Source organism: Podarcis vaucheri (assembly GCF_965113315.1).
Source record: "Podarcis vaucheri genome assembly, chromosome: 9".
In the NCBI taxonomy this organism is placed as follows: Eukaryota; Metazoa; Chordata; class Lepidosauria; order Squamata; family Lacertidae; genus Podarcis; species Podarcis vaucheri.
Genome location: NC_138767.1, coordinates 48,309,311 through 48,365,490, shown reverse-complemented (window position 1 = coordinate 48,365,490; position 56,180 = coordinate 48,309,311). Strand labels below are relative to the sequence as shown.

At 40.4% G+C, this 56,180-nt stretch overlaps 2 protein-coding genes across 4 annotated transcripts; one reads left to right on the top strand and one right to left on the bottom strand.

Annotated features, from left to right (window-relative positions):
* Positions 1–24,667: 24,667 nt before the first annotated feature.
* CEP44 (centrosomal protein 44) lies at positions 24,668–35,423 on the bottom strand. 2 transcript variants are annotated; one of them, XM_082237258.1, is made up of 11 exons: positions 35,359–35,423; positions 34,427–34,570; positions 33,520–33,667; positions 32,115–32,261; positions 31,393–31,545; positions 30,058–30,195; positions 29,087–29,299; positions 28,050–28,125; positions 25,852–25,976; positions 25,598–25,635; positions 24,668–24,870 (listed from the first exon to the last, which is right to left on the bottom strand). In XM_082237258.1, exons 2-11 carry the CDS (start codon positions 34,513–34,515, stop codon positions 24,822–24,824), a joined length of 1,176 nt encoding a protein of 391 aa, XP_082093384.1. In that variant the 5' UTR covers positions 34,516–34,570; positions 35,359–35,423; the 3' UTR covers positions 24,668–24,821. The 2 variants fall into 2 exon arrangements, with proteins under 2 accessions (XP_082093384.1, XP_082093385.1); XM_082237259.1 differs by lacking the exon at positions 35,359–35,423 and adding an exon at positions 35,130–35,323.
* A 319-nt stretch (positions 35,424–35,742) lies between these two features.
* Positions 35,743–52,285, top strand: FBXO8 (F-box protein 8). 2 transcript variants are annotated; one of them, XM_082237289.1, is made up of 6 exons: positions 35,743–35,992; positions 42,657–42,993; positions 44,764–44,890; positions 46,754–46,872; positions 49,126–49,322; positions 50,115–52,285. In XM_082237289.1, the coding sequence occupies exons 2-6, from the start codon at positions 42,665–42,667 to the stop codon at positions 50,300–50,302; spliced, it is 960 nt and encodes a 319-aa protein (XP_082093415.1). In that variant the 5' UTR covers positions 35,743–35,992; positions 42,657–42,664; the 3' UTR covers positions 50,303–52,285. The 2 variants fall into 2 exon arrangements, with proteins under 2 accessions (XP_082093415.1, XP_082093416.1); XM_082237290.1 differs by lacking the exon at positions 35,743–35,992 and adding an exon at positions 39,213–39,351.
* Positions 52,286–56,180: the final 3,895 nt, after the last annotated feature.

Genomic DNA, 56,180 nt, shown 5'->3' with positions numbered 1-56,180 from the left:
TACTTTTACATGAACCACAGCAAAGTGCCTTACCTCTTAACCTCCTCCTCATTTTCAGGCTGCTTAAATTTAGCTTTGGGAGGATGAAGGGGGGAGGAGAGGAATTAACAATTCACACTCTGAAAAATGATAAGATGTGACATCTAGAGCCATGTAGTTAATGGAAGAGTAACTTTTATTAGTGATTTAATCACAAATCCCTCTCAGTCAGCACTAACTCTCTATGGGAAAGAATATGGGCAGGTAAATGCCTTGCTCAGCCCTTGACCTAATCTTGCTATTAAAAGCAGAGCAATAAATTTAGAATAACTTTAAAGCACACATGCACATACATTTGGATATGTGCTGTACCACTGTACTGTACAGGGAAAGTGAACAACAGGGATAGGGAACCTATGTTTCTCGGCACATTGCCGAACACCAACTCTAATCAGCCCCTATCAACATGGCCAATGGTGAGGTTGATGGCTGCACAATAGCAAGAGGGTTTCAAGTTCCCCAACCATGCATCAGGGAGAATAAATCTTTGAAGGCGAAGTTATTGCTGTGATACCAAAGAGGTAGCTTTATTTATGTTAACTTTTAAAAACTGAACTCACAAGCAGAGCTTCTAAATGCATGTACAGAGGTGGGAGGTCTTTTTTGTCCATTTTATAGACCCCTCAACACAGAGACTTTTTGAATTCTAGGGAGATGGTCCATTCCCATTTGGAAGTATGGAACCCTGAGTTGGTGTAAGCACATTACAGTGCTGCACTTGATGCACCCAATCCTACGACCTATTTGCTGGCTCAGTGGATGAAAGATGCGGCCTCGAGGACAATAAAGGCATGAGTAAGACTTTCCCAACATCTCCTCTGATTAATCATAATTAGCTTGGAGATTATTAAGCACTGAAACAGCTACCTGAAACTCTCCCCTGAAACTCAGTAATCACCTCAGTAAATGGTCAAATCCATTACTAGGTGAATCACATTCCATAATACCTGTAATACTTTTCAATTAAGCCCTTACACCATATAAAATAAGCATGATTACGTGATATAAAAATGTGACATTGTGGGTGCTATAAATCTTTAATTGCCATTAGCTTGCCACAAGACACGTGGCAGAGCTCTAAGTGACTCATGGGGCCTTCATAAACACTCTAATAAAAACTTTTGGAAGGTTTTTTGTCAATTTGTCCTAGTTTTATCCTTTAGCCTCTCCACTTTTCCACCTTTGAAGTTGCTTAATGACTGTGGAAACGATGATGTCATAATTATGGGCAAGGCTACATTAGGTAAATCTGTAACCGCACTTAGGTAACATTTTTATTTTTATTTTTTATCATTTATTTTCAGATTAGGGTAAGAGAGGACTCTGTATTGCTAGTGGGATTTATAATGCATGTAGGCTACATCAGTGGAATGAACAATAACTGGTTTTATTTCTTGGTACACGTTTTTTAGGTTGGCTCCTATCTTGAAACATCTCCAAAGAACACAGGCCTTGAGCATGCTCAGTTCCAACTATTTTCCTCTCAAAAACACTTTTGCCTTTTATCCTGTAGGAGGCAAACACATAACCCGGAAGTGTCCAGGAAGAAACAAGGCATCCTGTTTTCTCGTACAAGAGCACAGTGGCCATTTTGGGTGCCATGATCTTGCATGATTTTGCATCAAGTTCTTGACCTTAAAAAGAACACACACACACCAAAAAAAGCACTTGGGGGGCTGTGATCTTATGCAGAACCCCAAAGCACATCTTTAGGACTCTGTAATCTCGATCAGGACCACGGGCAGGAAGACTTCACCTCTTCTAAAGCAATCCAGATTGGTGGCCATCACTGCCTGTTGTGGGAGCAATTTCCATAGTTTAACTGTGAAGAAATACTTTCTTTAACCCGTCCTGAATGTTCCAGTATGCACCTTGAGGGAATTTTACCCGACTCTATAATATCCTTTTTGAGGTTAAGCAACCAGAACCTTACACAGTGTTCCAAATGCAGTCACATCATAGATTTGTATAATGGCATTGAGTTCTAGTCATGAAAATATCTGCGGTTTCTACGCATGCACACCTCTGCCTCTGTCTAGGTAAGCCTGAGGCATTCTCACACTTTGAGGAATCTTTGCAGGTAGGTAAAAGCCCTTAAGGAGGATGGGGCTGAGGGGCATGACTTTGCAAGAGGGGTGTGTCATCTGGGTAAGGTGAGGAGTACAGAAAGGAGAGTTCTGGGAGGTCAGATAAAGAAGTGTGAAGAGCCACATTTGGCCCCTGGACCGAATGTTTTCCACCCATGATCTAAAATTACCTGATTGCACCACTGACCAAATTTGCATAGCATTCCTTTCATCCTTTTGAGGCATGATGGTCTAAAGAGATAGCGGTAGGCAATTTCACTTGCTTGCTTCTAATATGCAGTTAGATGTAGGAATGGAGAGCGGTCACATTTTTTGGTCCTGTCCTAACAGCCGTTTCATTTTTACATTGTCTCTTGTTTGAGTGAAGGGGCAAGCCCATTGAGCAGGTGCTCTGTAAAATCCCCACTGAAATGAGGACTTACATGAGCAGGGGGAGGCTTTGTCTACAGTTGATTTTTTATTAAAAGAAACCTTTGCAAAAAGATGAAACAGTACAATCAAGAAAAATTTGCAACCCTACTTTAAAACATAGAAAAGTTAAAATACTAAAACAGATTAAAAATATCTCAACCTTCTAAGCATCTGGGTAGACTGGCCTAAACAAGAATATTTTTAGCAGGTGCCAAAAAAGTACAGTGAAGGTGCCTGCTAGATCTCAACACACAGGGAGTTCCGAAGTTTAGGTGCTGTCACAGTAAACAATCAAGTTCTATATGCTGTTATATTCTGACAAGGCCTCACTCCTGTCAGCAATTGTGCTGCAGCGTTCTGCACTAACTGCAGTTTCCGAATCAAGTGCAAGGGAAGTCCCACATAGAGCGCATTGCAGCAATCCAGGCTTGAAGCAACCAACACATGAACTACTGTGGCAAGGCTTTCCCAGTTCAGGAATAGCCATAGCTGTCAAACCAGCTGCAGCTGGTAAAATAGCACTTCTAGCCATGGAGTCTACCTGAGTCTCCAGTGACAAAGCTGGATTAAAAAGTACCCTCCGACTGCAAACCTATTCCTTCAGGGGAGTGCAACCCCATCCGGGGCAGGCAACTGACCAATTTCTCGGGCACAGGAGTGACTCACCCACAGTGCCTCTGTACTGTCAAGAGCCAAGCTCAGCTTGATTTTCCTCATCCTTTTCACCACTGCATCCAGGCAATGGCCAGCAACTGCACGGCCTCTCCTGATTCAGATGTTGTGAGAAGTAGTGCTGAGTGTCATCAGCAGACTGATGGCACCTCGCCCTGAAATTCCTGATGACCTCTCCCAATGGCTTCATGTGGATAATAAATAGCACTGAAGATAAGATAGTCCCCTGTGGCACCCCAGCCGCCTGGTGGCCAAAATACAGTCTCTCTGTGCTATTCTCTGGACTCAGTCCTGAAAGCAGGATTGGAACTACTATAATACAGTGCCCCCAATTCCCATTTTTGGTGCAGTCCAGGAGGATACCAGGGTTGATGGTGTCAAATAGGTAAGGTAAAGGTAAAGGACCCCTGGACGGTTAAGTTCAGTCAAAGGCAACTATAGGGTTGCGATGCTCATCTTGCTTTCAGGCCGAGGGAGCTGGCGTTTGTCCACAGACAGCTTTTCCAGGTCATGTGGCCAGCCTGGTCCTGGGAGAGGGGAGGGGGTCAAGAATGCTTTCCAAGGACACTGTCAGCTTTCTCTGCCCTGGTGCTTCTTCTTCCTGCCTCTGCTCTCCCAATATTTCCCAGCTTCTGCCCTCTGCAGCCTCTGAACTATGCCCTTCTGCAAACCACTGTTCTAAATCTATACTGCCCTCCTGTTCTCAGGAAGGTTCAGGAGAGGTGGGATCAGTCCTCACCATTCCTCCACAGTCCAGCCCTTGACAAGCACACTGTAAAGGAAGGAAGGCAATAAATGCAATAAATAATAATAAATACCTTGAAGGGTAGAATGTCCAGTATTTTTTATTTTTTTTACTCTAGCCTCTTAAAGGGTTTGGTTTTCTTGTTTGGCTTGGCATCTCAGCCACTTATTTTGAAACTCCTGACTTCATGCTACAAAGATACTCAGATAAGCAGCAGGCATGGGAAGCCTAACATGACCTCAAGTTTATTGTTTTTAAAGTGCAAAGAGATCTGCATTCACTTTTTAAAACTCGGGATCAGCCCATATACATATATATTGTGCCATCTAATAGCAAACTCAGATGACAAGTGCCGACAGAATCCAAAGAGAGAATCCAGAGGAAGGTATTTCTACTGAAGTTTTCTGTAGAAGAAAGGGAAATAAAGAATGAAAAAGGGTAGAGGAGGGAGAGGGGGAGAAAAGCAAGAAATAAAATAACCAAAATCAGCCCCCTGAAGACTGAGGGTGCTTATTAGCCACAGAATGCTTACTATCAGTTGGAAAAGAAAGATGGGGAAAATTGAGGGGGCGAGCAGTATTTGCATGCACAAACACAGGGCATGCTTCATAACTTGACCCTGAATAAGAAATTGCCCACACATAAAGAGGAACAAACTGGTTTGACATTTAAAAGAAAAGAAAATCCCAAGCCAGTAAAAAAAAACCTCATAGCAGAAAGAAAAAATGATTGCTGGCTGCCAAGCAAGAGACGCAGAAGGCTATTTAAATGTTTATCAGACTTTGATACTGACTTGGTCTTCAGAAATTTAGCTGCTATGTAGGTCTCTTGCTTAGTTATAAAGATTCCTCTATTGCCATCTAGTGGCACTGTTCATATATGTAGCCAAGATATTAACCTTGCCAACCGTTATTAAACCACCCAAAAGGAATTCTTTGATTTTCTCCAAGGTTTTCTTCTAATGCCTTTTCTCTCCTTTAAGGTTTAGACAATGTGCAGTTCCCAACTAATTAAAATATTTATTTTAGTAGACTCTCTCTGTTGCTTTTCTACAATGGGTTTCTGAGTTAAAGCCAGGGGCGTTTGCGAGGGCCTTTAGCAGGGGGGTTTAAGGGGAAGGCCCAGAGTTCTGTCTCTTGGTGTGCATAGGATGGGGGATACCTGGCTTACTCGCAGTACATGTGAAAAGGATCTAGGGGTCTTGGTGGACCACAAGCTGAACATGAGTCAACCCTAATGTTATTCTAGGCTGCATCAACAGAAGTATAGTGTCCAGATCAAGGGAAGTAACAGTACCACTCTATTCTGCCTTGGTCAGACCACACCAGGAATACTGTGTCCAATTCTGGGCACCAAAATTTAAGAAGAATGTTGGAACGTGTGCAGAGGAGGGCAACCAAGATGATCAAGGTTCTGGGAACTAAGCCTTATGAGGAGCACTTGAAGGAGCTGGGTATGTTTAGTCTGGAAAATATCTTAAGGTCTGTCACATGGAAGAGGGAGCATGCTTGTTTTCTCCTACTCTGGAGGGTAGGACTTGAACCAATGGCTTCAAGTTGGAAGAAAGGAGATTCCAACTAAACATTCGTAAAAACTTTCTGACAGTAAGAGCTGTTCAGCAGTGGAACAGACTCTCACAAGAGGTAGTTTTTAAACAGCGGTTGGATGGTCATCTGTCATGGATGCTTTAGCTGATATTTAGCTGAGATTCCTGCATTGCAGGGGGTTGGACTTCCAATTCTGATTCTACAATTCAATTACTCCTGTTCAAAACTCTGTTCAGGAGCAGATTTACTGCCACCTGAGCCAGCTCAAACAAAGGGAAAACAAGCCTTTAAAATCCTGCTGGCTATACCAGGGTGAGGAACTCGTGCCAGCATAGCCCCAGCAAAATAGCCCATGAACTGTCTATTCCAAACTTGCTTGTCACAGTGGAGCTTGAGTTTGGATTGGAATGACATCTAATTAGATGATAGTCATTATATACCCTCCTACATTTCTACAATGAAAATAGGGATGTCCTAGTCCAGTATTATTATTAATTATCATCATCATCATCTTATTTATACCCCACCCACCTGACTGGGTTGCCACAGCCACTCTGGGCAGCTTCCAACATATATAGAAACATAATAAAACATTAAACATTTAAAAACTTCCCTATACAGGGCTCCCTTCAGATGTCTTCTGAAGGTTGTATAGTTACTTATTTCCTTGGCTCCAGGGTCATATAACTCTATACCCTCCAACATTTCTCCAATGAAAATAGCGATGTCCTAAGGAAAAGCAGGACATTCTGGGATGAAATCAGAAACCGGGATGGCTTCTGGAAATCCAGGACTGTCACTGGAAAATAGGGGCACTTGAAGGGTCTGTCATTAGTCACAGTTAAATGTTGTTAAACCACATATTACTCTTAACCACTTTGACCAATTAACAAATCATCACAAATAATGTTATCAGGTCCAAAATTTTTCCAGCTCACAACTCCCACCAGAGATTGACACTTTTTGAGAAGACTGGTCTTGCACTGAATGTGTTTTTTCTGGTCTTGAGTTGGGAGCCACACACACCGCCTTGTGTACTGGATGCAAACATCCATCCAGAAGCAGAGATGAAGCCCCCTTATGCTATGTCATGTCTGAGCAGCTGAGGAATGGGGAAGTAATTCATTTGGTTTCCATTTTGGTCTGCCAATTTGCCTGAACCAAGTGCACTTCCTGAATCAAGTTTCACTTCTTGAAACATAGCTATCTTTTGGAAAATCACACTTCTCTGAATTTTTGTGATGCAGGCCTTCAGCCAAACAGCATGCCCCCCCCAGCAATGTTTGTATTGGGGGCAAGTGTGCATTAAAATGCATATATTCGTGACAATAATATAAAAAACTATGTTATATTAGGGGAAGTTGCCTGTAGATTAGATTAGGCAAAATTGCATATGAAATGCATACATTAGGAGGAATACGCATGAAAATGCATATGAATTTCCATGCAAAAAAACACACAACTAAATTGCAAATTGATGTGGAAATGGTAGAGTGAACTTAAAAGTTGGGGAAATGCAGAGTTCCGGTGGAACTCACTGGAAATCAGTTTTCGCACCTCTCAGGTGGGCTCCATTGCCATTATAAGAGAACAAGGGAGGTGTTCATGGAGAGTTCTGGCACCTTTTTTCTTTAGAAAAATAGCACTGGGAAATGATAAACTGAAATTTACAAATTTGCCAATTCCTACACTAGATTAGATAGATATTTATCATCAGTTTTCATTGACAAACACCCACACCTACAATTTGTGACCATGCTCAAGACAAAACTGCAAAAGAGCTGTATCTTTTACAATCGTGCCTCCTGCTCCCATCCACTCCATGATGCATGAATCTATTCAAAGTTTCCTCCTGGACGTGAACAAATTACAGTGCATTGTTTTTGCTTATTTGCACATCGCCGGCTCAAGCAGGCAGCAAGCAAATATGTATGCAGATCAGAGTGGCTACTCAATGCATCATGGAAAAAAAACAAGAAGAAAATGCATCACACAAGAAGAGGGCCCAGATTTGCATAAAATTTGCCCTGGTTAACGTATACCTATAGATGCAAATGACTGTAATTAACAAAGAAGTATAGTGAAGAAGACCAAGTCAGCTGTGTGCCTGCTCAGTCTCCTGCCCAACTATTTAACGCTGATGGGCAACTTCAAGACCCCTGCTGATCTCCCATCATATGGTTCTTCATCTTTACACTGGGTGTGAAACAGCCCTTCAAACAGAGAACTGTCCTCTCTATAGTAGGCTACACTGCCATCCTAATGCAGATAGTATTGTTAGGGGTCACAATCCAGCACCTGTGGGTGCCCTGGTGCCTGCAAGGACCTTCACTGGCATCCTGGGCCAGAGCCCCAGAATCTGAGCTTTCATTTCTCTAGCCCTTGGAGAAATTTCCAGTATTTGGATGAAATGGAAAACTGTGTTTCCTTGTCGGTTATGATCGGACGTTTCTGACATTGTACATCTGCATGCAAAACAGAGTGAAGGGGGAGTACACAAGTTCAAGGTTCCCCGTGGAAGAATCTCATAAAAGCCAACCAACCATCCATGGCTTGTAATTATGTCTTTAGGAAACATGTCCTTCTTTTGCAGCATACTCTGATGCCACAGGAAAACCTTGCCTAACTCAATGCCTTCCAGATGTAAAGGTAAAGGTAAAGGGACCCCTGACCATTAGGTCTAGTTGTGGCCTACTCTGGGGTTGTGGCGCTCATCTCGCTTTATTGGCCAAGGGACCCGGCATACAGCTTCCGGGTCATGTGGCCAGCATGATGAAGCCGCTTCTGGCGAACCAGAGCAGCGTACGGAAATGCCGTTTACCTTCCCACCAGAGTGGTACCTATTTATCTACTTGCACTTTGATGTGCTTTCGAACTGCTAGGTTGGCAGGAGCAGGGACCAAGCAACGGGAGCTCACCCCATCACGGGGATTCAAACCGCCAACCTTCTGATCAGCAAGTCCTAGGCTCTGTGGTTTAACCTACAGCACCACCCACGTCCCTTCTAGATGTAATGGGCCACAATTCCCATCATCCTTGGCCATTAGTTGTGCTGACTGGGGCTAATAGGAGTTGTTCTCCAAAACCTGGAGGTCAAATGTTTGTGAAAGCCCACCACACTTCTTCATGTGGGTTCTGTTCTCTCTCAGGCTGTGAAGCAAAACTGATACTGCTCACTGTTCTCAGGGTGCCTTCTTCTGCCACTTTACAGTGTGGGCGACTGAGTTTCCCAGAAACAGAAGCAGCTTCTGAAATTGAAAGCGGAAGAGAGAGAGAGAGATGAAAGAGGAAAAATGGAATGCTGAAAATGGCAGTTCTCACATCACGAGGAGAAACATGCTCCTACAGTAGGAAAGGTCACACATCTCACCATAAGATATAATACAATTTTTAAAAAAATATATTACACAGCAACGCAAAGTTCTCCTGTCATGAATTTAAGTGAGTACCACATTCTCCTGTCAGGAGAAGAACGCGTTCCTACAGTGGAAAAGGTCATGCATCTTGCCACAAGATCTTGTTGTGAGTTTGGGGGCAGGGGCAGGCTGTATGCCTGAGTTCCTTCCAATTCCTGGATCCAACAGGGAATCAATTGCTGGAATAGCCTAGCAAGTTTCTTGGTAATGCCTCTCCGCCTAAGCTTGGGTCCTAAAGGTAACAAAAGAAGTGGCTTTGTGTCAGAGAGCAAAAGGATGGGGCCCCCTCCCTCAACTGGCTTTTAGAAAGACAAAGGCCAGAGTCAAGGTGTGTGAGCTAGAAGCTGGATGCAGGCTAGGAAGCTGAGAGACAGAACCATGCCTGATTTCTGCTGAGATCCAAGGCTATGGGAGAGGCAAGACCTTCTTCAGGTGTTAATGCTGTGAGCCCCTCCATCATAGACTCAGGTTGTATATATGTGTAAATAAACCATCTATCATAAAGACACCACAGTCTCCCTCATTCCGAGGAAGCAGAACCCCAGGTAAGCGCCTGGAACACCTGGAATCTCACACTGCTCAGAGATTGGGGTGGTGTGCAACAATATTATGCCACTTTTGATATTATACAGAAATAGTATACAGAAATATTATACAGAAATATTATACAGAAATATTATACAGAAATATTATACAGAAATATGAAGAACAGAAGTAACTGTGATTTGCACTATCTGTCCATTTGGGATTTGGGGTCTCAACTCTCCGATAGACATAAGAGAGCGGAGGCATGTCAAGTGGCATCTTCATCCTGCTCATACAGAGGTGGTTAATATTTAATCTTTTTTCTTTTTGTCCATCAGGACAGTAATCAATCGAGTCAAGGAAGGTTTTCAGGCAAGCACTTTAGTTAGATGACCCTCTGAAGCAGCATTCCTCAACCTTGGGTCCCCAGATGTTGTTGGACTACAACTCCCATCGTCCCTAGCTAGCAGGACCAGTGGTCCAGGATGATGGGAGCTGTAGTCCAACAACATCTGGGGATTCAGGGTTGAAAAAGGCTGCTCTGGAGAATTCATTGTTGTGGGTGTGAAGGAATCCTCCCTCACGAGAGCAGGCAGGCTGATGCACAGCTGTCAACCTTCCCTTTTTTTGTGAGAAATTCCCTTATTCCAGCACCGTTTCCCGCTGCTTCCCGCTACTATCCCTGATTGTTAGATATCCCGTAGATTGTCCCCAGGACAGGTGAAGCTGCTGATCCCTTATTTTCAAATCTGAAAGTTGACAGCTATGGGCTGATGTTTCTATCATCTGCCTTGTGAACGAACTGTTAATGGTAAATGATAGAGTAGAAAACGACGAGGATGAACTTTGTAACCATAGGAAACTGCCTCACACCAGGTCAGACGAATTGATCCACCGAGCTCAGTAATGATTGGCAGCATCTCTTTAGGGTTTCAGATAGGAATCTCTTACAGCCCTACCTGGAGATGGGGGGGGAGGGGACCTTCTGTGTGGAAGGAGGATGTTCTGTCACAGAGCCACATCTCTACCCCTTTAACTCTGTAAAATATTTCTATGTCCATTTGACTGGATATGCTTAAAATGGCTTTTTCAGCTGCTTCCACATTCACCTGGGTTTGCTCTAGCGTACGTTTACCCTATCCCCCCATTAAAACAAATCAGTCTGGGTTTAAGTACACCCATTCTGCGAAATAGTCTTCAGGGAGCATAAGCAAAGCCTCTGGTGATGAAATGTATGGAGATTTTTATTGCGACATTATCACATTATTGCCCACAGCAGAAAAAGTACTCAACTCTCACAGACATTAGAATGCTGCGAGGGAGCCATTTTGGAATTGTTCCAATTTTGTAAGCATCTCGGTCAAATATGAGACCATAGAGATTATTGGGAGGGGGGGACTGGGGGAGAGATATTAACATTGAGGCAAAGCTTGATTTACTTGAGAGAGACGACAGCGATGGCTGTTTAGAGACGCTCTTGCCAAGGAGGTGATGACTAAAAGGGGAGAAAACATAAAATTGAACATTGTTTTCCCTGCTGCATGGCAAAGTCTGCTTATCATCAGTAGAGGAAACAGAACCCAGGTTGCAGTGTTTTCCAGAGAATGATAAAGATGCTACTGAGGTCATAAAATAAAATTAAAATGGTATATTACAATACACACACATGTTAATAGCAGGAAAGCTTTATGGACTTTAGTAAGGTTGTGTGTATATATATGTATACACACACATGAATGTGAAAAGCAGACATTCTAAGATTGGTAAACATTGTCGAAAAGCTCCTAAGTATCCCCCACACATATAGTTTAACCCTTCGCCATGAAGAAGAGGAACCACATCCCAAATGCTAAAACAGGTGTACTGATCAGAATCATACATGCAAAAACAAAGGTGGTTTATATAAGTGCTAGACCTGGTTTAATAAGAGTTTATTTCGCTACATTTGCGACTATTTGATTCAAAGAAAGAACCTGGTCTTTTAGAAAACAAGATATGTTTATTTTATAAAAATTTCAGCATTATTATTTTTAAAACACTGTTGTTAAAAAGGTAAAGGGACCGCCAGAGCGGTACCTATTTATCTACTTGCACTTTGACGTGCTTTTGAACTGCTAAGTTGGCAGGAGCAGGGACCGAGCAACGGGAGCTCACCCCATTGCAGGGATTCGAACCGCCGACCTTCTGATCGGCAAGCCCTAGGCTCTGTGGTTTAACCCACAGCACCACCCGTGTCTCTCTACTGTTGTTATAAAGCATAGTAATTAATAAAATAGGAGACTTTTTATAGCTGGCCTTGGATTTATCTATTAAAAGGCTCACAAATGATTTAATGGTGTCATGGGTTTTCATTCACTAGGGTCACAGTCACCCCATTCATTTAAAGCGCTATGATACCACTTAAAACATTGATGGCATCTCCCAAAGAATTATGGGAGCTGCAGTTTGCTAAGGGTGCTAAGAGTGATAGGAGACCTCTATTCCCCTTTCAGAGCTACAGTTGGGAGAAGGTGTGAGCACGCTGTGGAAATAACACAGAGAACAAATTGGCAAATGTGCTCAGGCAAGATTCAGACACAACAGTAGCCTTTGAAGATGCAGCTCGAAAGAGCAAGCAACTCTGGAATACATTAAGAAAAGGTTAATCATTAATCCAGCACGATGTGTGTTGATGGCACCCTATAAATAATACATGTCTTGAAGCTCCCACAAGATGGTCCTCAGGTAATGGATTATCTACTAGAGCAAACATCAGATTCTAAACTTGGCCATCTATTTGAGAAGTTAAGTCTCCTTGTAGAACACTGAAATCCAAACTGGATGCAGTTAGTAGTTCCCAGACTTTTTATTAAAGAGTTTCTTATCATTCAAGAACTCACATTTTGTGTTTCAGTTCTTATTGCAGATGTGAAATTCCCGGTACCATCTGATAAGCAGAGAGGCAAAGTAATGAGGGTCTGTCATCCTTTGGGGGAAATGAGGCGCAGTGTAGTCTACAGTGTCTTTGGAATATGATTTATTTACACCAGAAACTTTCAAAGGAGAGAGATTTCACAGCATTCACATCTCAGAAGCAGCCTGTCCTCCACAGCAGCCCAGCATTAGATTCCCATACATCTCTGTCCTTCTCTCCCAGCCTGCCAGCTTCAGCCAGCCTGCCAGTATGGTCCTGGCCTTGCACAGCAGCTCATTGAGTTCTCTCCATTGTTCCCCAACCTCTAAATTTCAACAGGATACGTTTTTCCTGTGTGACATCACCACACCTGGAACCTCCCCCCCCCCACTCAGCTATTCACCCAGAGCTCAGGCAAAGGGTCAATGACTGGCCATTGCCTGGTACGTTCAGGTTACCAGACTTTCTTCAAAGAATCCTGGGACACTTTTTTTTTTAAAAAAAAAGAGGGGAAAAATTATTTTTTAAAAAATATTTTTAAAATATTAAGAATTAATATCTTTGTTCTGTGGTCTCCTCGGTCACGCAGCCTTCCTCTGGGCCCTGGCCTGTTCTCTTGGTTCCCCCAGTTGAAAACGCCGGGCGTCCCCGGTTCCCCCTCGGCAGTGGCAGCAGCAGTCTCAGCAGCCCGTAGCCAGCCTGGTAGCACAGTTGGCTCCGGCTGACTTCAGGAGCTGCTCGCTGTCGTGGCGCCCGCCATTTTGCCTCACTGGAAGTCCCAATATGATGTGTCTTGTGCCATTGAACTAATCACGCAACTTTCATTTCCTACTAATAAATCTACAACACTTAAAATATAAATCCAGGGACATTAAATGAAATCCGGGGACATTCCAGGGATGGATTTTGTCCGGGGACAGATTTCTAAACCCAGGAAACGGGGACGTCTGGTAACCATAAGTAAGTACACCTTGGAAGCCCTTCTCCCCAGGGATTTCCTGGTTTAGCCTGCATTTTACATCTAAGAATCTTCGCTTTAATACTCCAAATATTGTCTAAATACTACCATTTATTAAGTTCTAACATCCTCTAACTCTACCAGCCCTTACACCCCCAAACATTGTTACCTGAGATCTGTAACAATATGATTGACTGAATGCAGAAAAGTTCCCCCACTGCCCAGAATAAGGATGTGATGACGGAGAATGTTTCACCTGCTGTAATATTATAATTATTTTATAGTAGTAGAGGCAACTACCCTGCTCACTTCTTCCACCAACCCTACATACCCGCTCTTTGCCAACTCCCTGTCTCTTTACACCTGGCCAACCCCAACTTTACACCTAGCTCCCCCCAAAACGTCCCTCCTTTACAGTTTGTCCCCCAAAGCCACTCCACCCTCTTGGCCAACCCCCTCCCCTTGGCTTTACACTTTGCTCCCACTCCCTTTACACTTCACTGGGGGGGGGAACCCTCCAAGAACTAAAACACATTTTCCGTTAAAATGCAGCTATTCTCCTTCATATTTCCTATAGCAATTTGGGGGTGGGGTGGATGAAGGAGAGGAATAAGCCCCAGAGGAGGAGGCAGGAAAGGGCTCAACCTCTTTCAATTGCAAATGCATTGTAGCTCTTTTATATATATATAATTTATCCTAATTTGTAAAGAGAAGCTGAGAAATCTTTCTGCGATACAGATTCATTAATAATTGTCATTCTGTCTGTGCTGTATGTTCTTTGCCAGAGCTCAGATAATTTTTCACTTTATAAATGGAGAGCATCAGTGCTGTCACATTACCCGGAGCTGTGAGTCATTTGCATATAAACTATAAGCAGCTTTCAGTATTATATGCACAATTTTGGTTCCCCCTGGATTTAACTTCTGTAGCAGAATAAACAGGAGAAAACACTTAGTACTTCATAGACAAATCACACTGGATTGATTTAGATCAGTCAGAGTTTAAAGGAAGAGTTATTAATCTTCAAAGTTTTCAAAATATTTTACCCTTCCTGTCTAAATTGACTCTCAGCTTGTTCGCAACGTAAGAATAATGCAACATAATACTGGAGATTCAGCTGTGCATATTTAGACAGCATTTGGATAGGTGAGAACAGAAGCTGCTCACCCAAATTGATGGGCATTGCCATTCAAATGATGTGTGTGGCAAAGATCAATTAAGCAGGGTGGGGCATACCTGCCCCCTCAATACTTCATTGAAGTTGGCACCCCAGTTACAGGTCTTCTCTTTTCCTCTGGAGTTCCTTGTCCTGTGTCTAATAACCTTTGGATGGGTGGTACCTTAGACCCAAATTGGCCCTGCTATTTGATATGCTGCAAAGGCATGAAACTCTTATGTGCAAAGGACACATAGACAGACACCTTGATCTGGGTCAGACTATTTGTCCAGCTATGAAAACAAAGAACATGCACTGATGCAACACTGCATTCTAGATTCCCAGACTTCTAGCTCTCTTGCTGCCTCTCTCTTTCTCTCTTTCCTCTCTCTCACACTTATCAGTCCACTTACTTTAGCTGTGTGTGGGGGAGAAGGGAGTGTTACCATCCTCAAGTTCTGATAGGTATCTAATTCCTGACCATCTCCTAACCAAGAGCTCCCAAGGCAGAAATGTCATCAACTAACCACTCTAGACTACTGTTAACCAGCAGTCTGCCTAATAGAAGAATGGCAGGCCAAAATTCATAACACCAAGGTGTAAAGAAGACCTGTAACAGTAAGAAAAAATGTCTTTGCTGACACACATCCTGCCCAACTTTAGTTTAGTATCACCTGGTCAAGGCAAATTGCATTGCCTCTTTGAGAGCCAGCCCCAAAGATTACAGTATACAGAATCTGGGTGCCATTAAATGCTAATCCTACCCAGAATAGATCCATTGAAGTTGATGGGCATGACCAATTTAGGTTTGTTAATTTCAGTGTGTTTACTCTGAGTAGGGCTTGTTGAATACAACTGAAGTGCCTTCCTGGACATGTATGCCCTTTCCAAAATGTCACTCATAGTTGCATTTAATCTACCACATGACTTTGTCATGCAATGAATGTTTAGACCAGCACTGTCATGGAAATATAGCCATATTTGTAATGCTTATTTACGTATTTGCTTAAGCATTAATTTCAGAATTGACCCCAACACTGCAAACACGTGGGTGGTGCTGTGGTCTAAACCACTGGACCTCTTGGGCTTGCCGATCAGAAGGTCAGCGGTTCGAATCTCCGCGACGGGGTGAGCTCCCATTGCTCTGTCCCAGCTCCTGCCAACCTAGCAGTTCGAAAGCACAGCAGTGCAAGTAGATAAATAGGTACCGCCATAGCAGGAAGGTAAATGGCATTTCCTTGTACTCTGGTTTCCATCATGGTGTTCCGTTGCAGCAGAAGCAGTTTAGTCATGCTGGCCACATGACCTGGAAAGCTGTCTGTGGACAAACGCTAGCTCCCTTGGCCTGAAAGTGAGATGAGTGCCGCAAGCCCATAGCCACCTTTGACTGAACTTAACCATCCAGAAGTAATGGTGTAGTGGTTAAGAGCGGTAGTCTTGTAATCTGGGAAACCGGGTTCGCGTCTCCGCTCCTCCGCATGCAGCTGCTGGGTGACCTTGGGCCAGTCACACTTCTTTGAAGTCTCTCAGCCCCACTCACCTCACAGAGTGTTTGTTGTGGGGGAGGAAGGGAAAGGAGATTGTTAGCCGCTTTGAGACGCCTTAAAGGGAGTGAAAGGCGGGATATCAAATCCAAACTCTTCTTCTTCTTCTTCTACCTAAACATTTATTTCAGAATTGACCCCAACACTGCAAACAAATGGGAGGGATACCCTGGAAATCAATCAATGAGCATTTATGTTACAAAGAAGAATGCACATGCTTGGACTGCTTGTACATAACAGTTGTGCTTCAGTTTACAGGCTTTCTTGGTTGTCACAGGCCAAAAGTCATACATTAAGTCTGGTTCTACAACAGAAGAAATCAATAAATGTGTGCATAGTAGGATACCTGTTGATGGGAACAGGATTAGAAGAAAATCTTCCCATTATTCAGAGTGAAATACACACAACGAAAGAATGAAAAATAAATTTGATTATTTTTAGTTGGAACCGTTATTGAAATAAATGTAAATAGCATACTAAAAATGAATAAAACATACCAAAAGATGACTTCATGTTTATTTTTCTCCAAAGGTGAGTGCAAGCCTAATGTAATCACTATTTTTTTTATTTTAAAAATGTTAATGAATCATTAAGGCATTTCTGACATTTTATTTTGAGCCTTTTTTGTTGAAGTTTTAACTCTTACACTAACAAGTGCTAATGTAGATCCTGCCTTCTCTCTAAAGAGCTATAAAACTCCAGAGCTTTCAGGATTTGAGCACAGTTATAAATCTCAAAGCCAGGTGTTTCTATATCATTTTCTGTAATCTGCAAATGATACTAGACTTTCTCAGCTCAAGCTAAATATGACTGTTGCACATGTTAGTATTAAACGTAACCCGCTTAAGAATGAATATGTAAAGCAAAACAAAAGGCACACTGACAGATTTCACCTTTGGGGAAAGAATGTCAAATGCCCTTGAAAATCAGATTTGAAAAGCCAGCCGTGGAAAGGTATGCAAGAGTGATAAATGAAAGGTAAAACACCACAAACTAAGCTGGACAAAATACAGTAGGGACCTGATTGCCTACTTCAAGTAGCATTCCTCTTAATTTATGACCTACCAAACGTCTTCCAAGTTATGTCAGCATTGACGATGGTTTGAGCTGGGTTGGGTTGCTTTTTAAGTTTCAAGCTGCCTCTCACATTGTGAATGTAAACTGTGAGGGTTGTTTTTGTTTTTAAAAAAGAACTGCTTCTGAAAAGCAAGCAGGGAAACTGTAAAAAGCTGCCAAGAGGCCAAAACTCATTCATACCTCCTGCAAGCCCTGTATTCAGTTTTCATACGGTTCCACGCATTTCTCTGCTGCCATAGGAAAACCTTCCCTCATTACTCTGACTGATTACTTCAATTACCAACCGAGCAAGGCCTAATGTTCTAGGCTTCATTCCCAGGAATGCAAAAGGTTCAATGATATGCTTCAGATCCATCCAATTAGGAGGGAAATTAACGCTAAATGCTCCAAGAACACACGTGCAGTGCCAGCTTGTAAGTATTTGGCCGAATAATCTCCACGTACTATCTGCACACCTCTATGTTTTCAATGACTATAGCTTTGTTTACTTTGTATATTTATTCCAGAATAAGTGCTGATGATTAATGGAGCTTTCCACTGGAAAGGGCGAAGAATTTGTGTGGATGGCAATAGGCCAACGACTGGGACAGAAATGAGAATAAACATTACAATTAGCACACTAAAGCCACTACGATTTATACACAGGCTTAACTTTCCCAGCACAAAGAATTCTGTTGAAATAATTAGCTAAAAAGTATTTTACTGTGACAGGGTTGCAAAGATTAGAAGTGTGTGTTGGCGTAAGTTGGACAGCCCGCTCTATGCTATGCAGAGGAGCAATTTGTTGTCCTCTTTATTGATTTTATTGTCTGGTATTATTACTTGATTTAGAGCATTTGTAGCCCATGCTTCAGACAAAGTGCCTCCAAAGCATCTTGCATATGATCAATTAAAACAAGACACTCCTTACCTTTAGGTTTAGTTTACAGTCTTTAAAGGGGGGAAAAGGACAGGGAGGGAAGATGAAAATAAACATCTACACTCAGATACCCATTTCTAAACAGCAAAGCTGATGAAATGAGCCCTGCTTCCTCTCTCTCCCACTGAGGCTGTCTCATGGAACGGCTGCTCCCTGGAGACGGCTGAGGGAAGAGGAGGTTTGATGGAGTCACAACGGAGCCAATATCTGTACCAGTTACTTTGGAGCAACTACATTATACCGGTAACTCGCAACTTATGCACATTTAACTTGTGCACATTCAGCTTTACATGCTTGGCAAAAAAGTGGGGGGGGGCGTCCAAGAAAAAAGAATCTGGCAATCCCACCTGCTATTGAACCCAATGTGTTTTGGCCATTCACGATTTTGGCTTTACATGCTATCCCCAGAACGTAATCCCCATGTAAGTTGAGTCACTTGTAGTCAAAATAAGACAAACCAGTGCGGTGTAGTGGTTAGAGTACTGGACTAGGGTCGAGGAGATCCCAGTTCAAATCCTATCCAGCCATGAAGCTCAGTGGATGAACTTGGGCTAGTCATGACTCAGCCTGACCAACCTCTCAAGAGTGTAATGAGACTATAATGTAGCACCATGTATGCCACCTTGAATACACTTGGATGAAGACAGGTTGAAATGCGTTAAATAACTAAAATATGGGAGGACAGAGTTTTTAAAAATAAAAATAAAATCTGGAAGAATCCATTTCAAAATCTGGGGAGAACTATTGATCTAGGAATGGTTATATTAAAATCCTAGGTCCCTTCTATTCATTGGCTAGGACTCCCAAAATTGCTGGGGTGTTTATGTAAAATAGAAGCTGAAATTTGGTACCATATCAAGTTACTAGAAAATTCAGTTAGAAGTTCACTTTCAAAACACAGGACACAAACGGAGCTTCCTGACATCCTGTTTCTTGAGCATTTGTTTGGATATGTTTGATGCTGCTGCATTAAAAAAAGTGTTCTCTCACACTTTCCAGTTTCCATTTCCCCACCATTTTCCTTGTTGCAAATCTTTCAGGGAAGCAGGGTGGTTGCACAAGAGCTCCACATCAATCATAACTGTGCAGCTTGATTGAATTTCACCTGAAAACAGTGAGTCTGGAAGCACCCAGGGTCTGCCACAAAGCAGCATCTTGCCTACACTGTTCAATTTATGGGGAGGGGCAACCAAAAAGGCCAACAAGTCTGGCCAATGCCCCATATGAAGCATCTGTTCTAGAATGTCCCCCATAATCATTTGTGGTTTCCAGCAGTTACTTGGCACTCCTGCAGAGCAAGGAGCAGTTTGACCCAAAAGGGTCAACAAAAAAGAAAGAATATTTGTAAACAACTGTTGTAAGTGAATCAACAGGTTTTAATGTGAACCGATGAGATGACACAAGAGCCTTCACAAGAGCCTTCTTACCCTGTTCAATGCACAAAGACAGCTGTTTGCATATAGTGTTGTCACACCCTCCCAGGTCTGACCAATAATACAGGGAAAGCCTTGCTAACACAGCACCTTTTTGTTGATTCTAGTGCTTCAGAATCTGGTTAGAGCATAGATTCGTGTGGCCATGCCTTTTCATTAGGAACAGCTTACTTTTTATAAAGAAAAAGAAAAAGGCCACGATTTCCCTTTGATAAATTACTTAAATCAACTAACTGCACTGACTAATTTATTAATGCTTTCAGACTCACCACAAGTATATAAACACACATTTAAGAACTGACTGACATGAATATACTTATTGTGTAAAGCTACATTATTTTCAAGGCATGAGCACTTCACCGCGAGAGTATTTATTCCTTGGCACTTCCTCTCCCTCTCTTCAGCCTGATTTATAAGGTTCTGTAGTTAATTTGATGTTAACATACTGCCTTACAGCTATGCTGGTATTCTTCTTCAGGAATACATTTTCCAGATTGTCACTTTAGTCATAAAGTACGATCAGAATATTTCAACTCCAAGTGCTGAAAGTCTAAAGGGAAACTTTTGGTGCCTCCATGTTTATTGAGAAAATTCTCTCACCGGTCTTGTATTTTCTGCTTTAAACCCATAACTGTATTTCAGTAGGCTCACTTAAGTGATACCAGTTACTTGACATTTATTCCACCCCACTGTGAGTGCTATAAAATGATCACTAGAGTGTCAACATTCTTTCCAATATTCTAGACCATAGCTATGCAAGGTACTAAAATAATGTTAAATATTGGTGAATGAATTCCAATTTTATTTAATTATCTAAATTCCTATTTTATTTTATTAATTTTATTTCAGGGGTTGGGGTGATTTGAATTCAAACTCACTCAGGGACATTAGGTACACTCTGGAGCAGCACCAATGCCGTTGCGTGGGAGATCAATACAGATCAAAATGAGATCAATACAGATGAAACTGGACAGATGAAAGACCTTTGTCATTGTATCCTTATTGAATTCACATCATTCCCTTCAGTTGTTTACTCTGAGCTTGGCAGGACAGGACAGGTAGAGTTCTGTATGCAGCTGCCTCATTGATTACTATTATTTATTGATATACCAATGAAGGCCAAAATAGGCTTCTATCACTCAAACTGTAATAGGAACTGTGGCTTACTGCCATGAAGAAAAAAAAAGAGAGAGAGATGACCCATTGATTTCCTCATAAATAGTTCATTCTTACACACTGTGCTACATCAGCTCATTGACAGTACGCCCTCCAATGTGGCTTATCAAGAATCTATTTTTCTCAGTCAAATACTAGAATTTCCTGAGCTATTTTTTCCCTTAGGAATTCCTTAGATCAGGGAAGCTTTTAATGTTTGATGTTTTAATTTGTTGGAAGCCACACATAGCGGCTGGGATACCCCGGTCAGATGGTTGGCATATTATTATTATTATTATTATTATTATTATTATTATTATTATTATTCCCAACTATATGCCATGATGGCGGAGGCTGTTGGGAGTCCAACAACTTCTGAAGGGCCACAAGTTTCCCATCTCTGCCCTAGATCCTAAGAACACTTTTGCTTGTTGTTGTTGTTTAGCCTCCCGCAGTTTGGTCAGACTCATGTTTGTAGCTTCGAGAACACTGTCCAACCATCTCGTCCTCTGTCGTCCCCTTCTCCTTGTGCCTTCCATCTTTCCCAACATCAGGTCAAAACTCTCCACTATGACCTGTCCATCTTGGGTGGCCCTGCACGGCATAGCTCATAGCTTCTCTGAGTTATTCAAACCCCTTCGCTACGGCAAGGCAGTGATCCATGAAGGGGCACTTTTGCTTAGAAAGTTTAAATGCAATACAATCCTATGCATGTCAGTTCAGAGCTGAAGAGATCAAAGTACTGTGCCAGGCATCCCCAAACTTGGTCCTCCCAATGTTTTGGGACTACAATTCACATCATCTCTAGCTAGCAGGACCAGTGGTCAGGGATTATGGGAATTGTAGTCTCAAAACATCTGGAGGGCCGAGTTTGCCTATGCCTGGGCTGTGCAATTTATGAGAAAGAACTGAAAGATTTGCTGGCAGATTACTTTGGTGACCCAACATTACAAAAGTTGCATTTGGATGAGAGACAAATATTATTTTCAGACACCGCATTTAAAAGGTTTGGGAACTACTGCTATTCTACAACAAAAATTATAGGAATTTTCCTTGTACCACAAGGTGGTGCCAAAAATCTACTAGATCTCACAGGTTTTCAATAAGATGCTGTTTTTCCAGAAGAAATTAGTTATAGCTAAAATTTACGGTACTTTTCAAGAACTCCCCCCCCCCCTTTCATTGCAGCCCATCACATTCCCTCCTCAAGATACCTGAAAGACATGGGACTCTGCAGAGTGAGATTTCACCTGTTACTGAGAAAATGCAGCTGGGAGTAGGAAAAATAACTATCTTCCTTAAGTCCCACCCTGCATCCTGAGCAGTCCAGAAGCACTTTCTGCTTGCACACAATTCATTTTTTAAAAAGCGAGTAGCCCACAGGTTCATTCAAAAAACAAGCAAACAGCAAATCACCACCAGATTAAAACCAGTTCAATGGCATGCTGATATGAAAAGGTCTTTACTGTGAGTACATGGCATAAGATACTTATCAGCAGGCATGCTATAATTGTTTACACAATTGAGAAAGTACCTCTTTCCAGGTACTCTGCCTAACCTCAACAGGGGGACTCAGTGGGGGTTTCCAAATAAACCTATTAGGTAAGCTTGTGTGGGAAGCAATTATCTGTCAGGTACCCATGCACAAATATTGCTTAGGGTTCTTTATATCCAAGGCCATACAGCAGCTGTTGCAAAAAGGGTATTCTATACAAACATGTACAATTTTAGGAATTATTTACATGTATAAATTTGTTTTTAATTTGCTTTTTTTGCTTTTAACTTGTTTTTAACTTTTTAAGTTGTTATTGTTTGGCTTTATGTTTTCATATTGCTGGAATATAACTGTGATATATTTCCATGATACAGGGGCACAGAAATATTTGAAAGAAAGCAAGAAAGTTCTACTTTAAATAAGCACATAAAAATGACAATGTTTACTCATCGGATTCCTATTAGTGAAAATGCTGTGGAGGGTGGGGCGGAAGAAAAAATTAGTGTCCTTAATGCAACAAGTTTCCAAACATATTTTTAGAGGCAAAAGGACTCAGAACTAAAGAATACTATTTTAATATATTAATATTAATAACAATATTAAAAGGTGACTTTTACTGTCAGTCGCTTGAGTGGACATCAACTCAGTTCATGACAACTGTTTATAAAGTGCATGGTTGTCCCATATAGCACAATGAGAACCAAACTAGAGACTTTTTAAAATGAAATTTCCTCAGGATGCCGTTTCCTTGAGCACTGGGAAGCCTATTTAAAAATGAGAAGAGAAGCTAACCACATTGCTTATGCAAATGAACATAAAATAGCCTCAAGGCCTAAGCTTCTTGCAGTTTACCTGCCTGCAACCTTTCTGCTCCAGATTACCCACAAATGTCTGCCCTTGAAAACACACATTTTGAACTGCGTAGGAGTGTGTGTATGTAAGACAGAAATCCAGAGCAAAGACATCTTTGGACAGATAGTGTTAAGCAACACTTCCCTAATGGTGGGGTGACAGCCCACTTAGCTACTTTCTTGGGAAGGCTATAGGGGAAATGATTTAGCTAAAATTGGAGCAATTCAGATACCTGGCTAGTTAATTTCCAGTAAACATCCCCTACCTTTTTCTCCTCCAAGCAATGTTCCACTCTTTCTCCAGTCCAAATTCCTAGTACCCAAAGCAGCTTCCCTTTAACTAAATAAGAGAATCATTTGGGCTTATGCTTTTCAAAGATAGTTCATCCCAAACTCACATTCCATGAAATATAGGTCCAGGCAAACCAAGTATTCATATTTTTTAAAGAGGTGAAATGTTAAAAGATGTAACTGTCTTCATGTCACTTCATGTTGTGCACAGTTCTAATCCCACACAACAGGCAAAGGTGGCAAATGGAAAAGGTGTGTAGTACAGATAGAAAAGGTACTGAAGACAATCCAGCTTTAGTTATTGACATCTTCCTCATGAAAAACACTGAAACATCTAAAACCTTAAAAATGCAAGGTGCTGGGGCAATATTGGCCTAATAGAGAATGAATAACTGGAGGTAGAAAGATTACCTCCCTACCATAGCTTAGTAATTTTTATATTAGGATTTTTTAAAAGTTTATGGAATGGAAATCTGCTACACCAGTTGAGACATTTTCATTTAAATTTAATTCAAATCTGCTTTTTAAATTCCTACCCCAGCTAATTTGGTGTAGCTCACATATGCTTTGGGAAAAGACAAGAAAGCTTATGAAATTAGCCATGCTTTACAACAAAAAGAGAACTGTTTTCTCATCATCCGCTAGCCACCCCATTAAAAACCTGTGATGTCGAATGCTGTTGCGATATCACTGTGAGATCTTATCATAGGAAGTGGTGGAATTAAGGTTAATACTTTCTGATTAAATAGGTCCCTGTGCAGGACAGAAAAGTATGTGGCAATTCTGAGATCCAAATATCTCAAGTTCCTTCCTGTCCCCCACCATCTACTTTTCACCCAAGTACATCATATTTATGTCTGCTTTACATGAACTTTCCTCTTCAAAGAGACATTTTATATGGCTTCAAAATCATAAAACTGTTCTGTATCTCTGTATACTGACTGGATGGCCTCCAGCTGTGCCAAGTCTTAAAATGTGTCAGGTAATGCAGCACTCAAAACGCTCAACACATTTCCCAGTTCAAGCCTGTAGACCTACTTACATATTTTAGTGTTTCAGATCCAAATGGCCTTCACTTTGTTAGTCTTAATGGATGCTACAATGTGTTTGTGTTTTCTGACCAAGCATGAAAATGTATATTTTTTCAAAAAGGCTTTAGAAAGTACACGTTTACAATATGGTGTACTTGGAGTTTTCGTTAAGGCTTCTACAGCTTCACAGATGGAAGGCATGCAATTCTCTTGGGTGCAATATGAAAGTCCCAGCTGGAGCATTTCCAACAGGATGTAAACCATGGTCCTTTAGCTGCCCTTTCAAAAACATATTACTTAGGCCAGTGCTAGCAAATGTCAATACGAAAACAGAGTGCAAGTACTGGAACAACTCTGCCACATGCACAGAGGGTTTTTTGTGCAGAAAGTAATTAAGCACAGTTAGGTGAAAATTGAATCAATGACAAAGGTATTACAAAATATTTATTTTCATAAAAATAAATAGCTTTAAATAATTTGAGTTACAAAATATCACAAAGAGATTCAGATAGCTCTAAAAATTTAAAGGCATACATAATTGCTTGCAGATATCTAGCTGTGTAGGACAGAATGTTCTCAAGAGGTGTTTCTTGAGGTCTTCAACAACTCTGAAGTTTCTTCAATCCTGAAGATATTATACAAAGAGGTTAGATATGCCAAACAAAATTGTCTACTTGCAGAATGGTAACATTGAATAAGCACCAATTGCATTTTCCCAACTATATTAAAGAAGAATCAGACTAAAAGACAATATGGAAATATGGATTATAGAAAACACATATTCCAAAATATCAAACACATATTCTTAATTTTCCAATTTAACTAGAAATTTTGCACATCTTATTTCTTTGTAGGAAATTATTTTAGAACAATACAAGTTGGGGTGGGTGTTAAAAATGAAACCTGTTGAAATAGAATTATACTGAAAGAAAAAACAAACAAACAATGATAATGTAAAGTTTCACAATCAGGCATTACTACATCAAAGTACAATGCTCTTGGGTGCGAAAATGATCATGGTTTTCATTTTGTTTTTAAAAAAGAGAAACTCCTTCAATAAAACATTACCAGGGGGGAAATCTAATCACTAATAAACATATTTAGCACTCTAATCTCTAGCAGCCACCAGTAAATTCACTTAACGTTGTATTTCAGAAACAAAAATAGTGACTCATCCCACAAACATGGAACTGTAGCTCGATTTATTATCCAGTACAGCCTTAAGGAAATGCCACACCTGATGCAAAGGCCTTTGAGGTTTGGAAAACACATGTACTTTCTAGATATGTTTTAAGCCAAAACAATTCCCTGCAGAGAAATAAATTTGTCTCTCCCCCCCCCCTATTACTTACATTTTGCTTATTCTCTCCATTCTTTGTACTGTTGTCTCCTGCAATTTCAAAACAGGCTAAATTAATTCTTTGAAGTCCGCATTTTTCTAAGTTTAAAGGCATGAACAGAGTAACTTTATACAAGCACTTAATTTTATCAAAAGTGCTTTGAAAAAGTTTGCTGTTACCCACCCCCCAAATAATAATAAAAATCAACCAACATCTACAAGCTCTTCCAAAGCTAAACAGCTAGCATTTGCTGGTTTTTAAAGTACCTTTGAAACCTCTGACAGACCATGATTATTAACGGCCGTGGCTTTGGGAGATGGGTCTGCAGATAACTGTGAACTGTATCCAGACGACTGATGAAGAGTCTCTGGCAGCTCCGCCTTCTCCCTATCTGTAAAGAAATATTCATTTTAAACATCACCTTTGCCTTTTTGCTCTCTCACATCAGGTCAGCCATCACACAGTTTGATTTACAGAATGTATTGACAAAGGAAATTGAGGGAGATGAATTTGCAAAGCTCCAAGGTCTTTCTCTCACGTTATTTCACAACCATATATTGCAATTATAACATAGAAACTACCTGTGACGATTAACCAGGTATGCCATGATTCCTAGCAATGTAAGCTGTTGCAGATGCCATTACTCAAAAAGGTCATTACTTGAGAATAAACTATTTCCCGAGAGCTAAAGCTTATCAGGGGGGGGGGGGGGGACGACGGCCAAAAGTTTAACAACAAGTCTACAAGCAACACAAATGGCATCAGGGTTCTTCCAAGCCCTTCTTAAATGCCACACTGTTCATGTCAGTAGGATCATGTCAGTAGTGTTTTTATAGGCCAACCAAAACCTCTCTGCAGTGAGAAAACATCACATTGTATAAAATATCCTGTTGGCAGATCTCAGAGCCAACAGAGAGCAGCTGTACTTTATCATACAATAAATCAGATCCAACTTACAGAGACGACAATGAGTTGATTGACAAGTATTCATACAGCAAACCAACCATATAGTTAATATACATTTTAGATAAAATGAGAACGGATGTGGAAAATTTTCTGTCTGTTCTGCAGTTCTAAGGCATGGTGAAGTTTTAAATGTGTCTCTTGCAATTATGGTCTATAATTTTTCAAAACAAGATGTTTTCCAAAACAGTTTACAGAAACATAAACATACAAATAAACTATAATACAATTTTAAGACAAGTCTAAAAATGTACATTTCAAAACACTACAAGATATTATTAAAACTAACATGAACATGACCATACAAAACAAAACATAAAACAATCACAACCCAAAACTAGCCATTTAAAAGGATCAGTAAAAAGATAGGCCTTGAAGGCTCATTTAAAGGTCCTGAGGGATGGAGCCTGCCTAACTTCAAGCAGAATTTAGTTTCTTAGTTGGGGGCCCAATGTTGTACATGTACAAAGAGAGGACAAGGCAACATTCCCAAAAGTGACTATCCACTTTGGTCTGGATTCCAAACTGGGCATCTCTCTGAGGTCTACTTTTGACAGTGGAAAGATCTGCCTACCTGTCAATCACCTGATATCATAGGACATCAGGTGGCTCTATGTCCACCAAAAAGCACCAGGGCTTGCATTTGGTGTTATTTAAATTTGGTGCAGAATATACCGTATTTTTCGCCCCATAGGACGCACTTTTTCCCCTCCAAAAATGAAGGGGAAATGTGTGTGCGTCCTATGGGGCGAATGCAGGCTTTCGCTGAAGCCTGGAGAGCGAGAGGCATTGGTGCACACTGACCCCCTCTCGCTCTCCAGGCTTCAGGAAGCTATCCGCAAGACTTGCAAGTCCGGCGGGAGTTCCCGCGGGCTCACAAGGCTTGCGGGCAGCAGCCTGCAGCCCCGGCGAGTGTCCGCAAGCCTTGAGCGCCCGGCAGGAGGTCCCGCCGAGCGCGCGAGGCTTGGGGCAGCAGTCTGTCGTCCGAAGCACGGGGAGCCCTCCGGAGGGTGCCCCGTGCTTCGGGCAGGTGTGCGCAAGGCTTGGGGCGGCAGCCACGGTGGGGGGGGGAATAAATTTTTTTTATTGATTCCCCCCCCCCAAAAAAAAACGAGGTGCGTCCTATGGGCCGGTGCGCCGTATAGGACGAAAAATATGGTAAGCCCCACTGGGATTGGTTCCATTTGGAATCTTCCAGTTGGGTTAGGTTTTGGAATTGGGCCCAAATTTAAATAGCGTAGAATGCAAGCCCTGCTGCAATGGAACAATCAGGATTTGTTCCAGACGGCAGGTGACATGTGAGTGTGGTTGGCCAAAAAAGGGCTGCATGGGCCAAACTGGTGGTCTTAATTTGACTAGCAGGCCAGAGGTTTCTAACCCCTATTCAACAGAAAATGAAATTTAAATAGACTGCATTTCAGTTTGCAACAACGCATTTAAACTGACAATATCACTGCGTAGTTTTAAAAGTGGACTGGAGAAAGCTACATCAAATACTCACCAGGAGAAACTGGAGTCATATTTCTGCTAGAGGTATTTTCTTCGCTCATGTTATTAAAATCTGCAGATAAATCAGCCTGAAATTATAAGACATTTTCCCCTTTATAACAGTGCTCTTCAGCAAAATAGCTAGCATTTCCTAGATCTGGTTAATGATCTCCCTCAGTACCTTTCAGTGAATGGGTTATAATACACTCCCTAAAACAACAGTATCAGCAGCATAGAGACAACATCCCTTTTCAGACACTACCTTTTAATCAGGAAGATACCATGGGTTCATGTATGCCAGTTCTATCCTGTTTCCTCCAATCACAATCATCCAAATTTTGCAAACTATGGTCTAAACTAAGCCACCAATGTTTCTTGCACATCACATTGGGCTGAATCCAATGCTGAAATTATGATGATGCAACGGCCTTTCATGTCTACCAACAGAGCTCTCTCTCCCTCTCCTGTCCCTTCCAGCACTCCCTTGCAGCCTCAAAACCAGCTCTAAAGGACTGGGGACCATTCAGGAGGGAGATGAGAGAGGAAAAAGATGTCCCATTGCGTCAGTGGAACTAGTTCAATTGGTAGAGCATGAGACTCTTCATCTGAGCATCATGGGTTCGAGCCCCATATTAGGCAAAATATTCCTGCACTGCAGGGGGTTGGACTAGATGATCCATGTGCTCCCTTCCAACTCTACAATTTTATATGATTCTATACACACAGTGTAGATTGAATGAAGCACAGTTTATTTCTTGCTAAAGTAACCAACAGTTATTCTCTAATTATATCTCACAATTGGAAATCTATACCCTATACAATTGACATTCAACAGAATAAAATTCAAGGTGATGGAGGTAAGAATAAATAAATAAATGCAGTAAAATAAGTTAAGTTGGCTCATAAGAAAAAAAGGCCACAGTTGAGAAACAGCTTTACTAGAAGTAACCCAAAGGATACACAGCTGGTAAGCTACAACAAAACATTATCATTATTTAGGAGCTCAAAGTGGCAAATACATCAATATAGCTGTAGGTGGTAAAAACATACCTTTTTGGACTGCAGTAACAGTTGTGTTTCAAGTAGTAACACCCGGCTCAGTAAATTATTCCACTCCTTTTCATCTATAACAACCTTTCCCTGTAGTTTATCTTCTAACGCCTGCAACTTTTCTTCTACCCAGTCCAGTTTATTAAGCTTCTCCTGCAGTTCATCAAGTTGGCTCTTTAATTCTTGCATTTCATTAGTAGTTTCCTCCAAGACCTGTAAATAATATTTTATTCATTCAAAGTTTTAGATAATCTTTACTCATTAGCCCCCTTTGTGCCTTAATTCTCCCCAACAAGAGGCAGTGACAGCCACCAACCTGAACTGCTTTAAAAAGGATTGAGGGTTAAAGAAATGAATGGAAGATAACCATCAGGGCTAGTGGCCATGGATAGTCTTATTCTCCACCTCCACTGCTAGAGGCTTTATGCCTCTGATACCACTTGACAGGAATCACAGGTGACGGGAGTGCTATTGCTCCCAGGTTGTGCTTGCAAGCTTACCACAGGTATCTTTCTGGGCACTGTCAGACTGGAGTGCTATGACTAGACAGGCTTTTGGCTTTATTCATAGGCATTTACGTTCTTAAAGGGTTGGTGCAGCCACACTTTGGGCCCTGCTGTTATGATGAATGCCTCAAGGGGGCTACTGGCAGCATTATGTTGATTGTTTTCCCACCAGCTGCTTTTGCTATTTAATCATGTGACAAATTTATTGCTATTTCCTGTACCATTGGAATAATCTTTCCTCTTCCCCCCCCCACTGTTCTAGGGGTTCTTTCAACCCCCCACCAGAGCAGATTTGGGGGTGCAAAGGGGGAAGAAAGCCCCGATGTGCTAGCGGGACTCTTGCTCGCTCCCACTAGCACACCTCTTTAGCCGGATCCAGCCCATAACAATGCACAAGATATATTAGCTGAAAAATTATGATTATTTCAACAGGCAGGTGAGTAAAGAAAATTTAAATGGTCCTACCTGTTCACGTACACTGACTGGATCATCAGCAATACAGGCAACTTCTTCCTGCTCCTCTTCCTCCTCCAGTGCTTCATTGATTATGTCTTGAGGGAGTCTTGCACTCAACATACTTTTATGATGTTCTATTTGAGGATTCTTTGCCATGTAAAAGACCCCCCACACAAAGGGATGCAGAGAGTATTAATAAAGGCCATATAAGTCAACAGCAGAACACTTTTTAATTGAACCTGGCTATAAAACACACGTATGTGCGGGATAAAATACTTGAGGCATAAAATACAAAAACTTAGAAGTGATTTTGAAAAGATAAGAACAAAATAAAAAACCACTCCCAGTATTGCATAGACAAGGAATCTCTAAAGGCCCCATCCTCATACTGGTTCAGCATTAGCCCTATTTTTAATAAGTTGTGAGAACCAGGAACTGAGTTTCTAATATAACTTCTACGAACTGTTTTAAAGGACTGTTTTAAAGAGAACTGTTTTAGTAACCCTCTATCAATGGTATTTGATGCCTTATTAATATACAAATAGAGTCTGATAAATGTTGTAAATTTACTGTTTAAACAAAACAGATCACATACACATTTTCTGGAATTGTTCTCAAACAGAAATATTCTGGAAATCCATTCAACTAATATCTGTGATATGTTAGTATACCCTAGGAACCTAAAGAATTTCGGCTTGGTTATCTAAAAGAGTTTATTCTAGAAAATGATCAAGAAATGATGTTCAACTTTATTACTGCTGCTAAGATTATAACAGCTAAAAATATCTGAATGGATTGAAAAATTGTGGTCCATAGTAGCTATGATTATGCTAACTTATGATAAAAGACTATATATAAACCAGCCTAACAGGTTTATTGAAAAAATGGGTTTTTTCGTAATGTTTTGAAACAAGTTCAATGATAATATCCAAGTTTATGCTGCTTTCAACCTAAATGCAATGATATTTCTTTATGTTGTTTGAATTTTGTTTCATAAATTTCTTTTTTAAAAGTATGTTCCTACAGACACACCAAATTACTGGGGAATCCTCCCCAGTCAAACTGCTTCAGGAGCAGAGGGTCAGGATTCATAACTCCATATTCGATATTCCGATTACCTGAAAGGTAATCTTAAAGTGCCAGGATGACAAGCCTAGAAGGCAGTGGCACAAAGAATCAGCCTGATTATCTGAACACAGTTCAGTTTCTGGTGCACATTTTTCAGACAACTTGCTCAGTAAAAAAGCTATTGTTGCTGGAAACATATCTACAGTCTTTCAGTTTTTTGTCTAAAATAATTGTGTATTTTAATTCTCCTTCTAAAATAATTTTGAGTGCTCCTGCCTGCTGAAAATCCATAGTAGAGATTGTTGCAGAATCCGGAAGAGTAGGAAAAAGATTTGTAGCACAGAACGTTGTAGAATCGGGCACACTAGGACTGTTTGCTTGTAGCTGAGGTCTAACTGGATGGGTTCTCTTTCTTGTTTGGAATTTGACCTATAAAAACACACAGAGGTCCCATCCAAATAGTTAATGATGCATATATTTTCCTGTTTTTACAATATGAAGTATGTTCTAACAAAACATTTTGCAAGTATCTGAGCTCTAAGGGAAAGATATAAACACATACAAGAGTGATTTTGAAGAGCAAATTGTAGCAATCAAATCCAAACATAATATTACACAACTTTGCAAGAAGTTATAACGGAAATTAAGTCAAAGTATGGCACTATGTCATTTTAACTGCCTATACACTGATGTGCAGGAAGAAGAAGAAAAATTAGGGGGGAAATGAGAATTATCTGATTTCCCCAATACCCATAGACAACAGAAAAGGGAATGGGGTCCACACCCAAACCAAAGCCAGTTCAGTAAGACACCCTGAGAGCCATTCATAAATTTTGTTAATTAAAATAATAAACTGATAGATGGAGCAAAGACAAAGTTTTCACACATCCAAGAAACCGTAATAACAAAAATGTGCTGGTTATTTTACTTAGACCTTAATAGATATTAACATTTTTATTTCTCAGAAGTATGAACTAAATTAATAACTTGATCAATACCTTATTCATATTACTTAATTCTTTATGCCTTTTATAGACTGAATTAATAATGTCACAAACAATCTGTATTTTTCTCTCTGCAAAGCCATATTGGAGGAACTGCTGTTTTGATAGGACTGGCTTATACTGAAATTGATCTCGGAGAACCTGCAAGGAACAGAGAAAAAGAAATTGCTTTCACAGTCACTATAACTGTGGTTACAGGTAGGCAGCCGTGTTTGTCTGCCGTAGTCGAAACAAAATAATAAAAAAATTCCTTCCAGTAGCACCTTAGAGACCAACTAAGTTTGTTATTGGTATGAGCTTTCGTGTGCACGCACACTTCTTCAGATACGGGTTACAACTAGTGCATGAAAACCCAGGAAGTGCATTTTTGCATTCCTGTAATTTCTAGCCCTGTCCAGCAGTTGAAACCATATCAAAAAAGTAAGGGGGGGGGACTTCTGTGCATTAGTATTCCTATTAGATACCTAAGTGTACTTAAGTCTATACTTTTTATTTGGACAAGAGTTTAGAGATATAATTTATCCCAATTTCCCTATGCCAGTTTGACTTGTAATACACAGGTCTGTGGATAGCTTTTACTGTTGATATATTGCATTTAATGGTAGTGAGACACCTAGTTAATTTATGATAAGCAGGAGTAAGCAATTTTAAAAATACAGTGAGTCATGCTCTATTATGCATCAGCTTATGTACAGATCACTCGTTACATTATCTGGCAAGTTTAATGAGCACCAGCCTTCCTTCGACTCTTGGACATACAGAGGATGGCAGATTCCTGCCTGTTCCCCAGCTCAAAGGCTGAGAGTAAGGCAAGAAGACATTTGCTACTGCATTGTGAAGTGTGCTGCTGCAGCACTTCCACCAAACTCTCAATGTCTGATGCTAGAAGATGCTTCTTTAGTAGAGTTAAGCCAGGGTTGGGTGATTGTTCCTGCATAGTGTGAGATCAGTGAAAATAGTAGGGACAAGGTCCTGGTAACAGGTTTTAGCTTAGCTAGTAAGATCAGTCCTAAAACCATAGATCCTTGAACTCGCATGTGAACAAACCCCATCTTATCTCTCACTTAATATATCATACAAGCTAGAACACTGCCTATAAAACGTCACAACATAATACATGCTGAGATCATACAGTCATGTGAGTTCTATAACAATTTAAACCTGTTTGTAGCCTCCATAATGCCACACAACTTTTTCAGAAGACCTTTACACCATGAATGTTGCTTTAATGTTCTACTCTTGGACGTTTTAACTTATGTTTTAAAGTAGATTTTCCTTTTTTATTTTTGTATCGCGCTTTGAGAGATGTGGTGAAAGTAAAGTTTAAAACAAACTCTTACTTTTCCATTATTCTCAACAAGTGGTAGTGTCACAAAGGACTCTTGAACTATATAAATACCTTATAAACGGCATCAATAAAACGCAAGTCATTCTTTGCCATGAGTTTCACATCCGATTCCACTAGAAGTTCTGCAATATACGTTGAGAAGGATGTGAAGCAATACCTGATGATGGGCAAAAATGCAGATGGATCTCCCTTTGCCAACCTGTAATAGAGAGAAAAGCTAGACAGTAAGAGAATATTGTATTCTACTGCACCAGTGGAACTGCAGCTGTTCTATTTCTGTTCCTCTAGAAACACTATATTAAAATCAGAGTTGTAACTATTTTACAGCGTACTCACATTTTGGGTGCTTTCAAATTTCCAAGCATATCTCAAGTTCTTTTTCTTGTTAACAGCAACCAACATTTTGTAAGAAAGTTTCTACTTTATAAGCATCTTTGCTTTCCATTTAAAGACACAGGAAGGGGAGGCAGGGTAACATATATAAAACGGTCCCTTCAGACCACAGTTTTCTGCATGTCTATTCTGCATTTGTGGTGAATTTAAACTGCAGCATCCACACATCATTCAGCTTTATTAGATTTTCTGCAGTTATGATACAATCCCCTGATACAATTATGAGCCCAAACCATCATGAATGCACAATTAAAAGAATGCCTGGAATGACCCTTTCCCCATCCAACATCAGACTATATGGATTAATATGTTGCAGATAGTTGGTTTTAGCTGCCTACCAGTGTTCTTCTATTATCCAAACAGGAATACAAGCAAAATTCTTGCCTATTCTTTAACAAGTCAATTTATTATACTGTATATATATTTTTAACTGGTCCACAGTCCAAGCAGAAGCAACATTAAAATAACATGATTCTGATATGAGAACTGTAGATCCCTTTCCCAGCAAATCATGTTTGATAGAACCAATGAATATTATAAAAAATAAAGATATGCTTGCACTTACCCAGCATAATCAACATCTCTGGGATAATTTAAAAGTCGAAGTCCTTGCTCTATTTTACGCAAGTTTCCTTTTAAATCTCCTGTGGCCATGCTATCACGTTACAATTCTTATTTCATTCAGATCATAGGAAGTGCTCAGTACAGACTAGAACACAGAATAGTTGCATTTTAGAATTCAAATGTTTTGGTTAGTCATATTATAGTCTTACCTTATAGAACTAGCTCAAAGCAAAATTGGACTCAAGCTTTGTTGTATGAAAACAGCCATCCTCTTTCAACCTTGCACATGGGAAGCACACATTACATCTTAAGTGGCATTTTTAGGGTCGCAAAAACAAAACAAAGAAGAATTGTTTTGCAAATACCACACTTTCACTCTGGAAACCCAGGCTACAACTGTACGCCCATTAAACCCAGTAGGACTAGCTTCTGGAGCATAAGATAGGATTGCACTGGGAAGGTTACAGCCCTGTGCCCACTTATTCTGCTTGCAATCCAACCCCCCCTTACCTGGAAGCCTCGTTGAATTCTATAGGACTACTTCCGAGCAGACATGGTTAGGAGTCTGCTTCCCACTGAGCTTATTTCCACAAAAATCAGTTGTAGGATCAGACTGCAATTCCCCCTCTTTCTCTCTCTCTCTCTCTTTTTTACACAGACTGCAATCCTACACACAATTAATTTACTTGCTGTTTAGCAAGCACCTACTGAACCCGGCAAGGCTTATTTCAGCAGCTGACACATCGCTATTGCCATTAATAAACAGCAATGTCAACGGCGCCTTATAACGAACAGGTATGACAGGTTCCTCATGGTCAAAAACAGACTCGGGACAACAAGAAAAAGGAAGAGGGAAAGAGAAGCACAGCTACAGGGGAGAAGTATAGGCGGTTATTTCGGTTACGCGTGCATAAGGCTGCAGAGTCTGCTTACCGGCCCCGGCCCACCTTTGGCCTGAAGGATGGTCAGAGCCCCGCCCACCTCCTCGCGTCGCCCCCGCCCTTTCTTTCTTCCTTCCCTCCCCCTGTTGGCGGCAGTTTGAGCGCTCCCGCGGGAACTCGAGGCAGGCTTTCGCTCCGCTCCGGCAGATTCCTCACACCTTCCTCCCTCTGAGGCTGCTAGCCCTATTGGCCGGCCCCTAGAATTTCTTCTCAGACAGCGCTGTGTCCTGCAAGGGGGAGTAAAAGCGCCAATCTTTCGCAATAAATAAATAAATAATAATGTATGTTTTATTTCCGACCCCCGTGGAACCGAATCTACCGCTGCGAACCCCGCGTCGGTCTCTCTGGGCCAGGAGGGGCCGACATCACTTCCGGTAACAACATATGCGGTGGCGGCAGCTGCAGCAGCAGCAGCAACAACAAGAAGCGTTTAGACGCTCTGGGGTGTGTGTGTGTGGAAGAGGTGACGACTCATGTTTTTGCGTAGGGACCCGGAAGCCCGTTTCCTCCGCCGGCTGCACGAGGCCGCCTGACGACGGTCCCTCCCCCCCCGCTGCTTATAAGGCTCGCGCACCCGATTTGAACACGGCTCGTCGCGGCGGCGGTTGGGACTGGAGCTAGCACAGGTAAGGGGAAGCCTTGAGCGCGACACCCGGGGGGGGGGGGAGTGGCGCTCCGGCCAGTTGTCGGCCTCGGCGGGAGGCTAATCGGGGAGTGGGGAGCGGACTTTGCCGTCTCTCATCCACCCCCGGGTTGGGATGCGCTTGGGCAGCATCTCTCTTTGAGCGGGTTTTCATGGCTGGGAAGTTGCCCCAAGCTGCCTGTATCCTTCATAGGGTTAAGTTCCTCCACGCATCCCTTCCTTGCACAAGCTCTGGCTCTTCACCTCAGAGTGTCACACGCCTGAAATCGCCCTGGGAGTAGTTCAAATGTGGTGTAATCTCTCCCCACCCCCCAGCCGGCAGCCCTTCCGGTACATGTGCATGGAGGAAATTAATAATACATAAAACTGTTTAATAATTTGGGTATTTAGGAACCGAGAAAAGTGATTGCATAACAGGTAACTTCTGGTTAAGTTAACTTGGGCTAAAGTCCTATTGCATACTTAAGTTGGAATAAGTCTCGCTGGATTCAGTAGCAGTTTCTCAATAGACATTAATGCAATTTTGCCATTGGATATGTGCCTCTAGCATAGCTGTCAACTTTCAGATTTGAAAATAAGGGATCAGCAGTCTCACCTGTCCCAGGGACAGTCTACGGGATATCTAACAATCCGGGATAGCAGCGGGAAACGGCACTGGAATAAGGAGTTTGGATTTGATATCCCGCCTTTCACTCCCTTTAAGGAGTCTCAAAGCGGCTAACATTCTCCTTTCCCTTCCTCCCCCACAACAAACACTCTGTGAGGTGAGTGGGGCTGAGAGACTTCACAGAAGTGTGACTGGCCCAAGGTCACCCAGCAGCTGCAGGTGGAGGAGCGGAGACGCGAACCCGGTTTCCCAGATTACGTGACTACCGCTCTTAACCACTACACCACACTGGCTCTTCAAAAAAAGGGAAGGTTGAAAGCTGTCTTCCTTCCTGCAGTTCTACTCATTTTAAATTTTTGCAGTTCACCTTGAAATTATCAATAAAGGGAAGTTTATAGATGATCTGACTGGTGTTTCTCTCCATACAAGCTTGTGCATGCCCAAACAAGCAAAATCCTAATTGGAGAGATGTTTGCCATTTCTGCTTTAAATCTAGGTCTCCAAATCACCAGTACATTGAATTGTTGGTCAGGCCTATGACATGCCACTTTTCTTTGCCTCTACCTCTTTGGCTTTAGGACTGACCCTGTGCTTAGGCTGGGTGAGACAATTGCTTGAGGCAGCAGATACCATTATTGGTGTGGTGGTGTGCCTGTCTAGTCGTTCTCAGCCCTTTGACACTTCCCTGTCAGAGATCACCACTGCTGGTGTCACAAAGGCTTTCATGCACCCCCTAAACTTTGCCTGTTGCCAATGTTGAAGTACGGTTTAACTGCCAGTTGAGCCAACTTCTGAGTATGGTATGGACAGCACCATCTTGACCTTTGCCTTAGACAGCAATATGTTTGGGCAGGTTCTGCTATGGAGCCCTGTTATGGTGAAGGTTTAGAGAGGATGCAACTCAGTGGTGCAGCACATGTTTTGTGTGCCTAAAGTCCTCAATTTAAGTCCTGGCATTGCTGCATTTAACTTTTTAGGTGTTGAAGATGAGATCCTGGATTGCTATTTTGCCAGTCAGAATGGTAAGAGATACCAATGTCTTGAAGCAAGGCTTTGTTTCATTGCAAAGGCAATGATTCTGTTGTCACTTCTGGATTTTATAGATTGAACCCTACATTACAAACTTCACTTGAATGTTGGTTTTCTCTCCTTACACATTTGTGGAGGGTGAGCATGGCATGTCACCGGGGCTTGTTTGGTGTGGAGAATGTGAACTACCTGCCCTGTTTGGGCGTGGATCAATTATAATATTCTAACATCCATACTTTCTGTATGCAGCGTTAATCTTGCATCAGATGGGATTATAGTCACATTTGTCCATGGAAGGGGGAGTGACTTTCGGTCCTGTACTTTCATCACTTTCTCTGCTCACGTCTGTGACATCTGCAGTGCAGTTGAACTGATGTCTGGTCAATGTCTCCTGTGTATGTGTGGTGCTGGAGCTGTGCAGTTCCATCAGTGCAAGCTGGCAGCTAATGAGTTGCACTTAACAGAACTTAAGACAGTCTCCTTTCCAGCTCCCACAGAATTTGACAGTGGATAGAATGTGGCACTATATGTGCCTTGTTGTAATTTAGATCTGCAGCCTGCTTAATATGCATAGTTTTGCATAAAATTAGGGTGTTCATTATTTATGCTTTGTGGATTTCACCTTCTGTGGTAGCTGTCATCAGTTTGAAGTGTGGTGATTAAGCACCTGTTCATGTTTGTACTTTGAGAAATGTCATTTAGGCTTTGGTCGGATATTGTTCAATTAGTTATATAGTTTTAGCATTTATTTAGCTGCTTCTCAGATTTACTCGGGTGAGATACCGAAATTAAGCATTTTAAAAATTAGCTAAACATCAATAAAATCAGAATCAGATACACCATTAAGATGTTACAAATACAGTAGATATATTTTAATGCATAGAAATAGAGTAGCAGCATAAAAATATGTTATAGATAAGGATTAGAATCTTCCTTAGCAAAGCTGAATTTATTGTAGTATGTATTCTTGCATTTCAGCCTGAAGAGATAAAACAGATTGACATATATAACTACTAGCCAACCAGTGACTGCTGTGAAACAAAGAGCTTAAGGCTCTCTGTAGCTTTTCAGTGCTAACCTAGGAGTAAACTCTTAATGTGCTTAGTGGGGATTACTTCTGAGCAGACATACATAGGATTGCAGTGCTGGTGAAGCAAATTTTGAAATGTCCTCTGCTGAAGTTACCTACTGTGTACAGGTTGTGTCTGAAAGGTGTTCCTGCTTTCCCTATGCAAACTTCAGAATAATCCATAATGTTGTTATTAGAGATGGGCAGAGGAATCATGTGGAGATGAGGTGGGGCAGAGAGTCCATGGCAGAGGAACTGCTGCTTCTTATGCCCTGCTGGCTAGGGTGAAAGTTGGTGGGGCAGGGCAATTAAAAGAAATTCTCCATGATCAAGGATTTTCTTTTCTTTTGCTGCAATTGCCTGTTTGGGAAAAGGAAATAACTATGGTAGTTCAAGGGTTGGCATAGTTTTGTGGCCAGTTTGGGGGTTGGGGGAATGGTAGGACTTTAGATCTTATGGATCCAAGCCTCCACCCTCATATTTCCCCTTTTCATCCCCCACTGATAGGAACGGTGTGGTGGTGAAGAAGCCTCTGGCAGTAGAAAACATCCTTCTCTGACTCTCTCCAGCCATGGAGGGGAAGGCTATGGCATTCTATAGCCCATTGGCTGCCCACCCTGGCAGCTGAAGGGGAAAGGTGATACTGGCTTTATTAATGGGGGGGGGGAGTGCTGAAAGACAAATTGCACAAAAGCATGTGCTTTTCGTTATTTACGTCATGCTCTTTTTTGCTATATGTTTCTTCCAATGGGCATTGTTCATTACAGGATATGAGGTTTTATCCTAGATGTTCCAGTAGTCAGCTTCTGGAATGTCCATCTCAGGATTATTGCTAAAAATAATTGATTTGTAGGAAAAAAGCAGAGATAAATCCTTGGAAAAGCCACAGAGAGCCTTAAGCTCTTGGTTTCACAGAAGTCATTGGTTGGCTAGTAGTTATATATGTCAATCTGGTTTATCTCTTCAGCCTGTTCTGTTAGTACTTCGTATAAAGGAGAGCACAACCTATTTTTTATAAATATTGTTGACAGGTTTCAGTAGTTACAAATATAGTTTTATTAGAGCCTCTCTTGTGAAATGCTCCCATGTTGTGTATGAAATATTAATTTTCAGTTAATTTTTAATCTGATTCTAATGCATTTCCACTGAGTGTGTCTCCTAGATAAGTATGCATGATTTGCAGTCTTATACTATTAGTTGCCCTTGCAAACAGTATATATGGCAATATAGGCTATTTTCAGTTTGGATAGCTGCTTTACAGTTTGGATTTCACCAAAGCCTAGCCTCTAAACACTTCACCAAAGCAATGCAACATCTTTATTTAAGCAGGCTTGTATTAATAGGGAAAGTGTATGTGGTATTTAAGTTTTGTATGTTTTTGCTTCTTATTGCCTATGTTTTTATTGTCCATCTAAGAACAGGTTAATGAATTTTTACTGTATTCTTCAAAGATGAGAAGCATGTTATAAAATTGTACTGAACACTACTGATTGTTGGAATGCAAAACAACTGGCATAATTATTTGTTCTGAAAAGCGGAAGCTTTTGTTCCGCTCATAGTCATTACAAGTGTAGTGTTGTTCCTAGACTACAGTCCACAGCTTGTGATCTGCTGCAGATCAGAACACCGTGTTACAAAAATAAGTTGAAATGCAATGCTTATTTGAGTTATCAGTTGTAAAAAGCATGATTAATAGTAATTAATATTACCATCAGCTGAAATAGTTTAATTCTTCAATACCATTCAATTCTTATTTAATGCCAGTCACGTGCTGTGCACTATAATGAAGTGATAGAAAACTGTTTTGGATGTAATGACGTTGCATAGGAAATAGGAGATGGGACCCCTGCCCCCGGTGCCTTATCCCTGGAAGCCCTCCCTGTATTAAGTTTTGCCTAATTTTGAATTTTTATATTTATGGTTAAATGATGTATACCGTGCTCTGCTGTTAGCAATGAGCTGCAATGAAAATTTCATCTATAAAGCCCAATTGATTTAGGAACTGTGTACCTTTAAATGTCTTTGCTGCTGCAGATTGGACATGTTTATGCAAATTACTAGAGCAGTGTTGAGATTCTGGGCTATGTTTCTTCCATCGTAAGTTCGCATTTATGGCCTAATTCAGGAGACCTTTGATTTGTTGACCTTCTAAGAATTGTGCAAGACTCATGGTTGTTGTTGTTGTTTTAATCTGGCTTTGCTCATTTGTATGTATGATCATGGATGGGCAAGATAAGGCTGTCAGCCTTATCAAGCCATCATAATCTCCTCACTCAGCAGCCTACACTACTGTTACTGAATTGTTTGGTGGGTGGGGGGGTTGGTCCAGATTTGTAGCTTGTGAACCATCTTCTGATTACTCCTGTGATAAGTTGTTGGGATTCTTACCTTTTCTTTGTTGATCTCTTTTAAAACATGTAAATAAAGTTCATATAATTGTTCTACATTAAGTGAGTTGACAAGTTCTATATTGTCACAACATGCATTCTTTCTCTAAAAGTTGTTTTTATTCTGTTCATGCGCCTATGTTCAAGTCAAGAACGGATAACTACTCTTGAGTTTGGGGACTGACCTTGGAAAGCCTGTTCTGCCTGCACAAGCCCCACTAAAATTAGCAGGTTTTATGATGAGAAACTATGAGCTTATACAGCTTTCCTTCAGCTTTTTAGTAAATACAAGCTAATACTGAAAAACGTAATGTAGGTGCCTAATTTACAAGGTGACTGAACTAGACTTCAGGGAGGATGTTTTTAATTGCAGTCTAAAACATATGTTGGACATATTTAGGATACAGTCCTTTGCACAACTCCAAGCTGCTGTTATATTCTATTGAAATCAACAGGATTTAAGTATTCCATCTGTATACACAATGCAGCCTCACATGTATTGCCACGACTCCTTTCCCAGTGCAGTTTATTTATCTAGGCAATGTCATTGCTCCCTTAATGCTAGAGAGAAGTGAAATAATTTCCAAGTCCTAAACAGCTGTCCTGAAGTTGCCTTCAAAGCTGGAACTTCTAAAATATTATTTGGCAAATAATTGTGGAGAACAATTGCTAGAATTCAGCCCCCCCCTTCCCAAAGTAGAAATTCCTTTCGCACACATACATAGGGAAAGGGCTGATCTTTCAATGAGCTGTCTCTTGCAGCTTTTAAGAGGTGCTGCTCTACCTGACCTACTTCCCAAAAATGTTGCATTTTTCATCTCGCCCATAAAAGGAAGTGGCAAAGGGTATAAATTTGGAGATAGAGATAGTCATAATAAAGTGGACTTCATTAAGCCTGAGCAGAAAAAATAGCTCTTGGAGTATAAAGTCTTCCATCGAATAGCTTCAATCATGCCTTTCCAGTTTTCTCAAACACCTAATAAGCTGCTTAAAAGCATGTGTGCTTTGTTTTAACACAATAAACTAAAATAAAATCTAGTTGTTATATTTATATGCTAGCTACAAAAAGTTTTTAAACACCACAGTCTCATAAGATACTTGGAAAAGAGATATTTCCTGCAAAACCACAGTGAAAGTGTTCCTGGTGTTTGCAGGCTTACATGAATGCTTTCTAGTACAGTTATAAGACTTCTGTTGGTGGTGGTTGTTTGCAATGACATTTTAATGGTTTTCTGAAGTGTCAAAGTAAATATACCATTTTGATTTTTTAAAAGCTAGTAGTTCGGATGAATTTAAAGTTGTAGTCCAAAACATCCGGAGGGCACCACGTTGGAGAATGCTGTTATGGGTTATGTTTGTCATGCCTTTCATTCATTTTGTAATCCTTTGGGTGAAAATCACTTTGATGCTGTGCACTGTTTAAACATAATTGCATGTAGAACCATAGACTTTATTTGCTTGTTCTTACAAATATGACTATGAAACTGTTGCTTCTGTTGGTTAATGAACTAATCTGGGTGTATCCTTGTGTTCCTCCCCCCTTTACAACCTGCAGGCTTGCAGATGGGTCAGGGGCTGTGGAGAGTGGCCAGGAACCAGCAGCTGCAACACCAGGGATACGCGGGACAAAGCTATCTGTCCAGAGAGCATGGTAGAAGGATAGCTGCTAATAACGTTTCAAACGCAAACCATCGGAAACATGCACAGGGAGGCATTGACATTTACCATCTGTTGAAAACTCGGAAGTCAAAAGAACAAGAAGGGTTCATCAACCTGGAAATGTTGCCTCCTGAACTTAGCTTTACCATTTTGTCATACCTGAATGCAACAGACCTCTGTCTGGCTTCATGTGTTTGGCAGGATCTTGCTAATGATGAGCTTCTTTGGCAAGGGTAAGTTAATGAGAGGTCATGAGCACAGGTTACAACAGTCAATTTAGATCCAGGATTTCTTGTCCAAACCACTTGCTTCTTTAAACAAAACATCAAAAATGAAAAACTACTGTGTAATTGTAATTGTAGCTAATTAACTAGGCTTTTTGAGTCTCCAAATTGCAACTTAAAGCCGATAAGGAGAGTACAGAGTGATAGAACTTCAGGAGCAATTAACTTAAGTTTTCAAAGGTGATGGTACTTCAGAAAAAGAGTGTGCTCTCAGGTCATGCAGAGGCATTTCAGAAATGGTTAGCATTCTTGTACGTGCTTCTTACCCTTGTGGAAACTGTAACGGCTCTATTACAAAACTAGGTACATGATGGTCTAAAGCAGGCATAGGCAAACTCAGCCCTCCAGATGTTTTGGGACTACAACTCCCATAATCCCTAGCTAACACCACCAGTGGTCAGGGATGATGGGAATTGTAGTCTCAAAACATCTGGAGGGCCAAGTTTGCCTATGCCTGGTCTAAAGACTCTAAAGTGAAACTACATGTTTGGTGAGAGCATGAAACATAACACTGAACTCATTGTGGCTGCTTCTTGAACTATTCTTCAGCATAGCTATCACAAGTATTCAATTGCTCATGAAAATTCAGTTCCTACCCTAGTCTACATATGGCTTGCTGAATTTGATAGTGCAAATATTTTCGAGATCAGCACTTTGGGCTACAAGGTTGTCTTAAATGGAAAGGGCCTGTTTTTGTGTAATGGCACCAGTCAGTAATGTTTCTGGAAGCAGAAAGCTAGCCTTCTCTTCATAATGCTCAAAACAACTGCTTGCCTGGCTACACCTTACTAACTGGTCACAAAAAATGGAGAGTGGAGAAAATGAGTTTTGTGTGTGCCACTTCCCAACATGTGGGTGTGCATTAATAAGATTTTGTACAGAGCAAGCCCTTGGAAGGGTAAAAGGAATGTGTTGACCCATGCGATTGGAAATACGTCTTGAATTTTTTCATGAGATTTATTTTTTTCATAAAAATAAATTTAATAGTTCAATTGCACCCTAAAGCACCAAGTTCCAGATATAGTTAGATGTTCTTTTCTTATTATATACTGTCTAAAGGATATGCAGTACTGGGTTGTAATCCTGCATGAAGCAGAACAACCACACACTGGATGATATTCCTTCTCTGTGAATTGATAAATTCTCTGAAAGTAAAGCTTCTCTCTCCTAATGCCTGGTAGGTTTATTATTTTTTTAAGATTCAAGCTTGGGTCAACTGATGTTTACATTTACTTACCCGGTTAGTCTCTGAAATATTAATTAATGAGACTTTTACGATGAGAAGGCAAGTACTGGATAGCACCATTCATTAAGCCCCTCACGCTACAGAGGCTTACATGTACTTACAGTTATCTGTTTAACTATTTCTGTGTGGAAATTTAGACATGTATATGTTTGGAAGATTTTTGTACTGATTCTACTTGCGCTGGCAATGATGCAGTACAAAAAAATAAGTCAGTTTTTCGGTAGTTGTGCAAATCCTAGGTATTTAATTGGTTCACTCATGTTCATAAAACATAATGAAAAGTATGTTTTAGACTATTTAGAAAACTCCTATTAAAGTCTGTGTACTAAGTTATATAACTGAAACATTAAGTGGTACTTTTCAAATACTACTGTAATATCTGGTGGGCTCTTAGAATCCTGAAATCTTGGACCTGAAAATGAATTAGAGCATAACCTATTTCCATACTGAACATGCTTCCTCCATTTTTGTAGATTGTGCAAATCCACTTGGGGTCACTGTTCCATATACAATAAACGTCCGCCTCTGGGATTTTCATTTAGAAAATTGTATATGCAGTTGGATGAAGGCAGCCTCACCTTTAATGCCAATCCAGAAGAGGTGAGTTGATGTTGATGACAATAGTAAGTGTTGGTGATAGTTCTGGTGCTCTTGTTGGTTTCTAAACTGCTGGGCAGATCTAACGTTAGTGGAGCATAGAAGTGCCCACTAGGTGTACAATTGAATAATAATCATCATTAATTAGAAGCATACTTTTTGGATGTACATTTTATTGAAATCCATTTGTACTTAAAGCAAATGTTTTAGGATTAAGGTTTAACAGAAAGTACGTTATTTTTACTTTGCCTTTGACTTCAGGTTTGTGAATAAATGTCTCATTTGTAGAAAAAATGAGAAAATAAACATATGCAGTTGTGGCACAAAACGCTAACACAATCCAGTGTACTAAAGCTGTTCATTAATTGGAACTTCAGCTTTGTTATGGAATTAAGAAACAAAGAAAGTTTGACTCATAATGATTGTTTTACTTTAACAAAGGACGGAGTTGTCTCTGATCACTTTGTAATGCTGAAACAAACCTTAAATCTAAAGTAGCGGGTTTGATAACTGAAAGCTTTGGTTAGCAGGTGGGTTAGAAATACTCCAAATAAATTAAATACTGTTATGTGTTACATTTATGCATCCTGTGTGTGTTTAGAGCCCTTAATTTTTTGATCATGTTCATTTTCTAATTTTCTGTTTGCTTTTTCTGTCTTGTAAAGCTATTTTGTTGAAATAAAGAAATGTTAGGTAATCACCCCCTTGAGCCAACTTAGGTGGGCAGACTACCCACCTGTCAGTCCTCATTATGACATCAGGTGATTGACAAATGAGGGTTTCCCATCCACTTGTCAAAGCTGGCCTATGGGCTTGGGGGTGATAAAGATCTAGCCTGCTGGGCCCAAAAGGTTCCTCAGACTTGCACTATAGGACCATCAGCTAAGTTCTTGTCAGTAGCAAACTAGTTATGGCTTCCTTGCTGCTTTTAGCAAGGACAAACACTGATGAAGGAGCACAAGCTGCTGTTGGGAGTAGGTGCAGTTTCCAGTGGGAGGATACCAGAAGTGCCTTGTGCAAGTGTTATGTTTCATCATATATTTTATAATTTTCATTAAACGTGTGTGAGCAGTTTTCCTCTTCTCTTCCTCATGTGGATAGTGTTTAGACTGCAGGCATAGGCAAACTCGGCCCTCCAGATGTTTTGGGACTACAACTCCCATCATCCCTGACCACTGGTCCTGTTAGCTAGGAACGATGGGAGTTGTACTCCCAAAACATCTGGAGGGCTGAGTTTGCCTATGCCTGGTTTAGAGCAAGAATAGTCTAGAAAATGTAATCAATATTTCTGTAATTTGATTATAAGAACTAGACAAATAACATATTTTACGGCACATGCTGGTCTGTGAGTTTCCTGAAATATATTTTTTAACATTTAGAATATGTTACATGGTTTCAAGACATGTGCAAGCTAAACATGCCTGCATTTTAACATCTTATAAGTTCAAAACCATGCATTCATTTGAATGTGATCTTGTACACAGCAGGACATGAAAATGACTCTTTTAAAGTAAAATGAATGCTAAATAATAAAGGCTGACTAAATTTTCAGCATGATACCCAGTTAGGAAATGAAGTACAGTTCCACAGCAGTCTTAAATTTCAACCTAATATGACACACACAATCAAAAAAGAGAGAAGGTTCATGTTGAAGGAAGTATGTTTCCTGCTGCTTTACTACATATAAAATCTCATTCATAACTACACTAATGCATGTTTTATTTGCATATGAATTGGATGGCATATATTGAAATGTAGTTCTGAAGATAGAATTTCTTCATCGTTATTAGGATTTGTTCCATTCCAAATTCCCCTGTTGAGCACAAAAACCTAATATTGCATATATAAAACATCTCTTTGTCCCAGGGAGTCAACTACTTCATGTCCAATGGAATACTGGATGATTCACCAAAGGAAATAGCTAAGTTTATCTTCTGTACGAGAACACTAAATTGGAAGAAACTGAGAATCTATCTTGATGAAAGGTAACTTTATTATAAACTGGGAAGCATTGTATTCCCTTTTATTTAGTAGAGTTGTATTTTCATTTGAAACTCTGGAAGAATGGGGCATTAGTTAATAATAAAATACATCAATTTAGTGACGGCAAAGCTGAGGATCTTTTTTATTCTTTTTTTGGCACTTTACCAATTAAATTTACCCAGTAGTGGAAAAATGTGTTGATAGCAAGTTTCTTGTAATAGAAATCTAGCATTAATTGGAATGATGCTCCTCTGCTCTTCATCAAACACTTCAAATTCTGGAAAGGAAAGTAATCCCTCAGTTAAAATCTTATTCAGGTTGCATCTGTCACCCACTTGCCCCAGTTATAGAATCATTTCTTTAGCCATGTTAGGTTCAAACTAGTAAGCACTATAGTGCTTGAGCAAATTCAGATGTTCTTGATATTATTTTAAAAATATACTATCCATATATGGTATTGAGGATTTCCTAGGAATAATTATTTGTTTACATGCTCAAGACTATCTCTGGGTTGCTTCCCTGGGACAGCTATCTAGTTTGCAGAAGGAATTCCAGACCTGTTTTCTTGACTGCTAACTTTGGTTTTTATTGGCTCACTGTGTACTGTATGTCTGGAATTGTGGTCGCTGCTGCTGCTGATTATTATTATTATTAACAACAACAACAACAGTCAAAGTTGTGATTCCGTTTATAACGTATCTTGGGAGAAAAAGTGAGAGCCCCTCACTTTTATCCAGTCCATGAAAGTCCATGTATTCTACAAAATGTTTACACCATAATAAATCTATTCCTGTTAAGGTACCACAACACTGTTGATCTAGCCAGGGAGTTTTCTTTTGAACTGAAGCAAAGGGTAAAGCAATGAAAGCCTAAAAAGAGCCAAGCAGATGTAGGAGTAGGAAAATGGAACATGTAAATAGGCCCTTAGAAAGAGAAAAAGCAAAGTGTACAACAGAAAACCCCCAAAAATGTTCCATATACAAAAACCCATAGACAAATGTCAGAAAGGATATCAAAGTGATCTGAGGATGAAATGAATTTTAGAGTTTTAGAGACAACTCATTTTGGTAAAAACCTGGACTGTAATTGGAGGCTGTAACTAACGTATAGCAGAGGTGCCTGTTGTGACCTGCTTCCTGTATACCTCTTCCATCATGTGTTCTCTTCCTTTTATCTGACATTCTCCGTTGTAAATGTGTTCATATGAAATGTATTATTGTTTAATATTATCTGTAATTGGCTTTGTTTATTTGTCAGTTGATGGCTCAGGTGTTTGAAATATTAAGGTCTCAGTTCTGTATATATGTATCTGGGAAGTAAGCTCCTTGGAAATTGCCTATGTAGGATTAGGTTGTAAATTGTATTGGAAATATTTTGAATGCTCATGTAATCTTGATTGGCACTTACTGAGAGCTGTTGCAACCTGAAAAGTTTGAGGAAGTGTCCAGGATATACAGTCTCATGGACAATGCGATGCAGATTCTTAAGGTTGGGCGCATTAAGAGCTGAACACATATGTATGATCCACTCAAAGAGCCATCTTGTAATTGAAAACAGCAGCCTCAGAACTGTTACTTATTTTTCCAGCTGTAGTAGCTATCGATGAACCAGTCGTACAGACTACTGTACTACATGCATATATGATATATGACCATCATCAGATGTTTCTGTGGCATATCTGATTGCATTACAGTGCATTGTTTCAATATTTTAAAAGAACTGTGTTAGTCTTATTGCCATATCTTTCTCTAGCAGAGGGAGGTTTTGTTTTCCATTATTTGCATATCTTGATAAATTATGATGTCTGGGGTTTTTTTTACAGTATGTTGTTGATACATACAGACTTGCAATGCAATATATTTTTGCCATTCTATATCCACAGAAATTAAATAACTATACATATTGCAACACCCTTTAACCTGCTATACCAATGGACAGGATCATAATACTTTGGTGTTCTTTATAGTACAAATCACACCTATCGTGCTAAACATATGTTAAGTTGAACTGTATACTGTTTGTTCCAGTTTGTAGATCTTCCTTTATTGTCTTGATGAAATGAAGGATTTAGAAAGGAAAAGTAACCCTCCCACCAAAGTCCTTATGGTTACAGTTCTATACACACCTGGGGTAGGTTCCATTGAATTCACTGGGACTTGCATCTGAGTAGACTTGCATAGGTTTCACTGATAAGTTTTAAAACTGTGTTTTGCATAATTGTCACTTGTCTTTTCTTTTTCCTTTTTTTTAATTAGGCGAGATGTTTTAGATGACCTTGTGACGCTACACAACTTCAGAAATCAGTTCTTGCCAAATGCACTAAGAGAGTTTTTCAAGCACATTCATGCCCCTGAGGAGCGTGGCGAATATCTTGAGACTCTTATTACAAAGTTCTCACACAGATTTTGTGCTTGTAACCCTGATTTGATGAGAGAACTTGGCCTTAGCCCAGGTAAGAAGAAATGGCCTGCAGTTTAGATGATGTGGAATGTTGTTTTGTAGTATTAATCAAGACCTGACAAATATGCAAATATTTCTTTTTAGGTCTTGCATGATTTAAGAGCTCTGAATCTGCATCTCCTTATGGCTTAGTAATGTGTTAATGGAGTTTATTTCCCAGTAAATATATTTACTGTAACCCAACACAGGCTTATGTTCCTTTTAAGCTCAGATTGGTTTTAGTGTGATTTGAGTACCAGTAACTACACAGTGGATTGCTCAGGTTAGATGGACACCTCTAGTAAGCATTGTGTACAGCATTCCAGGCATAGTCATATTCTCTGTGCTCCATTCCTTTACCTGTGATTGTTTCTTCTTTAACTCAAGAATATTGATGCATCATAGGTGAAGCTTGTTAGAGCAAGAGATAGGACTATTTTGGAATTGGAAGCCCAGTTATAGAACACCTTCTCCAGGAAGATACCTGTAGCAAAAAAAACACCAACCCACCAGACAAAGCCCTCTTTTTTTCCCACCCAGCCCTTTAAAAACACTTATGATAATAAAAAACATTTTAAGTACTCTTAGTTGATCCAGACAGTCATGCTTAGAGTAGATTTATTTATTTTATTTCATAAAATTTAATTATGTTGACTGTTTTAAAAAAACAAACCCCAAGAAAAACATTGGCAGGGCCATGCCCTAAAAAATATTTGTTTAAATAATCATTGTTATAAAAAGTTGTTGTGTTTTCTTAAAATGTTATCTATTCAAAGTCATGACTTTTTCTTCCCTTTCCCCTTAGATGCTGTCTATGTACTATGCTACTCTTTGATTCTGCTTTCCATTGATCTTACTAGTCCTCATGTGAAAAATAAAATGTCAAAGAGAGAATTTATCCGAAATACACGCCGCGCTGCTCAGAACATTAGTGAAGATTTCGTTGGGCACCTTTATGACAATATCTACCTTATAGGCCATGTGGCTGCCTAAAAAGCACAAGTTGCTAGGACTTAGAATTTATAGTTTAAAAGGAATTGGATCTCCAATGAGATTTGGGTTTTGTTTGTTTTCTTGGTAGATATGGGGGTTATATTAGTGCTGGTCATTCTAACCTCCGTCTGCAATCAAAAATGTACAAGAACAACATTTTTTTAGCAACTTACCATGAGAACTGAAGAATTTTGGATTTTTTAAAAAATTTGCTTACAGTTTGCACAAAAATTACCATTAGTTTGACATGTTACAATTTCTGAATGTTAAACTGACATTATGATTTTAAACTGACAAGATGGTGGACTTATGCAGTAGATTTGCTTGAACACTTTAACCAGTTCTTTTGTTTTTTTAAATACCATGTAATGTGTACATATTTAAAGAGATTTATAACCATAATTATTTTATTGTAAAATATTTTAACTAAAAAAATTTCCTGTCTCTCTCTAGACTAGACTATGTCTTTTCGTATTTATTTCTTTACTTTGTGAGACTGCTCTGGTTCATTTTGCTGTTGCCTTTGTTTAATAGCATTTGGTGTGCACACTCTTCAAAAGCTAATTTAAAGACACAAAGCATTTTAGATTCTAAACTGCCATTTACAGCCACCAGCCTAGCATAATTGGGTAGTATCTGGCTGTCTTTGTGCCTCAGTGTTTAGTGCCTTAAAACATGGGACATTTTTTGTAGCTATGGCTCCTCAGGGTTGGGTGCCTTCATAGCGGCTGACCAGAAATAGTAATAATAAAAAAATTAACACTGAAAATCATGGAGGTTATGCGAGAACAGTTGCATTACAGCTGATTCATTTCATTTCCACTTAAGCAAGAGACATTCTTGGTGAATTTGACCTAGAATTAGTGGCTGGGATCCTTTGCACAAGCCTAAGGCATTTCTGTTTGCATACGGTCCCTCTTACCCAATTTCCACCAATTCCTCCTGTTCAAGTCCTGACCCAACTATTCAGAAAGATCGATGATGCTCAGGAATTCTTGAGGTGGGAGAAATGAGAAAACCGCACTGTATGTGTGAAGTTCCACTTATGCAACGTTAACAATTAAATCTCTCTCCTGCCTGGAGTATCCCAAGTGTGCCTTGCATATGGAAAATTCTCCTTTCTCAGTTACTTTCTGCTGCTACCTACTACAGTGCCTGTGAATAGGTTGTGAGAATTATCTGAGTGGTATTGTTCACCAACAGCAGCACAAGCATTACTTGAGCTGGCACAGGTGAAACACAATAATCATAAACGTCCATTTCCCCCTCAGTTATAGCTGGTGTCCATTTTTCCGTAGAATAGCCCACCCAAGAACTATATATGCTCATGGAGTTTCACAGTATGAAAACTCGGGGTCCTGATTATGATAATGAAATGTTAAAGAATATATTTAAAAGCTATGGAAATTAAGCAGCTTGGGTTCCTTTCATTTCTGCACAAATAACTGAACCTGCTTTTTTTCCCTTTAACCAATCCCAGTGTGTGGAAATAGGCTATTTTCTTTTTTGGGTGAGGGAGGATAAGGTTTTTATAAAAATCTCGTAGGGATAGTAGTTAAACCCTCTCCATCCCTTAATACAGGCATAACTAAAGACAGCTTTGATATGGAATATAACTCATGCTATAATGTAGACAAACATTAGCCACAGGAAAAGTTTGAGTCCCAATATAAAAATTTATCTAGGGCCTCAAAATTTCCATAGAAAACTCAGACATCCAAAAGCAAATAAATGTGTTCAATGTGTAAATTTCAGTTCCATGTTTTGTAGATGTTCAGTATATCAGTTTCATTCAGTTTTATTTTAGATGCGAAAAAAATCTTGTACAGCTGCTATTCCTTGTTTTCAGGGCTACTCTGTATCTTTTGCAAAGCAAGTTAAACCCATCCTACATTTGGGAGGATACATTTAATATATCTTTAAACATGCAATAAGTTAAAACATTTCTCAAAGCTTCAAATAAAGGACAAATTTGAAGAAGAATCTACTGACTAAAAGGTCCTCGACTGACAAAGGCTGCGTGTGTCTGTTTTGAAAAGATTTAAAACACCACCTGAAGTAATGTGGTGTTGACAGTGCTTGATAATGCTATTTAATTCATTATAATTGATTTTTCCCAATTACTAGGATTCATGATTTATGTGAACTACTCATTTGTAGTTTCTTAGCTTGACAAACTGGTATTACTTTTCAGCCAATATAAGTGCATAGCTACACCATTTAGAAGAAACTCCAAATTACACTACAGATTTCTTTAAAAAGAAAAATGGGGGGGGGAGGCAGGCATGCTTCCTAGTGAATTGCAAATGAAGACATGAAATGCAGATTGAGGAATATGTTGCCCACTTTTATGGTTATTTTAAATAAATATATCACTCAATAAGCTTAGAGTTGATTACCAGCTTTTTTTTTTTACTGCTTTTAGAAAATCGTCTCCTCTAATCTCCAAAGCATTATTAAAATGAACAAAGGACAGACTTGAAGGATTTCCTGTTTCCCTCGCCATGCATGTTTTGGCTTCATTTTCATTTAAAGTGTAATAAGATACAAACTTCACAATCTGCATGCAAATCTGTCCCACTGTGCTAAAAGGCTTTTAATATTACTATCGTGCAGTCCTAAGGATGGCTATGCAGATGTAAGTATAAAGTTCAATGGGATGTTAGTCTTAACTAGATTATTATTAAACTGATGAATAAGAGTCCTTCAAATAGCATGCATGTTTAGGTATAAATCTAAGCTTGCACTTTAACTATTTTGACGGTGCTTTTTTTTTAGGAACACTCTTGTTAAGGGTTTGTCTGCAATGCACGTTTGTGATCAAATAGTCACCCAACTATTCTGTGGCTCTGTGAGCCACATTTTCAACACAGTTTGGTTGTGAAATTGGACTTTTAATTTTACAATGAAATTAAAATCATTTGCACCCTTAGTCAGAAGACAGGCATAGGGTTAACTAAGAGCTGCAACTTCATTGACATTTAAAACAAGCGATTGGCAGTGGTGCTCCAGCTGTGCAGAACTGAAATCTGCAGATCCTTCCAATATCTATGAAAAGGAAGGAACCCATTGGCCACACCTTAATTAATCAGTATGGCAGCTTTAGCTGTACCACACAAGCTTCCAGAGGGTTGCCTACCCTGCCCCACGGGGTTCAAAGCCCTCATGGGCAAATCTTGGAATACGGGCAACTCCCATTTTACATGCGGGTTACATTCCAAGACATCACACACATCTGTGAAATCACATACATTTGAAACAGCATTGGAAAAGCCTGCAAACACTCTATGCCGCCCCTTTTTGTGACATTAATGGGTCACTTCCAGGTTTGGGTTGATGCGTGTGTGCACGGTCGCACACATATTGAACACACATAAATGGGGAGTTGCCTGTAATCTATCACCATAAAGGTGACTTGGGGCATTCCCTGATAACTCATCTGCTCTTAGAGTAAGCTAAAGAGAGAGAAAGAGCCAGACCTGTTTCCCACAGTGTGGCACCTCCCCAGGTTGCTTGCTTGGTTGGTTTCTAAAAAACTTAGTTGGCCATGAAGCAATCAACCTGACCTATACTGGGTGGGTGTGAGAAAGTCCGAAGAATGTCAGCAAGTAGCAAGGCTGGTTTAGCTTATGCCGTGCCACCTTGTTTAAAGCTGCTACCTTTGTTTGCATGCTGGAATGTTGTCTTGCCTCCATCCGCTGTGTTCAATGACACCGCCAACCCACTTATTGTTTGGGGCATGCTGGAACAGGGTGCACACAAGTGGGACAGAAACTGGCATTCTAGTGTCTGTCCATGGTGCTATGTTCACTTTGCCCTCAGCTTTTCATAGAATGGAGACACAATGATGAGATTGATTTCCGCTGTAGATTTCTTCCTCCTCTGAAGCTAAAGAGTCTCTTCATAAATAAGCTGGAAGCCCTATACTGCTGGAAGAAGAGAAATGAAAAAGGCTGTAACAGTGATTTTAACACACACACACCCCAATCCTCTGCAATCCCTCTGGCTTATGCTAGCCATTTTTTGTTTCCTAAACAAGATGAACCAGCTCTCTTTCAGTTGGCTATAGCTTCATTTTTTACCTGAGACCGCCAACCAAGTAACTGCCTGCAAGTTAAACCACAGTATTTTATTTTTTTAAGAAACCAAAACTTCCTCTTCACCATGTTTATATAGAATGAGAGAATATGGAGTGTGTTCTGACTGTGAAACCTTTCCACAGAAGGCTCGGCAAAATCTGAATGCACGGCTGTCCCTACCATTGGGTAGAGTGAGGAAATCACCTCAGGTGGCAAATGTTTCTTTGTGTGCAACATGGCCATCCTGCACCTCCCACAACTAGCTTGCTGTCCTTGGATGCAATGGAGAACAACATCTGCTGCCAGTATATCTAGTCAGTTTCTGTATGTGGACTAGAGGGGGCAAGGAGTACCATTTTGCCCTGCACTGCAGGGACCATTACAGACCAAAGTCCAGCCCTGTCATTATGAGGCCATTTTTCAGAAAACAAATCCCAGTACCCAAATTCAGTGGGTGTGGTTTGGTAAAACTAAACTAGATAAAACGCTTGAATCCAGCAGCAATGAGTCCCTTTCAGAAATAATACTTTACAGTTTGTCATGTTTTCATATTTTATATTGTTGTGTGCTTGAGTTCTAGCTGGGCCGGAAAATTCAGCCCATCACTAAGTCAGGTTAGAAGCTGTTATTTCCTCTCTGTATGTGTCCTTCAAAATCTGTTTATTTGGAGAGCTACAAGGCTGGGATATTGGGTCTTTTTCCGAAGGCATTTTCATTTGTAAAAGTTAGCCTCCTTCTTGGCAACGAGGAGGAATGTTGTATTTAATTTAAAATGATTAATGAGATTTTGTCAGACTCCTGCCCTCTACCACCACTGCAGTATGTCAGAACAACAACCTGGGAAAACGGACGCCACTCTGTCGCCCCAAACAGCTTTCCAGGAAAAATTAAAGCTGAGTAGCCAGCACCAGGTACTTGTCAATGGTATTGTCTTTTGGTTGCTTGACAGTTAAATGCCAAGTTAAGATATTTACCTGTTTGGGACAGTGGGACCTACATTAGTTACTTAAGTAGGGGTCTCTCTCTCTTTTATGCTAGAGATCAGTATTTGGTTTCTGTTGTTTTCTAAAAAATAATGTGTGATGCTGGAATTAAATTGAATGTCTGTTTTCCACCAACCCACCCAATAAGCGAACATATGACAGTCTTGTTGGATTTTGAGAGAGATAAGGCTCTCTCCCTGCTCACAGATTAGAAGAGCGGAAAGGAAAGCAGGAAATAACCTGCTTTTGAGGTGAGCCTCATACAGATCCTTTGCAACAGAACTGTGAATGTAATCTGATTGTAAGATGTAATATTAATCAGCATCAGACCCTGCAGATGATTGCTTCTATGTCATCGTCCAAAGAGTGGCACTCCAAAGGGACTGAGGAAACAGGTAACTAGAAGAAGAAGAGTTTGGATTTGATATCCCGCCTTTCACTCCCTTTAAGGAGTCTCAAAGCGGCTAACATCCTCCTTTCCCTTCCTCCCCCACAACAAACACTCTGTGAGGTGAGTGGGGCCGAGAGACTTCAAAGAAGTGTGACTAGCCCAAGGTCACCCAGCAGCTGCATGCGGAGGAGCGGAGACGCGAACCCGGTTCCCCAGATTACGAGACTACCGCTCTTAACCACTACACCACACTGGCTCTCTAAAGCCTTAGCTGCCATCTCACTCTGTTATTCCTGGGGGAAAGCCCCACTGAGCTCCATTGGGCTTACTTGAGTAAACTTGTAGAGCAGGGGTAGGCAACCTAAGGCCCGGGGGCCGGATGCGGCCCATTTGCCTTCTCAATCCTGCTCGCGGACGGTCTGGGA

Coding starts and splice junctions, on each gene's coding strand:
- CEP44 (XM_082237258.1), bottom strand. CDS start 34,515: ATGGCCACAGGAGATTTAAAAGGAAACTTGCGTAAAATAGAGCAAGGA. Junction 32,262..33,519: donor TTATTGATGCCGTTTATAAG/GTATTTATATAG, acceptor TGTTCCTTGCAG/GTTCTCCGAGATCAATTTCA. Junction 28,126..29,086: donor TGTTACTGCAGTCCAAAAAG/GTATGTTTTTAC, acceptor TTATAATTTCAG/GCTGATTTATCTGCAGATTT.
- FBXO8 (XM_082237289.1), top strand. CDS start 42,665: ATGGGTCAGGGGCTGTGGAGAGTGGCCAGGAACCAGCAGCTGCAACAC. Junction 42,994..44,763: donor GATGAGCTTCTTTGGCAAGG/GTAAGTTAATGA, acceptor CCATTTTTGTAG/ATTGTGCAAATCCACTTGGG. Junction 44,891..46,753: donor TTAATGCCAATCCAGAAGAG/GTGAGTTGATGT, acceptor TCTTTGTCCCAG/GGAGTCAACTACTTCATGTC.